This window comes from Phyllostomus hastatus, unplaced genomic scaffold, assembly GCF_019186645.2.
Source record: "Phyllostomus hastatus isolate PE091 unplaced genomic scaffold, TTU_PhHast_1.1 phas_contig_17, whole genome shotgun sequence".
Lineage (NCBI taxonomy): Eukaryota > Metazoa > Chordata > Mammalia > Chiroptera > Phyllostomidae > Phyllostomus > Phyllostomus hastatus.
Genome location: NW_025333664.1, coordinates 30,497,727 through 30,569,815, shown reverse-complemented (window position 1 = coordinate 30,569,815; position 72,089 = coordinate 30,497,727). Strand labels below are relative to the sequence as shown.

At 39.3% G+C, this 72,089-nt stretch overlaps 1 pseudogene; it reads left to right on the top strand.

Annotated features, from left to right (window-relative positions):
- The first annotated feature begins 41,095 nt into the window (after window positions 1-41,095).
- On the top strand, window positions 41,096-41,882 carry LOC123815236 (annotated as a pseudogene).
- The last annotated feature ends 30,207 nt before the right edge of the window (window positions 41,883-72,089 follow it).

Below are 72,089 nucleotides of genomic sequence, written 5' to 3'. Positions count from 1 at the left end.
GCAAAGATTAAAAACAAAGAGAGAATCTTAAAAGAAGCAAGAGAAAGACAGTTACCTACAAGAGAATCCCTGTAAGGCTGACAGCTGATTTCTCAATAGAAACATTTCAGGCCAGGAGAGATTGGCATGTAATATTCAAAGTGATGAAAAGCAAGGACCTACAACCGAGACTATTTTACTCACCAAAGCTATCATTTAAAATTGAAGGAGAAATAAGGAGCTTTCCAAACAAGAAAAACCTAAAGGAGTTAGTTACAACCAAACCAGTATTATAAGAAGTGTTAATGTGTCAAGAAGAAGAAGAGAAGGAGGAGGAGAAATGAAGCAAAAGAATACAACAGCAACAAATACATACTTATGAATAATCATTTTTAATGTAAGTGGCTTAAAAGCTTCAATAAAAAGATGTAGAGTAGCTGAATACAGGAAGAAAAACAAAGATCCATATATATGCTATCTACAAGAAACCCACTTCAGAACAAAAGATACACACAGACTAGAAGTAAAGGAATGGGAAAAGACATTTCATTCAAATGGAAACTTAAAAAAAGCTAGGGGAACAATACTTATATCTGACAAAACAGACTTTAAAACAAAGGTTATACTAAGAGACAAAGAAGGATACTACGTAATGATAAAAAGAGAAATCCAACAAGAGGATATTACCTGGTTAACATTTATGCTTCCAACATAAAAGCAGCTAAACATATAAAGCCAATGTTGATAGATATACAAAGAGAAATTGACAGTAACACAGTTATAGTAGGGGATTTTAACATCCCATTAACATAAATGGATAGATCTTCCAGACAGAAAATCAACAAGAAAATGGTGGCCTTAAATGACTCACTAGGCCAGCCCTGCCTGGGTGAATCATTTAACTGGAGCATTGTCTTGTACACCAAAAGGTGGAAGTTTTGATCCCCAGATCCTCAGTCAGCAAGCCTACTGAGCCTAACAGTCAGCTGGTGTGTACAGGGGGGAGTTTATCAATGTTTCTCTCTCTCTCTCTTTCCCTCTCTCTCTCTCTCTCTCTCTCTCTCTTTCTCTCTCTCCATTTCCCTTCCACTCTGTATAAAATCAATAGTTAAAAAATATCTTAAGATGAGAATTTAAAAATAAAATGACACACTACATCAGATGGGTTTAATTGATATCTTCAAGAGTATCTCACTCCAAAGCAGGAGAATATACATTTTTTCAAGGTCACATGGAACAGTTTCTAGGACAGGCCACATGTTAGGACACAAAACAAGTCTATAGGACACAGAAAAAGCAGTGCTAAGAGGGAAATTCATAGCATTATGAATTTCTTAACTCAAGGCAAAAAAACTCAAATAACAACCTAACTTCGCAGAAGATTAATGAAACCAAGAGCTGGTTCTTTGAAAATATAAACAAGAGTGATGCACCTTAATGCTGAATCATCAAGAAATAAAGAGTGACCCAAATAAATAAAATCAAAAATGAAATAGGAGAAATAACAACTGACTCCATAGAAATGAAAATGATTATAAGGACTTCCAGTCAAGATGGTGGCAAGGGTAAACATGGCTCACCTTCCTGCACAAACATATCAAAATTACAACTAAACTATACAACAATCATCATTCAGAACCATCAGAAACCAAGCTGAATGGAAGTCCTAAACCACAAAATTAAAGAAGGAACCATTTGAGAGTGATAGGAGAGATGGAGATGCAGAATTAGCTGGTCCCACATCCAAGTGTGGTAGATAAAAATTGGAAGGGATATCTCATGAGCCTGTGGTACCATCCCCACACCAGGCCAACCAGCCCAGGTTTCTACTGTCAGAAAGATAAGTCTCCATGAATTCTGGCTGTAAAAACCAGCACAGATCAAGACTGTGGATGATAGAAACTTCTGGGATTCAGGCAGTTCCTCTTAAAAGGCCCATGTACAAATTTATTCAGACTCACTCCCTCTGAACTCTAGCATGGGGGTAATAGATTGAAAGGCATCAGAGACATATGGGAAGGAGCTGGATTGTCTGGCATCAGGGCGAGAGCAGGGGGAAGCTTTCTCCCAAACAGAAGTGCTGGCAGAGGCCATTGTTCCTCTAGTGCAGGAAGCACAGACAGTCCCAAACAAGATGGACCTAGAGAGGCCCACCCCAAGACACATTATAATTAAAATGCCAAAGGTTAAATACAAAGAGAAAATTGTTAAAGCAGCAAGAGAAAAGCAGTTAGTTACCTACAGGAGAATTTCTATAAACTGTCAGCTGATTTCTCGAAAGAAACTTTGCAGACTATAAGGGATTGGTAAGAAATGTCCAAAGTCATGAAAAGCAAGGACCTATACCCAAGATTACTCTGCCCAGCAAAGCTTTCATTTAGAATCAAAGGAAAGATAAAGAGCTTCCCAGACAAAAGAAAAAGCTAAAGGAGTTCACTATCATCAAACCAGTACTATATGAAATATCAAAGGGCCTTCTTTAAGAAGAAGTTAAAAAATATGAATAATAAAATGGTAATAAATACATATCTTCCAACAATTGAATCTATTAAAACAAAACAAACAAACAAGCAGAACAGAAACAGAATCATGGATACAGAGAATGTCTTTTTAGTTGCCAAATGGGAGAGGTGTCAGAAGGATGGGTAGAAGAGATGAAGGGATTAAGAAGTACAAATTGATAGTTACAGAATAGTCATGGGGATGTAAAGTACAGCAGAGAGAACAGAGTAGCCAAAGAACACATATGTAGGACCATGGACATGGACAATGGTGTGGCTAAGGGAGTAAGGGGGCTAGGTGCAAGGAGACAAAGAGGGGAAACTAGGGACAACCATTATAGCAAAAAAAAAATTAAATAAAATAAAATAAATATTAAAGTAAAATATTGTGAGAAAATATTATGAACAACTATATGCCAAAAAATTGGCAACCTAGAAGACATGGATAAATTTCTATAAATAGACAATCTTATAAAACTTAATCAGGAAGAATCAAAAATCTGAGTAGACAGATTACAACTAATGAAACTAAAGCAAGCATCAAAAAATTCCAACTAACAATAGTCCAAAGACTATTTATATGCCAATAATGAATTGACAGAATGGGAAACTAAGAAAATGATCTCATTTACAATTGCATCAAAAAATAAAATGCCAAAGAATAAGTCTAACCAAGGACATAAATGACTTGTACTCAAAAAGTTATAAGACACTGAAGAAAGAAGCTGAAGAAGATACAAGTAAGTGGAAGGATACACTATGTTCATGGATAGGAGGAATCAACATCATTAAAATGTCCATGTTACCTGAAGCAATCTAGGATTCAGTATAATTCCTCTCAAGATACCAATGGTATATTTCACAGAACTAGAATGAATATTCCAAAAATTTATGTGGAACCACAAAAGACCCTGAATAGCCACAGCAATCTTAAAAAAAAAGAACAAATGTGAAGGAATCATGCTACCTGATAACAAACTATACTACAAGGCCAGACTAATTGAAACAGCATGGTACTGGCATAAACATAGACCTATAGAGCAATGGAACAGAATAGAGAGCCCAGAAATAAATCCATGCCTTTATGGTCAATTAATACTTGACAAGAGATGCAAGAATGTACAATGAAATAAAGATAGTCTATTCAATAAATTGTGTTGAGAAATTTGAACAGATGCATTCAGAAAACTGAAATTAGTTCACCTTCTTACATCATACACAAGAATAAATTCAAAATGAATTAAATACTTAAATGTAAGACTCAAAAGCTATAAATATCCTAGAAGAAAACATAGAAAGTATAATCTCTAACATTCTTTGTAGCATTATTTTTCTGATATGTAGCCTCTGGCAATAGAAACAATAGAAAAATAAACAAATGAGATTACATCAAACTAAAAAAAATTCTGTCACAGCAAAGAAAATTGTCAAAAAAATGAGAAGACAACACACTGGCCCTAACTGGTGGGGCTCCATTGGTTGGGCATCATTCCACAAAGTGAAAGATTGCTGGTTCTATTCCTAGGCAGGGCATATTCCTGGGTTGTGGGTTCAGTCCCTGGTCTGGGCATATACATGAGGCAACCAATAGATGTTTTCTCTCACATCTATATTTCTCTCTCTCTCTTTCTCCCTCCCCTTCCCATCTCTAAAAATAAATAAATAACTCTTTAAAAAAATAAATGACAACCCACTGAATGGAAAAATATATTCATCAATGATACATCTGCAAAGGGGTTAATATCCAAAATTTATAAAATCTTATACAACTCAACACCAAAAAACAAATAACCCAATTTAAAATATGAGCAAAGGACCTGAATGTCAGACACTTCTCCAAAGACAATATACTGATGGCCAATAGACATATGAAAAGATGCTCAATGTCATTAATCATCAGAGAGATGCAAATTAAAACCACAATGAGATATCACCTCACAGTTGTCAGAATGACTATTCTCAATAAATCAACAAAAAAACAAGTATCAGCAAGGATATGGAGAAAAGGGAACCCTTGGGCACTTTTGGTGAGAATCCAGACTGGTGCAGCCACTGTAGAAAATAGTATTGAATTACCTAAAAAAAATAAAAATGGCACTAACTTATGACACAGAAATTCCACTTCTGGGAATTTATCCAAAGAAACTTGAACAGTAATTTGAAAGAATATATACACCCCTATGTTCTTTGCAGCATTATTTACAATAGCAAAGATTTGAAGGCAGCCCAAGTGCCCATCAGTAGATAAATGGATAAAAATGTGATTGTACATTTACACACTAGAATACTACTCAGCCATAAAAAGTAAGGAACTCATATCTTTTGATACAATATGGATGGTCCTGGAGAGTACTATGTTAAATGAAATAAGTTAATAAATAAATAAGTTGATAAATATTTAAATGGTTACATTATATAGTTCATTAACAAGTTATGATTTGCTAAAACATTCTCTTGTCAGAAGACAATGTTTCCTATTTCTTGCTATTATATAACTGCAAATGGGCATGTTAATTGTAAATTCAATTTTTTGAATTTACAGAAAACGACAAGTACCATTTATTTTCACTCACATGGGGAATCTAATAAACCAAATTAATTGACAAACAAAATGGAAACAGACTCATAGACACAGAGAACAAACTGACAGCTCTCAGATAGGAGGGGGATTAGGGGCCCCGGTGAAAAAGGTGAAAGCACTAAGCAAAAAAAAAAAAAATGCTCATAGACACAGAAAACAGTACGGTGAATATCAGCAGCAAAGACATGAAGGGGCCGGTAGAAGAAGGTAAAAGGGAGGATAAATGATAATGGAAGAAGACTTGACTTAGGTGGTGAGCACACAATAATATACAGATGATGTATTATAGAAATATATACCTGAATCCTATATAATTTTATTAACCAATGTTACCCTAATAAATTCAATACAAATTTAAAAAATAAAAATAAAGCACTGGGATTCCAAAATTAAATGAGCAAAGTATGAGAACATGTAACTTACTTGTAAGGAGATAGAGTTAGACAATCTTGTTAGTCAAAAATATATCAATTAAACAAATGTCATTTTCCTATCAAAATAATCAAAATCAAGAGCAGTAGCTCTATAAAACTATAAATTAATACAACACTTTATAAAGCTATTTGGGAATATTTTAAGAGCCTTAGATTCTTTCATTTCCTTTAATAACACAATTTTATCTTTAGAAATCTCTAGTAAGTCAGTTATGCTGGACACAGAAAAAAATTGAATTTACAATTAACATGCCCATTTGCAGTTATATAATAGCAAGAAATAGGAAACATTGTCTTCTGACAAGAGAATGTTTTAGCAAATCATAACTTGTTAATGAACTATATAATGTAACCATTTAAATATTTATCAAAAGTTTACAGTAATTAGATGCTTAAATCATATGAAACAAAGAAGCAGAAAGCAAAATTACATATATATGATTTGATCAAATTATATAGGAAGAAAGGAAATGTAGGTATAAACTTTGAAGAAATAAAACTAAAATGTTAACAGGCATTGTCTTGGAACAATGATACAGTACTTTTCTGTATTTTTTCAATGTTCTACAATAAGTAGATGACTAATGGGAATTTTTTATTTTTATTATTTACTTTTAAAAAACAGATTACTAATTTAAAATTGCATCTATATGAAGATTAAAGCCATATAAAAATATATCTCCATTCAGATCTGCAGGCCAGAGTGATTTCTGTCATGATCATCAAAACATGGTTTTTCAACCCCTCCCCTCTACACACACTCGTAAAGAGGCAATGTTGGGGTTGATGTGAAGATGGTCTGGTTGTTCCCTCTGCTCTACACAGATGGGTCCTAAGGCAAAAACCAAGTCATGGCCCTGAAAATCATGAACAGCAAATGGTCAGGAATGTAAAATCAAGCACATCTTTCCCCAAGTCTGAAAAGGTTGGTCCAAACAATTGAGAACTTCATTCTGATCATTCTCCAAAAATTTTAAAGCATCAACTTTTTATTATCAGAACCTATTACTACACTGACAGGACCCTCAATAAGCCAAACCAACTGAGAAAATTCCCAACACACATAAACACATTCCTGTGCATAAACACGTATTCTCAGATAATAGTGTCAAATGGGTCTGGCAGCAGCAAGGACATGACCATTTTAGAAAGTTCTGGCTTTCTACTTTTGGACCTAGCTGAACAGTAGTAGCTACTTTCAATTTCTGCATAATGAAGGGACCAAAGTTTTGCCAACCTAAAACTGCCTTCAATTTTTAGCTGGTTATTAAGAGGCAAAAGATTCCGAAAGAACATTTAACTCTTTCTCCTTTCCTGCTTAAGAGATTCAGATGGGGCTGGGGGTGAGGGGGAGGACTGCTTCAGGAAGGTAACCTTAACATAATCACCTTAGCATTAGACAGGAAGCTCCAAGCAAGCGGAAGCATGTTTACTAGATTCCCACTGTGTCTCATTGTTCCTGAGTCACCCAGCAAGAATTTGCCTGCCCTAAATTCTGCTCTTCCTCAACTACCTGCAAATTGCCTATTCCCACTTAGGAAATGTAAGACCCCATCCCCTCACTTTTTCTCCTTTGTCCAAATGTCACATATACCTAGTGTTACCTCACTGTCTTTAAAATTATCATGGGTATGTCAATTCCCCGTGCACATATATTAAAATTTTGATTTTTTTCCTGTTGATCTGTCTCCATTAATTTGGTTATTAGCTCGGTTAGAAGAACTTAAAAGGTGAGAGAGAAAATATTATATTTTTAAACCCCACAATAACAGACACAGTTCAAGCACTAACTCCAAAGTGAAGGGCTTAGAGGAAAGAAGGAGCTTGGGTTAAGCCAAACTGCTATTCAATTTACTGAAAGCTTCAAAATATTACCAACTCTCTGTTTGAAATGCGTCAGCAACGGTTCATTTTTTTTTCTTTTTTTATCAAAACACATTTAGACTGTGGTGAATGACAGCATAAATCTTAAATAGAAAAGATGCAGGGGGAAAAAGAGACCACCCGGGTAGAACATAACTGTAAATGTGTCCATATATTTGAATTTTGATCTTATACACAGAAATGCATTTAACCTTCCCAGCAAGACGCTTTCACCAACTTCCAAAGAAAGTGTTACCAATTAAGCTAAAGAAACTTTAAGAGTCAATTTTAATTACACCAAGAGATGCTCCAATCACTTCCCAGCTCCAGTTGAAGTTTTTACTAGAGATGGCTGGAACCAATTTACATGCTTTTATGTTGCGTCTAGACTTTAATAAGCAGTTTAAGCATGAAGCAAGTCAATGCCAGCATCCAGCAGGCTGCAGAGTATCCTGCATGGAGAAATACAATAGCCCTCAGGTTCCCTCCAAGGCCCTTCTTGTTGCTATCAGAGAATCTTTCTCTGTTATGAGGTTTCAAAAGCAACAGGATCCAGTCTTTGTGATAAGATTCTCAGTCCTCTAACCTACTTCAAGTTTTCCTCTGCTTCCTCAATACCAAATGCCTCAAAAGATCTTTCACTCTAGCCTTCCTCTTATTCTTAAATAGAAATGAGGGGAATGAAGCTAAATGATTTGGAGGCAGGTGCACCTCCCGGGACAGGGCAACTGGGAGCAAGTGTCCAGGTGCTGTAATTTACTAGCAGATTGAACTTTGGGAAGTCAGGTAGCCCTCCTGAGCCTCCATTCCCACATCTGTAAAATGGGATTCCTACCTCAAAAGTTTTGTGTAGATGAAAGACAATACCTTCCTAAGTGGATCAGGTTCTATGAGGACATGTGAGGTGAGAGGATTCATGCACCAGTGATCTATTCAAGGGAGTGCTTTCAGGAAAAACCAGGTTGCTGGGCAAGAAAGGGGACAAAGCTGAGCAAGAGTTGAAATTTCCTATAAATAGCTAGCCTGTATGTGACCCCATGGGGAGCTCCAGAGCAAAAATTATACCTCAGGAGACTGTCCTAAAATGAGCAAACATACATGACTTTCATGGTCCCACCCCCATCTGTCCTTGGCTACAAAAGTTAGGCTGGTGCTGGCTGGGAATGCCAACTCTCAGGCCCTCATGGGTCTCCATGTGGATGAGGCAGCTCCAAACGCCGAGGCACACTCTGAAGGTCTCACATTAAGCTGTTGGCAGAAACTGGCATAGGTACATTTGGAAAGTAAAAAGGATCTGGGCAGGGTACCATATGCACCCCACTTCGCAAACTGTGGGGGGTAAACTATCATACCAATAACAACTGGGGCAGGTGCTTGATTCATGTCATTTTATTCAACGTCCTTTCAGTATAAATACATCGTTCCACTTAAAAGTTGGAGAACCTATCAATGATGTTATCTGAGGACTGACTGTACTACTAAAATTTCTAGGTATTAGATATCTCATAAAGCACTTAACATGCACTAGCTAATAACTTATGGATTTACTCATAAACAGTTGCTCTAACCATTGTACAATTGGTAAGACTGAGGCTAAGCCAGACAAAGTAAATTGCTTTTATATAACCCTAGAGCACAGGTGGCAAACACAAGGCCCTCGGGCCAAATCCAGCCCTCCACCTTTTTTTATCCGGCCCCACGCCTTGTTTCTACCCAGTGGCAGCACCAAGCTCTTGCTTAATTGTTAAGGAATAGTTACATTTATACAGTCCTAAAATTACATTCAGCCCTTTGAAGGCAACCATGAGGCTAATGTGGCTCCCGGTGACAATGAGTTTGATACCCCTGCAAAGGAACAAAGCTGGGTTGAAAACCCTGTTCCTATTAACTCCAGAGGCCAGAGCCCAAGTTCCTAACTACTGTATTATTGCTATCTCCCAAATCCTTACATTTAGAGTCAAATGGCAACCATCTTCACAAGGTCTGGGCATGTCATGGGAATACACACAGATGACAGGTTTTAGACAACTGGATGAAACCAAACTCCAAACAAAACCCTTGACAAGGCTTATGTAACCCACAGGCAGAGTGTTCAAGACTTGAATCTTTCTCTTATCTGTCTTATTTTTCTCATTAATATCAGAGGCTCCATAGAGAATCTGGCCAACATCAACTTAAGTTAACTGTTTAAGTGTGTAGGGCCTGTAGTTCCAGTATTTATAATACAGGATAGTAACTTATAGGAGGAAGAAGTGATCTCCTTGTTCCATGACCATCACATACCTCACATAACTGGAATGTGAAAAGCATTCCCTGTAGTTCCAGGGCATCTGCTCTGCATGAGTCTTACCACCTTTGTACAGAATAAGCTAACTGCTGAGTTTAGTGGGGTTGCCCTCCCTTGATCTGATACTGACTTGATGAGGACAGATATCTTTGGTCATTACTGTATGGCACATAATTGCTCTCAGACAAACACAATATCGATAACCACCAAAATTACCACGTGTGGACTTAGATTTTCAGGGATTTCTATAAAAGACTACAAAGGTATATGTGATATGTTTTTATTGTACCATATGAAACTGCCACTTCTGATAGTTTAAAAACAGTTGAATACCAACAAGTTTACATGGTTCAACCTCATAGATCACTGAGAGGGAAAGAAATTTGAAAAACACCTCTTCAGTTTTATTTGTAACTCTTCATGTTTTTGTGGGGTTTTTAAAAAAGATTTCATTTACTTATTTTCAGAGAAAGGGGAAGGGAAAGAGAAAGAGAGGGAGAGAAATACCAATGTGTGGTTGCCTTTCACACATCCCCCACTGGGGACCAGGCATGTGCCCTGACTGGGAATCGAACAGGCAACCTTTTGGTCTGCAGGCTGTCTCTCAATCCACTGAGCCATACCAGCCAGGGCATGTTTTTGTTTTTAAATGGTTGAATGATGTGCAATATGACTAAAGGGGCACAGTTGTTTGTTTATTAAAACCAATGCTGTCTTTCACCAGGGTGGCGGATAAATGATAATGAATAAAACTGGAAGGAAATAGTCTAGAAACTTCAGGCCACCCAAATGTTTTGGCTAAAAAAGGAAAAGAAAAGGAGCTTGATTTGGGTTTTCTCTAATTGGCCTTATGTAGGTGGTCTTAATTGGTGGTAAATAGACCAAAGGGAGGTGGCAAAAGAAGAAAAAGAAAGAACTCATAAGCCTGGGTAACTTTCAGACTAGGTGACAAATGCTGAATATTCTCTTAGGTATGCAACTCCCTTTCCTCTCACGAGTGCTATTGCAGCTTAAGATGAATTACATGTGTCATTAAAAAACTATATTTCAGCTATTCTGTGTAATTATGAAACTTGAAAACTCAAGTTTTCAAAGACAAAACCCCAACCACTGTGCTCTGTCTCTGACAAAAGTTACAATCACTAATCCTTGAGGCTGAGAGTGACGGGCCACTTTTCTTCCAGGAAATGGCAAGTGGATTCCAAGGTGGTACCTGCCTAAACACAGTGTGGAGTACTCTGAGGTCTTGTTTCAGCTGTATGGGAACCACAGCTGAGGACATTTATTGCTCATGTGACCTAGGCATTGAGCCTTCTAGGCCTCAGTTCACTGTTCTGTAAAAGAAGACAAATGAAATATGCTACATCTGAGAATCTCTCCATGTTTAACACTTTGGAATTTTTTTTCAAATTAGCAATAAATGTGATCTCTTGTTTTCTGTCACAAACTCTTGGTTACCCCAGGCTTTTTATTGCAAAGGGAAAGAGACAGCAATCCAATAATAGACTCCCTATTTCTTATTTATTTCTTCCCAATTTTAGTTACCACTCCTGCTCTCCTCATACCTCAGCTCAGACCAAATCTTTGTTGCTTTAATAATGTAATAGCAATAGGTGTCCATATCATCCCTTCTATAATATCCCACAAACACGTGTCACATTCCCATCTCTCTGAATTTGCTACAGAAAATTCAACATTGTGCCTGCCACCAGTGTCTGTTATCATCATTCTTGTTATCTGGGAAGTGACCACTTTTAGGTTATTGAAGAAACTAGATGAGACATATGAGAAGACTTCATATCTCCTACCCACACAATATTGATTAGCTTCTTCACCACAAACAGGACAAAAGTAATAATAGAAACCTCAAATTATTGAGTCTCATGAGGTACTAGGCCCTTAGGAACATAAATAATTCTTACAACTATCCCTGAATTCAAATGTTTGTCCTGGACAGCACATGTTATATTTAGATCCACCATAACTATAATCCCTGTATCAATCCAGGTTCCAACAAGTAAGACCTAGCCCACTCAAATTGTTCACTGATGCAAGTTGAATTAAGGGACTATTTATAAAACTGTGGTCAGAGTTCAGGGAAATAATTAGGGATGGTGAAGCCCCCGGGATTCAGAAAAAGTGCCATAACCCCTCAGGCTGAAGAAGAACACATAAAAATGCTAGAGAGTTGTGCCTATGGTAGAGTAGCTGATGGACAGAGGCTAAGCTGAGCACTGTCTAAACCATAACCAGGCCCCCAGCTGGTCTGGCTCAGTTGGCTAGGCATCATCCCACATACCGAAAGGTTGTCAGTTCAATTCCTCATCAAGGCACATGCCTGGGCTGCAGGTTCAGTCTTCATTTGGGATGCATACAGAAGGCAAACAATCCATATTTCTTTCTCATACTGATGTTTCTCACCCTGTCTTACTCTCTCCCTTCCCCTCTCTCTAAAAAAAATTAAAAATAAAAATAAATTTTATAAACACCATAAACAGGTGGGGGAGAGATGAAGAATAAATACCCCAACTTCTCTCCTCTATCATCTGATCTCCTTCCAATGCTTACTATTAGCTAAACCAAATAGGAAACGAGACAGCAATGGAACACAAGCAATATAATTTATAGAAGTCAGCCCCTAAAACACATATCAGGGCAGAAAAGAATGGAGAATGGACCTGGAGGGACAAATGAAGATTATCAAGCACAGTCCCCTATTGAACACAGTAACCATGTTTGATGTCATGTGACCCTGAGGGGATGACTGCTGAAGATGGTTCCAGGGATTGGTTCTTAGATTGGAACCAGCTTCAAGGAAGCCTGGCATGGGAACTCTGACCAATAGAGGACTTCCTGTTGGGTGGTGACCTCGAGATTCAGTGGTGATTTTGGAATGCAAGACAAGGACAGGGAGAGAGATAGAAAAGAGTAGAAGAGAAGAAAAAGCCATGAAGGCAGAGTGGAGACAGGCAGACAGAGAGAGGAGGAGACAAAAAGAAACTGTGCCACTAACATAGCAGGGTGTTTTATGACAGGGCTGCTGTGTTCTGCATGGTGATCATTGGCCACATTTCCTTAAGTGCCTTTGTCTCTCTTACTAATCCCAGATCGCCAGTGTAACCTGAGCTTGTCTTTGATCCTTTCAACCTGAATAGCTCCAAACAGCAAAATGCAATTACCTTGATTTTACAGTTGAGCTAATTGAGCAAGAAGAATTAAGAATATACCTGAAGTGACACAGAAAATAAGTACCTGCAAAGGAATGCAAATCTGTCACAAGCCCATGGGTTCTCTAAGGAGCCACATTGCCACTTGCACCCCAAGACAGAGCTGTCCCAATAACAAAATTGAAAGACATTTTTCCAGTTTTCCTAAGAAAACTCCCAAATGATTGTAGATTTTCTGCCACTTTCAGCTGATGAATGCCCATGATTTTTTTTGTTCTGGAGTACAGCCTTTTAAGAGCCATTCGTAATGATCTGCATAACTCAAGGACATTAAGAGTACCACCTCAGGGTTGTTGGCAGATGTTCCTGGCTAAAATGTCTTTCTGAAATATAAGAGAAAGATATTTCACACCAGTTTCCATTTTTTCCCCTAGATCCCTCAACACTGAATGTGACCAACACACAGAACAGCGTGCGGCACTTCTTTCAAAACAAACACTTAAACTTAGGAAGGACAGAAACTATTTCTGTTACATGCATGATTTTTTTTAAAGTGCATCTTTCATTGCTTCAGCTGCTGGAAGTAATGGATCCATACTAAACAATCAGAAGACTGGTGGGCTACTGAGAAGTGAGAAATGTGTGGAGAAGATGTCAAGTACTACAAGTTTTCTAAAACCTCCTGCCTCATGGAAATCTATATTCTAAGACAGCAGGCGTTCCACAATCCCCAAATGGTCCCTTTATGGTCTTGTCATTAATTTGAAGGGAAAGTTCATTTCCACAGGTCAAGCTTCCCAATGAATGTTGAGAACACAGTTTAGCAGTGGAAAAAGCTCTAGAATGTTTTTCCACATTCAAACCAGAGGCTTCCTTATCAGATTCATCAAAGCATTTTTTTTAAATATAAATGTCTTACCAATTTGCCCAGGAAGAATAAATCTTCACAGCCACCTCAAAGGCTTGACAACTTTATTTCCATTGTGTGGAGCTGGGTGGGTCCCCCTGAACTGGGCTTCCTAAAGAGACCCAGCCCTTCTCCGAACAGTCTCCAGGACTGCCACTCCAGTGAGTGTGATCAAAGAGGGAATAAAGCTAAAATAACAGATTTGTTTCTTGGCTTCTCTCTTAAATGCGTTCTGCGTGTTTAAAGCCCTGTAAAGGAAACGCTCTGGGGCCCTGGATGTGAGAGAAGCACATCTAAACCCTTTCCCAAGAGGAAATCTCTCACCTCAGTGGGGTAAATTAGCTCATTAAGAGCAGCCAGAAGCAGGCAGGAAACCTGGGAAGTAGGAGCTTTAATTCAAAGCACAGAAAATTATAGATTTCTTTGCACATTAAAAAAGCATTTATCTTGGCCAAAAATGAAACAACTTTTCAATGATCAACACATGGTTTAAATCTGTGTGGCTAATTTATATCTATCCACCAGTCTGTCTAGTTGCTCAGCTACCAGAAAATTCGATTATATTTAATAAATCTTTGTTGAAAACCTACTATGTGCCTATGACACATTTGTGAATTGCATAAGTACAACAAAAATAGAAGGCAGGTGTCTTCTTTCTTTTCAGAACCTTTACACTTCACTTCTCAACAAACACACAGTATTCTTGATATGCCAGGAATTGAGCTCAAATAAGAATAATACAAAATGGAATGTTAAAAAGTGATGCATTCAGTGGAATCAAGTGCTAAGATGTACAGAGGGAGTAATGGGTCAAGGGGAGGCAGAAGACTGAACAAAAGAGGATGAGGTTTCTCTGGAAGATTTCCTAAAACTAACCTTGAAGGAGGTCAGTATGGAATAGTAACAAGAGCAGCCTATAAAAGATCTGTTTTTAGTCTCTGCTCTGCTGCTGGGACCTCAGACTATCCCAGTTTTCTGGGCCTTACTCTCCCCCTTTAGAATATGTACATTGGACTTGAATTATTCATTCATTCACTATTTATTCAGAACCAACTATCCATACCAGACAGTGTTGACTTTTTAGGATGAAGCCTATGCGTTTGCTTTGACCCAAGGTATGAAAGAAGCCTCTGCTTTCCAGAAAAATATTCAGATATGCATGGTGCCATGACAACCCCTGTTGTTATCTCTTCACTTCTCACGCTGTTAAGTTTGACTCTAGGGAAGCAGAACACAGGATTAGGTAAACCTTATTGGGAGAAGGGGCCAAGAAAAGTGTAAAATATGGCAATGGCTTGGCTTTTACTGGGTTTATGTGTGGCGACAGGATGAGGTAGGGGTGGAAATAAACCTGAATGGTTGGTGACAAGACTCAAAGGCAGTGGAGGAGCTCAGAGGAGAGCCGTAATTTGCAAAAAATGTTTTGATTGTTCATTTGAGTCTGGCATGGTGCCCTGAACACTGCAGCCAATTGACAAAAGGCCAGGAAAAGGAATCGGGAAGCTTAAGACTTAGTCACAGGTTCTGTTATTGGGTGGCTTTATCTACATTGCTTAAACCTATTGAACTTCAGGTTCTACATTAGCAAAATAGGGTTTATCAAATGTATGTACATCTTTCCCCTTCACATCTCAAATCCAGGATACTCAATATGCTAATTTTCTATCAGTTTTCATTTATTAGCTCTGGCCAGAGTCTGTGTGGCTAATTTTATTTCAACATAGTACCAGGCTGCTTCTTTAAAAATGGTACCATGTGCAATTAGAGCTCAAAATTATTTTGTTTTAGAAAATTTAAGAAAATGTCTCTATTTGAGAAATTTCACAGCAGCCATTGGGTGTAGTAAGACCAGTACATCTGATGCTACTTACAAAAACACAATAGAATGAGCACATTTGAATAAAATATGCTTTGCTGGAATGATTTAAACCATAATTAAACATCTCACATTGTCTGCCATGGTTTAGATTAAACAGAATAAGGAGTGTGAACATCTGATGAGTTTAAGGCACTTGCCCCTCCTGTTTGACACTTCTATCCAGTCTGTTGACACCATTTCTGGATATAAAAGAAATTCTAATCAAATACATGCCCATTCCAATTTGAGACAAAAATCATGGTGGTTTATAGAAAATTTCCTTTCTGCACTGACCCACAACCTAAACAAAAGGTCAAAATCATTTAAATTGCTTCAAAAGCTGTTAAGTTTGAGACCGTTGTGATATAAGCCAGCAATGCAGTATGGATGGAAGCCCATGCAATTCCTTTATAAGTTGCAGAGCTAAATAAACACTATGAAAGCCTGCTATTGTTTACTCTGATATCATAGTCAACACTTTGGAATCATTAGCTTTGGGCCCTTGGGTAAAGCTGTTTTTTTAAATTCTCTATTTCACAGTCAAGGTCGACTTCTATGGCCAGCAAATCCATAGCCTCCCCTCAGATACACATGTTCAGCTCTCACAGGCATCAACAGGAGGGTCTTCTGAGACCTGAGGCAGAATGAGGGTTACCTCCCTCTCCCCCCTTTTACCTGAAGAGCAAATGCTAAGGAGTCAGAGTTTGGGGTTCTCAAATACAGGAGGCCAAAAGACAGAAATAATAAGTTCAAACTGAATACAGATGATTCCCAATTTCTTGAGTGCAGAAATTTTATTAATGCCAAATAAAATAACTAATTATTATTATATATTTATATACTACATATACATATATATCATTTTTATGACACGTTGAGTCAGCTTCTCTCTGAGTCACCCAACTGAGATACAAAATCCTCTGCTTCAAACATCATCCATTTCTGAAGAATGTAGTGGCTACTTATTATCAGTGGAACTTAACAAACCAATTACTGTAATACATGGCTCTCCTGGCTTTCATATTTGCATGAATATTATATAGATGATAATATTGTATATATACACATAAATATGATAATGAGGTGACTTTCATGCATCAAGTGAAACTTGGACATACATTCTCATTTCTTTTATTAAAAAAGTAACCCCCCAAAAGAACTCATACTCTAAAATTCTGTGATGTTTAAGAACTTAATGAGACAGTGTAGCTGCACAAGTCAATAAGCATTGCTAGAAGAAAGTATAAACTTAAAATAAAATAAAATCTCTGGGGCAGAATGATTATCTTCCATTTTGAAGGACAGAACATTAATCATTAACAGTGCACCACTGGCAAAGAGAGATAAATTAAATAAGTACTAAGGTGACTTTCTGGGCTGTGCCTAAGGTACAGCCCCAAGCAGCTAGACTGGTACAACACCCACCCGTATAAATTAACCAGATGTATGACCAAGGCCATCCAAACCTAAACTGTCTGGGATTAGGGAAGGGAGAGAGCACATAGACACAGCATGTGTAGAAAATTCTCCACAGCCAGGACCTGCACCCCTGGTACTGTGATAAGATAACAAATATCACGAGGCATCTCTTCATTTTCAACAGACTGGGTTCATTTGCAAGTCATTCGGGAGGTATATTCTGCACAAAGGATTAATATCTTAGCCAGTGCACAAAAGCCTCCTCAACAAAGAACAGCCTCCACCAAAGTACAGTAGTTATAGAATTGTTTCAATGAGTTTACAGGCTGTATGTAAAAATACTTTCAATGCAAAGTACCTTCCAAGTACTAGGAAGAAAACAATGCACCCTAACATTCCACCCCACCCCACTCTGCATACACACAATAGGTAGGCAGCTTCTTTTATTCTCAAAAACTTATTCAAAATGGGTGCTAATTATTTAGCTATCCTGGATATCCCAGATGGACCGTGTGGCAATGACCCTGTCCATGAGAGTAAAAATTCTGTGGATTGGTCAGGGTCATCTGCCCAACTATGTCAGTCATCAATCAATGGATCATTTTTTTTTAAATATGGGAAGTAAAGAATGTCTGACACAAAAGAATATGTGCTGCATGATTCCAACTCTATGAAGTTTTAAAACAGGCAAGTGAATATACAGTGATAGAAATGAAAGTAGTTGGTTTTGGCAAGGGGGAAAGGACTGTCTGATAAGGAGCCCAAAGGAACTTTTTGGAGTAATGGAAATGTTCTGTGGGTTACATATGTCTATGAACTTGTCAAAAATGATTAAACTCACACTAAAGATCTGTGTATGTCACTGTAAGTAATTTATATATGAATTGAAATATAAGAAAAAATGGATAGATGAGCCTGGGAAGAGAGATGATGACATAAAGATGAAAATGTTGATGCTCCAATCCTCAAGAACTTTCCAGTGATGAGGGAGACACTATCTATCTATGAAGGTCAAAGAGCATGGGGAAGAAAGGACAAGTTGCTAAACACATTTTACAGCATATACGTGGTCTCCTTTTTCTCAACCCCTGGTAAATAAAAAGTAGATTTTCCTAAAAATCAGTTTAATGGGTAATCCTCAGGCTAAATTTACTGTTGGAATGTTCATCAAACAATGAATATCAAGATTACAAATCTCATCATCACTATTTTGGTGTTGACCACTTTACAGTGTCCCAAGGGCTTCAAGTTATGAAGCCTTATTAATTGTTTCTATAAGGCACAATCTGAATGGGGCCTGAGGACCATGAAAACATCTCCCCCACTGCCCTAGTCCTATACCCCAAATGCCCACATCACAAATTTCTTTTGTGTTAAAACAGAGGTGGAACTAAAGAACCCAATACCCCACATCTACACACAACCCATCTCTAACCCATGACATTTGAAAGTTTGTTCTTCCCTTTGCAAAGATTCTCTCTCAAGATGCGCTCTTCCTATCATCCCATAAGCTTTCCAGTTTTATTCCCTACATCCTTAAAAACATACCTCCACTGAGGTATGTTTTTCCCAGAGACTGAATCTGGACTGAGATGATGCAAAGTCCTAGAGGCTAAGAAGGAAGGGAGACCAGAGCACTCTCACATCTGGACATCACACAGAAGAAACACAAAGGCTAACCAGAGGCCTAAGGCACTCCAATTCCTGAACTTTTAGCTTACTCTCTGCAGCCATTGTCTGTTGACCATAAAAACATCATGGTGGTGCCCTGTTTGCACTGTTCAGAGTCACTGAACGCCCAGTCAAACCACCCTCCTCATTACCCTGCAGGTCACCCTGTCTCGATGCATACATAGCAACAAACCAGTCTGACTCATACAAACAAACACACTACAGCCCAACAGATCTTAAATCTTTTAAAAAATAAGAAATCACAAGCACTGAGAGACAGAGTAGTGTATTTACCCTTTTCATGAAAAAAAAAGAAAAAGAGAAAAATCAAACCTGAGAATAAATCCACCTGTGAGTTCCTATCTCTACTGAGGTCACCCAAAATCCCTCCTCTTTATTTGCAAATAGTTCAGAAGCTACTGAAGGAAGTCGGCCAATAAACATTTTCAAACCAAGATTAATGGCTGATTTGTCATCTGGGAAGGGAAAGGTGAGCCTGCAGCCTCCAAGAGGAAGCAAACCAGAGGAGTGGGGGCAGCTGATTTATGGGGTTGTGAGGAGGCTAATTAGAGCTCATGGAGGGAGATAAGAGGGACCAAAGGCATTTGGCACCAGCAAAGTGAAAGGTGAGGGCACAGCAAAGGACAGAGAGCAAACAATGAGATGGAGAGGGGAGGGGCTGCAGAAATAAGCTCCAGAAGCAAAGCATAGAGATTGTAGGCAGTGAAGGGACCCAAATTCTGCCACCCTGAAGCTGCTTTTTGGGGTATTGTTTTTAAGCTTTTTATAAAGAAATAAGACTCAGAAGGAACCTTTGACCCTCCCTCATTTCCTGCCCAAGAGATTCAGAGAGAAAACTACTTCAGGAAGCTGATCTTAGGATGCTGCCTTAGCCTAATTTGAATTAAATATGGTAAACTAGAGGGTTTCAGTGAGAATTTTCCTGCCCTGTGTGTTCTTAGCTACCTATAAATTGTCCATTCTTACTTCTGAAATCTAATTCCCCATTCCCCTTTCTCTCTTTTGTCCAAAATGTCTTATACACCCAATGTTGCCTCACTGTCTTTGGAATTTTCATAGACTTTTCATGTCTATGTGAATTCCCCATGTACATGTATTAAACTTTGATTTTTCTCATATTAATCTGTCTCTGTTAATTTGGTTATTAGCCCAGGCAGAAGAACTCAAAAGGTGGGAGGAAAAGCATTAATATTTTTTTATCTCCACAGTGGGTTTTAAGAAAATTGCATGTCTAGAAAGTTCCTAGAAGCCACAAAGAAGAGGCCCATGTTTCTGAACCTCAGAAAAGGTCTGAAAACAAAGTCCTTGTGGCTTAATTTTGAATAGTTCACCAGCTCCTAGGATGGCCTATAAGTAGCCAGAATGCCCAGGGTTGTTCAGCATGCTCTCTAGCTCCTTCCTATCTCATCGCCCCCATGAAACAGCTGGCTCAGTGGTTCAATAGGTTAGTTTGTGGTCACCCAAAATGTATCATCATAACTTGGGAGGTCTGCCCTCCCTCCCAGCCATATTTGTGTCAAAGACACAATAGGGCTGAATCTAGGCCTGGGAAGAACCACAACAAGGAGGGAAGACCCTCCAGGCAGCATGCTCCAGAGAGAAGCCCAGGCCAAAGAGTGCTGGGTGGCCCCTGCAGAAGACAGACACTGCATTGGGGTAGGTTCTCAGAAGGTCAGGATCACTGGAGTGTGTCTGGGGAGGAGGAGTGGTGATGAGAAGCGGGCAAGCGACAACCTGCCTAACTTTTCCCAGTAGAGTGTCCTCTTTTCAGCACAGCCAAACATCATTTGCTGTGTGTGTATGTACTGGCATATCTGCACACAAGTGTTCAATCTCCTTTCATAGCCTTCAAATGGTAAACCTTTGGACCCAGCTACCTCTATTGCTATGCTGCATTTAGGTGGAGAAAAGTGTGTGCCTAAAACACAGCAGTCTTTTTCCCCTCTCTCATTTTAAAAATGAGAACAAAGAGACGGCAAAGAAAGAGAGAGGGAAAGAAAAGCAAGGAGGGTGGAGGGTGAGGGGAGGAAGGAAGAAATAAAGAGAGAAAGAGAGGAAGCAGAGACAGAGGCAAAGGGATAGACAGAGAATGAAAGAAAGCGAGCAGGCAGCTGGTGCAAGAAATAAGTAAAGGTCTTTTCTCCCATTTTCCTGTCTTTTAATAAATCACTGTAGCGGCCTGTGACAGCTCTCTGTTATGCCTAAATGCTCAAGCAAACAGCTTTCCTTTGAGACTATTCAAGTGGCTGCCGGGGAGGCTAGAGCTGGGCAAGCCATGCAGGCCTCAGAGTGCCCCTGTGACTCAGTTAGAAAAGCAAGCATGAAGTCAATATTCATTGCGCAGGGTAAGAATTACCAAAGCACAATGAAATGGTAATGAGCCGGCTCACAAAGGAGACAAGCTAGATAATCAGTTTTTAAGGAGGTGCTGGGCACACAAGGCTGCCAAGGCCTGAGTGGGCGGCCCAGGCATATGGGCCCCCACCATCTGGGGGCATTGGCAAGAGGCTGGCTAGGAACCAAGGAAATCTCACCACGTCTTCTTTCTCCAGCCACCCCTCTCCATTTTGCCATTTTGGGGCCCAAAGCACCTAAAATGTGATGAGGACAAAAAGCCATTTCACAGCCACAGCCCCCATGCCTGCTTCCAGATACTGAGGACCAAGACCGGCAAATGGGAAAACTGAAAATGCTGCAGCTGTCTCTGGCGGGTGTGCTCATTGCACTCAGGGGTCATTACCAGATGGGATCAGGAAGTCACTACAATAAAAACTGAGGGGTAGAATTAGACACCGGGTATTTATATATGTCAGTAGCTTCAAATATACAAAGAAATTTATATGTTCTAGAAGATTTCATTTAATACATCTTTCTTAGCAGTCTGACTTTTTAATCTCCTCAATAAAGCTAGAATCTAAGAAGAGTGCATTAAGATGAAGCCACCAGATGAATGACCACATATGAGCTTCATTTAGACGCCCATGACTATGGAACTATTCTAAGTGATTGGTGCCCCTGGATTTGAAAACAGTTTTTTCAAGGCTTCCCATTTAATTTCATCCTGTATCTTCTGCCAATGTCTCTTTTGAGATTGGCCCATACTTCAGCAGCTGTAATTATCAACTGTTCTGATTTTTCTAAAGAAACTCTGTCGTCATCATCAAAATTATCATCATCATGTATATTGATACCTCTAGTGATTCCAAAAGTTATTTTAGGTGGCCTACAAAAATACATGCCCAAAATGGAAGTGATGTACAATTTAAAATACAAGGTGAAGGGAAAATAAGGGTAAGAGACAAAATAAAGCCCAAGGTCCTACTTCTTGCAAAGCTGAGCTACAACCTGGTTCTTAGCCTTCTAGTAACTAAATCAAAGAGAGAATCATGACATTTTCAATCAGTGAATCCCAACCAAACCCCAAACGCTCTGATGAATATGGCCTGAGGGTGGGAGGCTCTTTTTGTTTCATAAAGTTCCCTTATGAAACAAAAGCAGAGCAGTTGCTCAGAAGATAGTCATTCATGATGCCCATAGGAAGGACATTGTGTTATATTGGGGGGAAACCCTCTCAGCAACCCCTTCCGAGTAAAAACAGTAACAAAGCTATATGAAGACATGAACAAAGCCCATGGAACATGCAGGAGATTGAGGAGGAAGGAAGGGTACTCCAGGGGAGAAAAACAACCTGAGGAAAGGAAAGGAAACACACAGCAAGCCATGAAATGTTTACAAGTTGGCAAGAATATAGATACATGTGAAGGGAATTCAGCATGTTAATAAAAAGGGGATTGGGAAGAATCCAGAAAGCCCTGCTCAGAGCGTGAGGTTAAGAGTACAAGGCATCCAGCTGCCTAGGTTTGAATCCCAGCTTCACTATTTACAAGCATGTGAAAACTCAGGCATTATTACTTAGCCTCTTTGGGCCTCAGTTTTCCCACCTATAAAGTGGGATCAAGAAGAGTACCTACCTTGTAGAAATAAATGAGACATTCTATGTAAAGTTTTGAATATAGCATCTGCTATCTTAGTTACTATCATTGTCATTACTATTGCTGGTACTACTTTCTACATAATGAGAACAAGGGGATAAAATTTTCAAGAAATACCTTCTATATGTATTGATCTTTTCATATATTACCTTTTTTATTTAAGTTTAGTTGGTATATAATCTTATATTGGTTATATTAGTTTCATGTATACAACATAGTGATTCAACATTTTTATAGCTTACAGTGTGATCACCCACTAATTCTAGTAATCATGTCATGATGTAAACATCATAATTTGTTGGCTACATTCCCCTTCCCCTTTTCACCCTTTCCCTCATCCCATCCCTTCTGGTAACCAACCTTTTAGTCTCTGTTTCTATGAGTTTGTTCTTTAGTTGGTTGGTTGGTTTCGTTTTTAGGCTCTACATATAAGTGAAACCATATAGCATTTGTCTTTTTCTGCCTGACTTATTTCACTCAGCATAATACCCTCTGGATCCATCTACATTGTAGAAAATGGCAAGATTTCATTCTTTTTACTGTTGCATAATATTCCATTGTGTGTGTGTGTGTGTGTGTGTATATTGTGTATTGTGTCTATTGGACACACATATACGCATATGTATACATACATATATCTATATATGTATACATATATATACACATAATTTTTTACCATTAATAGATATATCAATGGACACATTTAATTTTGTAACAAGCCAGTTGAATAGGCATTATTATTTTTATCTTCAATAAACCAATTGATTCTCAGCATAGTTAAGTACCAAGTTCATGCAGTAAGAATGTAACCAAACCTTGAAACTGTAGAAGATTCTAATAATAAACTGAGGTCAATTTACAGTAAAGGGAATAAAGTTTAAATTTCAGAGACACCCTCCCTCTCTTGCCCAGGCCCCTCCAAAGCTCTGAACATAACTTTGCATTTGCACTTTAATATTCTTTTTTCTTAAAGAGAGCTCTTAAATTAGTCCAAGTTTAATAATATCAGTGATAGTATATGAATGGCATGGTATGATCAGAACTGTATTTTAAAAAATGAACAAGGTGACCAAGGATAAAGTGATACCAGGAAGGCCAGGAGAAAAAGTGTTTTGAGTGTAAAGATAAAGAATTAAATATTAACCACATTGATTTGAGGGAACCACAGACCAGCCAGGTGGAGATCTGGTAGATATTTATAAATATGGGTCAGGAGAACAGCCAGGGCAAGATATAGACCAGGAGCAATGGGGTAGACAGTGACTGACACTAAGGGAGAAATTCTTGTCCAAAAGGACTGTTCTAGAACTATGCTGTCCATCCCATAGGGCAGCCATCAGGCACATGTGGCTATTGAAATTTAATTAAATGTAAAATCTAGCTCCTTCAGCAAGTGTGTATGGTATTGCGCAGCATGGACATAGAACATTTCCACCACTGCAGAAAGTTCTATTGGACAGTGCTTGTCCAGGAACTAAGGAGATGGTGAAGGACAGACTTACAGGGAAACATCTAAGGGATAAATGAAGGAAGAATACAATGAATAAGACCAGGGAAAGTGGCCTGCAGATCAGGAGGACCAGGAGACAGAGATCTCAGCAAAGAGAATTTCAAAAGAAGTGTTTATTCACCAACCCAGCAGTTAGCAAAAGAAACAACTCCTAGCAAAGAACTAACACAAGTCTAAACCAGCTGCCTCCAAACCCTCTGTTTTGGTTCATTCAGGGTGCTATCAGAAAATACCATAGATGGCATATGAACAACAGAAATTTATTGCTCACAGTTCTAGAGGCTGAAAGTCTGGGATCAGGTGCCAGTGTGATCAAGTGAGGCCCTCTTATGGGTCACATGCCTCTTCTTGTGTCTCCACAATGGTGGAAGGGGCTAGAGAGCTCTCTGGGCCTCTTTCATAAGAGCACTAATCCCATTTGTGGGGTTTCACCTTCATGACCTAAGTACTACCCAAAGGCCCCACCTTCTGACACCACCACATTGGGCATTAGGATCCCACCATGTAGATTTCAGGAACACAAAGTTTCAGACCACAGCACCCTGCATCAGTGCTCCCAGAAAGACCTTGAAAAGGCATTTTCTTATAGCCACAAATAACACACTCTGAACTTGGCCCTGCCCAGAAAGGAAACCTTGAGAAGGACAAACGACAGCTGTAGTTAGAGAAGCAGATGCCCAGAGGCCTGCTTTCTTTCCCTCCCTGCCCTCAGCAGAAGCCTTTAAAATCGTACTCAAAGGGACAAGGCACACGCCGGCCCATGCCAACACACACCTCTCCAACAGGTGGCTGCCTGCATACCTACGCAACTTCCTGTTTGCTTGTGCAATTACCTACAGTTCACATAAGAATGCATGTTCTGAGCACAGCCTTTTCTGGCCCACACATGTATGTGCATATTTTGAAGGTGCAAATGAGACACCAAGCATAGTTTTTTAATGTAGCCCTAAGGGGTACATTATTCTGATCAGCACTAACATAGGCCTCCTACATTAAGGCATCAACATTAGGTCCCACTAGAGGCAACAATGTTAAACAAGCAAACAAATCCATTTTCCCCTGCGGCCTAAATCTTTCCCTTTGCCCTTCACTCCTCTCTCCTCCTATTAAAGCGCCACTGCCTACAGAATGCCCAGCTCATCCAAAAACCTCTCAAAACCTTCCCCAGATTCTGGCTTCATATCCCAGGTATTTACATAGGTATCTGGGTCTGTCTCTCCTTCCTGATTATGACCTTGTCTTTCAAAACTTTGTCTTCCCTGCAGTGTCATGCAACATTTTTTAATGTTCAATGATCTCTGAACTTTATATAAGCCACCTGACCTCCAAGGGGTGCCCTGCTTCTGCTGCCTTAATGCCTCTCAGAAGTTTGCTGTTGTTGACTTCAGACACCATTTTGATGTCTACAGTCCTGCAAGTGGTGGTCTTTTGGATGGATTGCATGGAATGGCTCTTGTCCAGGATGTCACTAAGATCAAAGGCCTCCCCTTCTTCCAGCAGGCAGTGGTAGGTGGTGATCCTTCCACTTGACCCTGATGTTCAGCACGGCCTCTTACTACTAGGCTTAATGCAGCCCCTCTGCCTTGATCTAACCACCTGACTCCAGGTGCAGCAGGATCCTGTTGAGTTGTTCTACCTGCATGGCATAGTGCATCTCCACTTCCCTCAGGCTGTTCTCAAAACTTCCCTTCAGATTTCTCACCAAGTTCATGTCCACCTTTAAGGCCTACACTGTAGATCTCAGCTATGTGAGTGTCATCTCAGCTACTCCTATCTCAGCAGTCTGTGAGGTGACCACTGTGGTGTTCTCCCCAATCTACTGTGACCACTACTTGTCTAGATCCTCTCAGTTCTTTCCAGCCAGCTAATCATACTGGCCCAGATGTGGGCCATGACCTTACTGAGATCCTGATATTTGGAGGCATCCAACTCCACAATCAACCCACAGTTGGCAATCTGGTTTGTAGACCATTTACTTTCTCCTCTTGGTTCTTCTTCATGAAGATCAGCTCCTCCTTGAGAGCCTTGATATGTATCTCCAGCTGCAGCCTAGTGGTATTGGTGTCATCAGTGAACTACAGAGCCCATTGGTGTCACTCTTCACAGACTGACTCATGGCCATCTCTGTCTAATACTTGACTCTGAAGTCATGAGCAGCAAGATGGACATTATCCCTCTGCAAAATGATGCAGACATTGTGCACAGAACTTGCAAAGACATGAGCCCTCAGGTCCTCAATGGTCTTGAAATAAATTTTGATTGGGGGGGGGTCCCTTCTTTTCCAGGCTCCCTGGATTTTGTTGTCTAATCTGATTATCAGACTCCAGGCTTCCCACCTTCCCCAGGTACAATGCCAGGTGGTCATTCAAGCATTGCATAGTCTTCTTCTAGTTCTGGATGTCCCCAGTGTCCTCCAGACCCCTGGCCATCCCCATGGCCAAGCCCCCAGACACCCAGCTGTCCAGCATGCCAACAGAATGGAACACAGGAATCCAAGCCACTGGCACCTGCATAGACACTGGCCACACTGCTGGGTAGGTGACTACACAGAGACCAGGGTCTGGTAATTTGTGGAGAACCAGGAGTAGGTGCTGAAGCTCATGTCATTTAGGGAGGAAGGTGAGAGGCCAAGACTCAGGTTCCAGCCCCAGTCATTAACATTTTGAAATGCATCAGATGCATCAGTCATTAACATTTTCACCTGGAAAAAGTCACAGCCTGCACCTGTAGCAGAGTCCAGCTAGGTGTTCAACAAACCATTTTCCCTTGTCTTCCTAACACAGCTAGACCACATATCCCAACTTCCCTTGTCATTTGATTGGGTCATGTCACCAGGTTCTTGCCATCAGAAAAGAGGCAGAGCAATAAGTATGACACCTGAAGGTGGGGATGATTAGAAGCAGATGATCCTGCTACATAGTTGTTCTCTTTCCTCATCTACTAGCTGGAAACAGAGAACACAATAGAAGACTCCATAGCCTTGGATCGCACAGCAACTAGATAGAAGGAACTTAGGTTCCTGAATTACTGGGTGGAGCATAGCCCCGCCCCCACACCCCAAAACCCCCACACCCTCACCACCCCTACTGGACTGCAATAAAGTTAAGAAATAAATCTTTGTCAGTCCTGGCCAAGATGGAGGTGTAGACAGAAATGCTTCACTTCCTTTCACAACCAGAAGAAGGATACCAACCAATTTAAAAACAAAGAACAACCAAAACTGCCAGAAAATCATTTTCATGGAAGTCCAACAACCAAGGAGTTAAAGAAACATTCATCCAGACTGGAAGGGGGAGCAGAGAGAACCGTGGCAAAGCAAAGTGACAGACTGCACAGGTGATCCCACATTTGTGTGTGGAAAAGCCAGAAGGAACAAAGTGGGGAGCGAGATAGACCACAAAACTCTGGTTTTCAGCACAGGAAGCTAAAGACTCAGAACCCCTGGTGGTAAAAATCTGTGGGAGTTTCAGCAGTGGGAGAAACTCCCAGTTTCACATGAGAGTCTGTTGGAGGGGCCCACAGAATCCTATAACATACACAAGCCTACCCACCTGCAAATCAGCATCTGAAAGGGCACAATCCACTTGTAGGAAGAGAGGGAAGTGACAGAAAGTGGGATGAGAGCCCAGCAAGCAACATTGTTCCCTCTCTAACCCCTCCCCCCACAGACAGCACCACAACGCAGCAAAGAGGCTTGCCCTATCCTGGTGAATACCTAAGGCTCCACCCCTTACCATGTATCAGGTGTGTAACACAAAAAAATATGGTCCAGATTAAAGAACAGATCAAAACTCCAGCAAAAGAACTAAGCAACTAGGAGATAGACAACCTGTCTGATGCAGAGTTCAAAACACTGGTAATCAGGATGCTCACAGAATTGATTGAGCTTGATAGCAAAATGAAGGCAGAAATGAAGGCTACACAAAGTGAAATAAAGCAAAATATACAGGGAACTAATAGTGAAGCAGTGATTTGAAACAAAAGGAAGAAAAGAACATCCAACTGGAATAGAAACAAGAATTTAAAAAAATGAGGAGAGGCTTAGGAATCTCTGAAACAACTTCAAATGCTCCAACATCTGAATCATAGGGGTGTCAGAAGAAGAGGAAGAGCAAGGAATTGAAATCTTATTTGAAAAAATAATAATAAAGGAGAACTTCCCCAAGCTAACAAAGGAAGTAGACTTCAAGGAAGACCAGGAAGCCCAGAGAGTTCCAAAGAAATTGGACCCAAGGAGGAACACACCAAGGCACATCGTTATTAAGTTACCCAAGATTAAAGATAAGGAGAAAATCTTAAAAGCAGCAAGAAGAAAGGAGAGAGTTACCTACAAAGGAGTTACCATAAGGCTATTATCTGATTTCTCAGAAGAAACCTTACAGGCAAGAAGGGGCTGGAAAGAAGTATTCCAAGTCATGAAAGGCAAGGACTTATATCCAAGATTACTCTGTCCAGCAAAGCTATCATTTAGAATGGAAGGGCAGATAAAGTGCTTCCCAGATAAGGTCAAGTTAAAGGAGTTCATCATCACAAAACCCTTATTACATGACATGTTAAAGGGACTTATCTAAAAAAAAAGAATAAGATCAAAAATACGAACAGTAAAATGAAAACAAACTCACAACTATCAGCAACTGAACCTAAAAACAAAAACAAAGCAAACAACTAGAACCAGAACAGAATCACAGAAATGGAGATCGCATGGGTATCAGTGGAAAGAGGGAGGGGGAGAATAGGGAGAAAAGGTACAAGGAATACAAGGCATAATAGGTAGGCACAAAATAGACAGGGGGAGGTTAAGAATAGTATAGGAAATGTAGAAGCCAAAGAACTTATATGCACAACCCATGGACATGAACTAAAGTGGGGATGCTGGAGGGTAGGTGAGGGGGTGCAGGGATGAGGGGGAGAAAGGGGAGAAAAAACTCAGGACAACTCTACTAGCATAATCAGTAAAAATACAAAATTTAAAAGAATAGAAAAAGGAAATAAAACTTTATTATGTTAAAATCCTGAGACTTAGGGTTCCTTTTACTACAGCAATCACCCTTCTCTGCTGTTATAAAGGGATTACAAAACTTCTCCCAATTATTCCTCTACCATGCAATGTGATTTAGTAATTAACTTTTCCCTTCAAGTGTTGGGAATCTATTTTCTACCCCTTGAATCTAGGATTGGCCCGTGTGACTTGCTTTGGCAAATGAAACGAGAGAAATGACAATGTGCCATTTCCAAGCCTAGCCCTCAAGAAGCATTGCATGCATTGTATGGATATTAAGAAATGGTTTGTAATTATTCTGTTAAACGCTGCCAGTGAAAAGATGTTTCTCAAATCTTTAGTTCTCTTTAAAAATTTAAACAACTTCTCCCAACAAAATGTATTTAGTCAAGATTTGTTTTGTAAATGATTCTTTCAATAGTCTTTGAAAATAAAAAGCCAACTTTAACCCCTATACCTTACAAATATCTAATGATTCCTTTGAATAAATGCTGATGATGTTTTAGAACCAAGATTGAGGATTATCTCTGTGTGTTCAAAGACAAGGAGGGAATTTTATGGGTTTCATACCTTCTATTTCATGCACAGTCTGAAGACACTGGCTGGAAATCACAAAAGCCCTTGAACAGTGTCTGGTGTTTTTCTCTACAAAAATAACTGTTATGCCTAATAACAACATATTTTTATTCTTTGTGGAATTAACTAAAGTATAACTATAAATAACATCTTCCCATATGTTCATACATGAAAAAAAACTGAAGCAGGTTTTTCTTAAAAGCTACATGTTTGGTTTAACATTGTTTCAATATTAGCTCACAACACCACTAAGCATGACATCATTGCATTAATTATTTGAATTACCTTCAGTTTTTCCACTTGTTTGCAAGATCTCCTTAAGAAGTCTATTTTTGGCTGAGAGTTTTTTCAGTGATTCCACTCAAGGAAGTACCCACTTGCTTTAAGTAGCACTTCTTGTCAACAGCAGTGCTTCTTAAACTTTAACATGCATACATATTCCCAGGAGATCTTGTTAAAATTCAGATTCCAGTGCTGTCATCCTGAGGTCAGGACTGATATTTTGCATTTCTAATGAGCTCCCAAGTGATGTTGATGATGCTGGTCCACAGACCACACAATAGTCTATGGTGGACTTTTACTATGCTGGATTTCCCAGCACTTAAAATTTTATTCAGATGGAACACGATACAGCACATGAAGATCATGCCAGATAATAGATGGTAGTTTGTATAATACCTATTATTCACCCTGTAATCACCTGCCTAAACTCATCACCTAGCTGGTCATTTACTGAATGAAATCAAGACACCAATTTGACACAGCAAGTTGACACAGGAAGCAGCAGTTCTGGGACATCTCCAGGTTCTAAATTACTTTCACATTCTAAAGAGGCTGGAATCCCCCAGTTCTTTCTGTAGTTCTGTTTCCTTTTTTGGCCTATTCCTATCACCAACCTACATTCTTTTTTTCTAAGGTTTTATTTATTTATTTTTAGAGAGAGGGTAAGAAAGGAAGAAAGAGAGGGAGAGAATATCAATGTGTGGCTGCCTCTCACATGGCCCCCCTGGGGACCCAGGCACGTGCCCTGACCAGGAATCAAACTGGCAACCCTTCTGTTTGCAGCCTGCACTCAACCCACTGAGCTACACCAGCCAGGGCACCAACCTACCATCTTGAATCTATTCCAACCAAGGCTAAATAACACAGGTGATATCTATTGACACAAGCATTCATGGTAAGATATATATAAGTTGGATATTTTTTTTTCATTTGTTTGGTCTACCTCTTCCACTTGATAGCAATCCCAATATAGTGGATTGGGAATTTAATTAGGCAATGCACAGAACCAATTCAGCAGAAGAGTATTTTTAAGAAACTGTAGCCTCTGAGATTTGGTTTAAGCCCTTAAACATGAATGTCTTAAGATCATGATCACTTTGGATCAAGTGGGTCCTTCAGCTATTAGTCTACCATCTCAAAAGCCTTATTCCTTATAACTTATCACAAAAAGTGTGATTCACATATTAATAGAAAGATGCATCAGTTGGACAATAGAAAACTAGGCCTGGCTCCAATTCTGCCCCATAATTAGGTGAGTGAGCTTGCACAAGACATGTTGCTTCCCTAACCTCATTGCTTTTAATTATAAAAATAAGTTTTTAGTTCTAACTTCTTCCAGCTCAGACATCCCTTGACCTGAAATGCCTCCAGACCAGAGGCTACTCACAGCAAGTGACCCACACAACACAAATAGTGCTGCCACCACATCCACTTCAGCACAAGGATCCTTGGCACTATTGTATGCCAGCTCCTTCATTTAGCACTAGGAAATCAAGGTCCTGGGAGGCAACATAACTCCTCCTAGGTCACATAGCTAGCTAAGGACAGAATCAAGACTAGAACACAAGTCTCCTAACTCTTAGTCCCATGGTCTGCGTGACAGCCTATGAACTCAGGAAGCCAGGCTTTGAGAAGTCACATTAGGATTAAAAGTCATCCCTTCATGCTGGCTACCATGGACCATTTACAGGAAATATCCACACACCAACAGTCTACCAAAAGCAATGCAAACTCAATCTTTCCCACATTTTTCTACAGTACTAGAACATAGGAAGGGTTTTGTAAACATTTATTGAATGAGAGAACAAGTGACTCCTTTGCATTTTTCCCTCTTTCAGAGATAAATTTGTAGGTTTTTAAAGTCTCAGCATGTGTAGCAGAGGCTTTTTTGATGTCCTTCCCAAGTTTCTCAGCATTTATCTCTGTCCTTACAGGCTGCTCACTGCAAACTGAGATGTTTCTCCCCAAAGCTTCTGTTTTTGGCCACAAGATCATGATCAACCTGAGTGCAATAAGCCCAGAGGTGCTGGGAATTATCCCTACAGTACCCCCCAATCCCTTGAAGATTCAGAGTTGGTAGATCAACACTCAGCCTTCCTCACCCCTTGGGCAGGACAACCCCTAGACATGTCCTACAGTGTTCCAGATGCCTCCTCAAAATTGGGCTTATGTTGCCCACAGTAGTAACTGGCTTGATAATACCCCCTTTATATCTTCCAGCCCATCCCTGCCTCCCTTCCCTACTCCCCTAATAGCATTTCCTGGAATTATTCCCCAAATAAACAATTTGCAGTGAAATCCTTGTGTGAAGATTTGCTTCTGGGGAATTCAAACCAAGGCCCAGGGGTGCCAACTTTTATAAGATAGAGCTCTTTTTTATAAAATAGAGCTTTTAAAGGGTCATTTAAATTCTTTTTGATATGACAACTGAATTTTTATCTGACTCTGTTGTTAGTCTAGGTTTCCCCCAAAGCAGGTCCTGAGAAAAAGATTTGAGTGCAGGTTATTTATTTGAGAAAAGTCCCAGGAAGTAAAAGGGAGACAGTGGATCAGGGAGACAAGGAAGGGAAAGAAAATCAATGTAAAGTGTGTCCGTGAGTCAGTTGTGGCAGGAGACTGTGGGCACAGTCCCACTGAGGGGCCCCTGAAAGGCTCTATGAAACACACCTCAGAATTGTGCACAGAGGAGCAAGCAGTGGGGTGTTGATTCACTAACACCCCTCCTGAAGCAGTAGCTCTTGAGTTTCCCAGCATGCCTTCCAAACACAGCTGGGGGCCATGAAATACTCTCAGACAGAGACACTAGAAGCTCTTAGTGTTTAGTGAAACTGCCTGCAAGGGACCCCCAGGGAACCAACAGTGTCTGCAGGACATCAAAATGCTGCTCTGCTCAACAGATGATCACCCTGTCATCCTCAGAGACTACTTTGAGCTTCCCTAGCTCTAAACTGGCCTTGTTTTGGCTTCCTTGAAAGGCACCCCTGAACTCCATCAGTACCCAGTGCAAAGCTTCTAGATAAACTGAAATTCATGTGGGATGAGAAATGGAACCAGAAGGAAAAAAGTGAGCCAGAAATCTGCTTCTCCCAGTCATGCCACAAGCCGAACTGAAAGTGCTGTGTCCATGTCAGTTCCATGCCTGCCCTGTCTTCAACACCCTCTCCTGGAGACCAGGCGGCTGTCAGGCTCACAGGACCGCACAGGCCTTTTCTTTGATGCCTCCCTGTTCAGTATCACCCAGACAGCCTGATCAGGGGGCCCCGAGGTCAAGGCATTATCAAGAGTAAGGTTTCTTAAGTGCCATGTGTGAGACACCATCTGACACTGTTTATAGATCGATTTAGCCCCTTTATTGACCATGGGACAGAAGTTAAAAGCATTGCTTTTGGAACGCAAATGTGTTAACTTCTGAAGTGATGTTTGAATTAGGGTTAAGAAGGGCCCAAAGTTTTGATCTGCTGATTGGAGAAGGGAAAAAAAGAAAGGAAATGGACCAAAAAAGATTTTTTTTCAGAGAAGAAATCAGATTATTTTAACTAAAATAAAAGCAAGCTTATAATGAATCTATCAACTCTGGGGTTGATTTAAGATGGCTACAGAAGTGTCTGAATTCTGCAGCTGCCAAATGCAGATGGTCTATTTATATGCAACTACTGGTTCTTAAAGTTGTTCACAGAAAGAAGATCAAGGCCAGAAAAGGGAGCATCCATTGGATTTAGACCCAAAGCAATCACATAAAAGTCAAGTAAAGAAACATCCCATGCTTAAAAGTTGCCCATTAGTGATGGAATAATTGCACAATAAAAAGACACAGACACTCCACAACTCATGTTGTCAGAATTCAGCACTCATTTCCCAAAATGTCTTTGGATTCATAACACAAAAGATCTAGCCAATAAATTTCCCATATTTTAGTAAGCCACATGATAAAATGCCTGTGATCTATGTGTTACATAATGAGGTTGACAAGTTTTAGCTGATGTGTTTCTTATCTACTTATGTGGCATAATAGGAAGCAGTAGCAATTAAGATAATTAGATATGAATAGGAAACAGCTTTTCTGATTAGAAGCAAAGACTGGGCATGCTGGATATTCAACACTAGGAAATCGATGTGTGTGGCTTGTTATGAGCTGGCACAGCCGCACTTCTGCAACACAGCAATTATTATTACATTAATGATGACCACGAGGCATGACAAGGTACTGAAGTCCCCTTTGTACCATTCAGAAAATAGCAGATAATGTTCAGTAGGGCTTGAAAAGTTTAATAAACTTATCTTGTTCTAATTCTTTTAAAATTAACAAAGTGAATTAAACATGGGTTAACTCTCTATTAAGCTATATATTTAATGAACCAAAGGCTCGCTGGAGAAGAGTTCACTGTGAATATTATCAGCCCAGTAATAAGGAGACCAGAATCCTAAAAAAATTACTGAAATATCTGTAAGTAAAATATCCAGAAGGAAATAGTACTGTATTGATACAAACTAGGAAGTATTTATAGGCAACTCAAAGGACATTTCAAAACCATTTTGGACTCTATTCAGAATATTAAGAAGCAATAAAGATGTAAGTCTTTTAAAAACCTCTAAGTTAAATGTAATGTGGGCACAGATATTTCATAGGATCAAGATGTTTGCTAAAGATGGCTTTGTACAGTCTCTGCCTCTTATAAGTCATGTCACATAAAACTTTTAGTTCCTACTGAACTCTGGAAATAAAAATGAAAACTTTCATCATTTATGTAATTGATTAACATCTGTTGGACATCAACACCAGTGTTCTACCAAGAAACCTATCAGAGAAGTCCAAATGGCTCTACCTTACCCAGAAGGCAAAAACACTATCCAAATTATCAGGTAAGGAGCATGCCCATATGGCCTAAGCATGTTTAAGTGTGACCACATGCATGTACATGGAAGGTAAGGGATGAGGTAGCATGTATACATATCATGATAGAAGGAGCTAGAACTGATCATCTTTCAGGTCCTAGAACAATACTTGTGGTTTGGTAGGATGAAACTTTATGTTAACTTTGATTGTCATCAGGTCTATATTCTCTGACAGCCATTAAAAAAACCCATTCATTCTTTACCTGTTTAGACAAGAATTATTTATTGAGCATTTATTAACTGCCAGGAACTATTTTAGTCTAACACCTTCACCACTCGGCCACCACAGCCCCTCTACCAGGAACTATTTTAAATCCTAGTACCACATTAGGGAACAAAGACAAAGTTCCTGCTAGTTGATGTTACAGTTACAATCAATGTAAGTGTAAAAAAATTAGAAACAAGTAGATTTTCTGATCCATATTTTTCCATTGTAACTTTATGATATAAAAGACTTGTTATTGAATAAAATACTTATATGGCAATCCTATTTTAACTAGGCTGAATTTCATTCCTGAGAAAATAGAAAGAAGTGAATTGTGTCACATATAGTGAGAAAAATTGCTCATATGACTTAAGTTTTGGTAACTCTTCTCTAGTGCCATGTGGCACATTTACACAATGGAATACTATGCAGCTATAGAAAAAGAAAATCTTACCTTTTGTTATAGCATGAATGGACCTGGAGATTTTTATGCTAAGTGAAATAAGCCAGTTAGAGAAAGACAAATTCGATATGATCTCACTTATATGTGGAATCTAATAAAATAAACTGATGAACAAAATGGGCCAGAGGCATGGACACATGGAACAGACTGACAGATCTCAGAGGGGAGGGGGTTGCAGAGGACTAGAAGAGATTAGCCAAAAATCATATATGTATATATGCATAGCCCATGGACATGGACAACAATGTAGTAAAGGATGAGGGAGGAGGGCTGGGTGGAGGGGGGCAAATGGGAGGAATGGGGGATATCAACAATAAAAATGAGAGAAAGAGAGACTGAATTAAAATAAAGTAGCTGAAACCAGCATGGAGAGAAGAAAAACTCATTTGGACTGAGCTCCCACCCATAAATTGCCATGATTCCAAAGGCTGTATAATTAGGTCTTCTGCTTTAGGTACATGTAGGAAACCTGGTGAATATCAGCAATGACATCTCAACCTAGGTGACATTGGCATCTATAGCTAGATGTTATTAACAGAAAAAGCCAACAGCTCCCAGCTCAACTCCTCCACTGGCTCAAGCTTTTTACTCTGGTCACCTAGCTCTCCCCACTGTGGGGTGTTATGAAGAACTGCAATGAAAGGCAGTCAGAACACACTCCATTTCATTGTCCCTCAACATTTAGTTCCTATGTCTGTAATCAAGCTAAAGTACCAAATCCTGTCTAAAACATATATTCAGGGGTTGTCAAAAGTAGGTTTATGCTTGTGAATACACAAAAGAGTTTATTCTTTTTACTATTATTATTTATGAATTACTATATTTATTTATTATTTACTAATTTAATTATTATTAATATTTATTATTTATTAATTACTATATTTTCCATACGGACAACTATAAACCACTTTTGCACACCCCATTTGTATTTTATGCCAAATTTCCTCTGTGGAAGCCACAACTGACTTAGACTCAAGAAATCTGGCATTTGCCAACTAAAAAAATGTTGGAAAAAATACTGAATTGCCAGTTTGCTGGCATCGAATGATGTAAATATAGAATTTTTCTATTTGACCTGCTTTGGTGTTGACTACTAATAATATTAATTCACTTTTTATTTGCTTAACTAGTCACTTCTAAGGCAGCTATTAGTAGTCCTGAGGTCCTACCTTCCCCAGAAGAGATCCAAAAAGAATGTGGCCAGAACTAGCATAAATTTGTAAGCGTGCAATCATGGTAAAGAGCAAAGAAGGAGAATGGAGAAAGACTGTACCATACTTACAATGTCTTATTCTTTTTTTTTAAAGATTTTATTTATTTATTTTATTTTTAGGGAGGGAAGGGGGAGAGAGAGAGAGAGAGAGAGAGAGAGACATCAATGTGTGGTTGCTGGGGGTTATGGCCTGCAACCCAGGAATGTACCCTGGCTGGGAATCGAACCTGGGACACTTTGGTTCCCAGCCCGTGCTCAATCCACTGAGCTACGCCAGCCAGGGCTTATGTTTTATTCTTTAAGGAAGAATAAGAAATGTCCATAGAGTGATTAGTTATCTTCCCATGAGTGGGGCATCATTGTGATGGCTGGAAAGTTGTTAAGGAAGGAAGATATTCAAAGTATGCATTTACACAGCATAATTTTATATAAACAAAAAACTACAAGCCCTTTAACTTGACAAGGAAAAAACAGAGGCCCCCAGACTCCAGTTCTCTCAGTCACACATCACTCTCCCCATCTGTCTACAAATATCAATGCAAATGGCTTCACAGGAAGGAAAGTGAGGCTTCCTGATTCATTCCTCATGCATGTTACCATACACCTGCCATTATTCAACTCTAGGTTTATGAATAAGACACAGAACCTTTTACAAGCACAGGGCAAGACACTTTATTGATGGGAATGTTGAATTACTTTCCCTTGTTTACTTCCAGGCACAGGGTGGCTCCATAAACAAGACTGGCTTGGCACACATGCATATTTCCAATCAACACCTGTCTTTGAACATTCACAGTTTCTCTTGTCAACAGCCCAACTTGCAGAGTATCAGGCTGCCACTCACTTTTTTTTATCATCTAATAATTAACCAGAAAGACAATCCATCAGGACTCTTACCACTGCGTAGTAAAGGAAGCACCAAGTGCAGGTAGCTCTTTAACCTTGCTCTTAAGAGACATTATGAATACTACTGTTACACCCTCCAAAACATCTCTGGGCTGATGATGGTTCTACTGCAAAACAAAAAATATTTGTCTTTCTTCATTCTGCTTTTGAACTATAACAGAAGGTAGGTTTTCCTGGTGTCATGACTATTTCCAAAGAATGATCCTTATGTAATGTAATAACACCTTGTATCATATAAAATCTCTGCCTTCCAAAAGCTCAAAGCACTTTCATAAAGCACTAATTCTATCACTTTAACCCTCACTGAGGTAAATGGAGGCATATGTACAATCCTCATGCACAGGCCAGGAAAAATGGAGTGATAATGGTTACTTAAGGCAGAAAAAATATTTCACCCTCTTGCCATCTCATAACCAGGCATACTGGTTATGGACCTTTAAGGACCTTAAAGGACTTAAGGACTGGTTTAAGGACCTTAAAAATTTGTCCAGATGCCTTACCTTTAGATCAGTAACAATTTAACTAGGAGGCTGACCACCAGTAGATATGTAGAACAGAAAACAGGAGGAGATAGTAGTTTCACTAATAGGACACTAACATATCTAATACCAATTAGAATTCAGGCACCACATCAGACATTGGATGTATGATTTCTCATTTAATCCTACATCAACCTGTAAGGGAGGTGGTAGCATTCCCACTTTACATAGGAGGTAAGTAAGACTTGGGAGGTTAAATTACTTTTACAAGAACTCTAGCCACTAAGTGGCAAACCCTAGATGGTCTCACAAAGGAGATGATCTTCTGTGCCTAGAAGGCCTTAAAAATAACCTGCCTTCAACTATGAGTAAGGCAGAACAATGGGTCCCAGATAAAGAATATTTGCCTGCTTTCCACCTACAAAAATGGATATTTCATATATTCAACCTATTACTGGGGGTATTGGCTGAGATTTACTTTGTGGAAAAAATCTCAAAAGTATTCATACTTTAAATACTTTTAACAAGTCAGACAAGTCAGGTGATGTCTTTGAAAGCACAACCCAGGGCTTTAGATGAAAGAAGCCGGCAGGATGGAGAACTATGATTAGAAAAATGCACTAGTTCACAATAAGCTCAGTGAGAGGGTGTGTTCTTGCCACTGGAGCAGAAATTTCCTTTCCCAAGCCCTTCTAGGATTTTGCCCTTCCCATTCATCCTTTCCGATCAAATTGATCCTTTAGGTAAACACAGAAGGGATTAGAGACCTTTAATTGGCTTTGAGGAAGAAATGGTAATCTGAGATGCCCCAGGCAGGAACTCCCTTATGTCCTGTGGGACAGAAGCAGGGAGAGAGAGGGAAGGAAATATCTGCAGCTTGACAAGCTGTTCCTAGCCAAAAAGGAGGCAAGAACAGGCAAGGTTGTTAAACCATTCACCCAAATTAGGCCATGAGCTGTAAGCATGACATCTTGGATTTCTTATTCATTTCAGCTTTTCCTGTGTGAAGCAGGGAAGTTCAATGGCATCTCAGTGTCTAGATGTGTTTTTCACACTTTAGCAAGCATCAGTAGTATCTGGAGCCTTGAGGTGTTGGTGCAGGAGGGGCCGCAGCCCAGAAATTTTAATTGATTAGATCTGCAGAGGATCCTAATAAGTTGGTGATGGTTCAGGAAGCACACTTTAAAACCACTAGCCTACTTCCAGTTATGTACAATTGCACTGCATCTGCCTGCCATGCAGTGCTATTACCTGAGCCATTTCTGCACATATGGAAGCCACACATGATCCAAGGAGGATAAACCAAAGAGATGATGCTCCCAAAGGGATTGTGACAATAAGGGATCAGCTTTGGTGCAAACCAGCTTGCAACACAGCTGACTCTGTAAAATTCATATTAATAATAATAGCTAACAGTTATTGACTAGTTTCTTATGTGCCATGCAGTATATTGTCTGTACCCATATTGTCTTTGAGATAAGTGTACTGTTATTACCCCTGTTTTATAAATGCAGACTCTGAACATCATTGGGCTAAGTCCATAGTCATTCGGAGAATGAAAGAACTAGATGTAGAATCCATGACTCTTTGACTTAACTGCTGTACATTGTACTTCCTGAACTTTAGAAACACTACTAGATCACGAAAATAGAGGTCCACCTTCAGTGTTCTTTAATAAAAGAATAAATATAGGTGAATGAGAGGCCATAGCTCTTTCTTCATTCTACTTTCTTATTTCTACTCTGGATAATGCAAACATTCTCCTCCAGCCTCATTTTCTCCTCATCCTTTACCATGCTAACACGTGGGAAAATATTTTGTGTGTTAAAGTACAGGAGATTGGAAAAGGGGTGCCCAGCTACCAGAGGTGGTCTCTTAGATTTATGTATCTTCCCTGTTGAAACAAACACCTGGCTCCTTGTGGGAACATTACCTGGTGTTTGGGGACTCTGGTCCGGAAATATGATTTGAGGGACCCAAGGAAGTTGATTGCAGGGGTGAGACATCTTAAAAAGAAAAGTTTCTTAACTTTATGACACTAAATTCTTGCATTGTCTATCCTATCTGTTTGGTGTTGTGGGGCAGGAGGTAGGAGAATGGAGCTAGAAAGATACCAGGCTCTTATCTGAATGGAAAATTGCTTTCATTGTTATTACTCAGCTTTGATTTGCTACTTAACTAGTCTCTTAGCTTGCTTTTTCACCATGAAGTTCCTACTTTATAGCTTAATCCCAGACTTGGCTTCCAGAGGCCACTTGCCTGGGACTATAGGCTTCTGGGGTGAGAGCTGATGAAACCCCCCCTCTTGATAGGACATACTGAACTTTTCCCAGGAGCTGGGTATCTGGCATACAAAGTTCAGATACAACCTCTGGACCAGATCAGTGACTAGGGACAGATCTTTAGGGACACTTACCACACAATGACCAATCACCTTAGAGTCACCAGCTCCAGAAGAGTGATGTATTGTACTTCTATTCTAATTCACCCCTTTACTTTACTAAACTAAAATACACAGATATATGGCTACATCTCTGCTTTTAGTGAAATACATCCTACTTTCCCTAGCATTGCATTTGGCTGAAATGATCACCCTTCTTACCAACCATTTTCAACCCTGTTCAGGTATTTCCACATTAAAACTGCATGTACTCTTTGACTTAGCAATATTTCTAGATAGTTATTCTCCAGATATATTTGTACATGTGCAGAATGAGGTATAACAGAATTGACTGTAATAGTAAAATACTGGAAATGATCTAATCCATCAATCCATTAGTAAGAAACCAGCTAAATAAATTACATGTAATCCATACAATGAAATAATATGCAATCATTAAGAAGAAGTAGGTGACACATGCTGGGACCGAGGTGGCCACAGATGTCACCATGAGTGATCAGCAGCTGAACTGTGCCTTGGACTCAATGAGGTACCTGCTTCCACAGCATATTGAGAAAATCCTCAGTGACCTGATCGACTTAGTCTCCAGTCTTCCATTGACCAGTCACTGAAAATTGCCAGAGAAAATGTAGTGGGAAAGGATCAACTTTTGAGTGACTACAACAGAGACAGATACTCCTATATGTCACCATGGAGCAACAAGTATGACCCTCCTTTGGAGGATAGGGCCATACCTTCAACTCGGCTGAGAAAGCTGGAGGTGGAAGCCAACAGTGCCTTGACTGGGATCAAGACCCACATTTTGAAGGTGGCACTTCATCTGTCTACCTCTGGGATCTAGATCATGGCTTTGCTGGAAGGATCCTTGTAAAGAAGGCTGGAGAGGAATCAGAGGAAATCAAAGGCTGCTGGGATGTGTCCATGTGGTAGAAGTGCAGGAGAAATTCAGTGGCCACATCACTCATTTCAAGCTGACCTCCACCATGATGCTGCAACTACAAACCTGCAAATCTGGCTCTGGCACCATGAAATTTGGAGGCATCCTTGCCATACAGATGGAGAAAGATGAAACTATGAACCACAGCTCCCAACACAGCCAATATTCAGAACCCTGCAGAGGACATGGGAAACAAAATCATAAGTACGTAGAATGAGACCTACTTTGGAAAACCAAAGGACATAATCAATGGGCTAAGTTCTGTACAGACTTTTGCAGACAAATCAAAATAAGAAACTCTTAAGAATGACCTGGTGGAGGTTTTGAAAAGAAAGTAAACATGTTAAACCTCTGGTTCAGGATAACCAGATATGCCATGCAGTTGTTGGATTACTTTCTTAGAAAATTTGTTGTCTGCTGCATTCCCTTGTCCCTTCTCTCCCTGGCAGGTCATGCAATTTTCTTCACTGACCTGCACAGCACCATCTCTCTCTGAGAATAAAACTTCTACACACCCTTCTTCACACCTATCTTCATCTCTCCAAGGTCTGCTTCCCACCACTTTTTGCTATCAAAATTCAATGTTTCCATAGAGATTGTGTGTTTTGCTTGGTCCAGCAAAGCACCCAGTTGCCCCCCCCAACACCCAGTTATAGGCATAAAATACACTGTCTGCCTCTCCTTCCCTCCCACCTTTTTGTTACATTAGCATAAAAATGTAAAACTAAAAATATGAAATAACTGTCGTGTGTGAAAGATAGAAGAAAAACTGGAAATTGTGCATTTTACCAATCACCAAGTCTTAATACCTCCATTCCTAAAACATCTAAACCATTTTCTTCATTCCCAGGGCCATTATCTTAGTTTAAGTCATTACTACTGCTCAATATTCTATTGCAGGAGTGCCCTTGCTGCTGTGCCTGCCTCCAATCTTTGTCCCTTTCAACCTCTGCTTTTTGTTGAAATCCCTTTTTTGTTGAAATCTCTTTGATGACTCCAAGTAAACTTGAGATGACATTCCAAGCTTCTTATGTGATCTACGGAGTACTCCATGATCTTCCCTTTCCTACTTTTAGAGCTTTAACTTTTGCTTCTTTCCTACTTTGACCTGTGTTGAATAACTTACAACCTCCCAAAGTCCCAGCCAGAAGCTTACCATCATGGGCTAAATATCTTTTCCTTTTGCCTGTAATGCCCTCCTCTGCCTCATCTACCTACCTGATTTCTCTCTGTTCTTTGAACTCAGCTCAATTATAACTTCTTCTGGGAGCTCTTTCAGTCTTGTTGTTTGTTTGTCTTTTAAAAGATTTTATTTATTTGTTTTAGAGAGAGAGAAAGGGAGAGAGAAAGAGAAGGAAAGAAACTTTTTTTTAAATCCAGAATTGCTTATTGTAGGTGTAATTCAGAATGCTCGTGCCTTTCTTTCCTCACTACAAAATGAGAGTATTAGAGATCATCTCTAAAGTCTCTTGCACTACCAATATTTTTTAAAATATATTTTATTGATTATACTATTACAGGTGTCCCATTTCCTCCCCTTTCTGCCAGTCTGCCCTGCACACCACCTCCAACCCACATTCTTTACTTCATATCAATAGGTAACACATATAAGTTCTTTGGCTTCTACATTTCCTGTACTATTCTTAACTTCCCCCTATTTTCCACCTACCATTTATGCTACTTATTCTCTGTACCTTTTCCTTCTCTCTCCCCCTCTCACTGCCCCTCTGATAACCCTTCATGTGATCTCCATTTCTGGGTTTCTATTCCTCTTCTAGTTGTTTGCTTAGTTCATTTTTTTAAAGGGGGGTTCAGTTATTAATAGCTGTGAGTTTATTGTCATTTTACTGTTCATTTTTTATCTTCTTTTTCTTAGATAAGTCCCTCCAACATGTCATATAATAAGGACTTGGTGATGATGAACTCCTTTAAATTGACCTTATCTGGGAAGCACTTTATCTGCCCTTCCATTCTAAATGAGAGCTTTGCTGGATAGACTAATCTTGGATGTAGGTTCTTGCCTTTCATTACTTGGAATACTTCTTTCCAGCCCCTTCTTGCCTGTAAGGTTTCTTCTGAGAAATCAGCTGACAGTCTTACGGGCACTCCTTGGTAGGTAACTCTCTCCTTTTTCTTGCTGCTTTTTAGATTCTCTCTTTATCTTTAATCTTAGGTAATGTAATTATGATGTGCTTTGGTGTGTGTTTCCTTGGGTCCAACTTCTTTGGGACTCTCTGAGTTTCCCGGACTTCCTGAAAATCTATTTCCTTTGCCAGATGAGAAAGTTTTCTTTCATCATTTTTTTCAAATAAGTTTTCAATTTCTTGCCCTTCCTCTCCTCCTTCTGGCACCCCTATGATTCGGATGCTGGAATGTTTACAGATGTCCCAGAGGTTCTTAAAGCCTCTCTTAATTTTTTTGAATTCTTGTTTTTTCATTCTGTTCTGGTTGAATGTTTCCTTCTTCCTTCTGGTCCACACCATTGATTTAAGTCCTGCTTTCCTTCCCATCACTGTTGGTCCCCTGTACATTTTCCTTTATTTCATTTTTATAACCTTCATTTTTTTCCTCTAATTTGCGACCATATTCAACCAATTCTGTGAGCATCCTGATTACCAGTGTTTTGAACTGTGCATCTGATAGGTTAGCTATCTCTTCGTCGCTTAGTTGTATTTTTTTCTAGAGCTTTGATCTGTTCTTTCATTTGGGCCATTTTTTTTTGTCTTGGCAGGCCTGTTACATAGTAAGGGGTGGAGCCTTAGGTGTTCACCAGGGTGGAGCAACCCACATTGTTGTGTTGTGGCACTATATGTGGGGAACAGATCCAAGAGGGAACAGTGCCACTTGCTCCACTCTCTGCCAGTTTTCAGTCACTTTCCCCGCTACCCACAATCAAATTGGGCTCTTCTGGTGCTGATTCCTGGGTAGATGGGTTTGTGTACATTCTAGGATGCTATGGGTCTCTCCAATGAACTCTCTTGTGAGACTGGGAGTTTCTCCCACTGCCTCCTAAACCCCCACAGGTGTTTTCAGTCAGAGGCTTGAAGACTTTCCCATTATTGGAACCCTGGGTTGTAAGGTCTATCATACTCCCCAGTTACTCCTCCCAGTTCATCTGCATGTGAATGTGGGACCACCCAGTCCACCAGCTGCCACCTTGCCTGCTCTGGTCCTCCAGTGGCCAGAACCCTCCTTGCCATGAACCCTCCCTACCCAGCTGTCCATCTCTGCCCCTCCTAACGGTCTGGATGAATGTTTCTTCTTTAACTCGTTGGTTGTTGGACTTCTATGCAGTTCAATTTTCTGTCAGTTCTAGTTGTTTTTTGTTTTTAAATTTGTCATTGTCCTTCTTTTGGTTGTGCAAGGAGGCATAGTGTGTCTACCTATGCCTCCATCTTGGCCACAAGTCCAGGAAAGAAACACTGATGTGAGAGAGAAACATGGATTGATCTGTTCCTTTTGTATACATCCCAATCACAGACCAGCATGCACCCTGATGCAAATCAAACCAGCGACTTTCACTTTGCAGGACAACACCCAACCAACTGAGCCACACTGGTCAGGTCTGGGGGCTCTGTCTATAGCCTTTCTCATATCAATTCTAGCTAAGTTGGCTGCCTCTAGGATCTGCCTCTAGGACCCTCCTGTGGTTCCTTCAAATTTTAATGCTTCATGCTACATTTAAAAGGAGAACTTGCCATTTTTTAAAATTTTTCTTTTCTTCAGCTGTACTCTTTGAGCATAAAGCCTATGTTTTACCTCTCTTTCTAACCCTAGGGGCTGTGAAGTGTCTATCACACAGTTCTAGGCCAGTCCTGATAAGCGATTAAATTAGGATGCTATTCTTCTGACTTCTCATATAACAGTAATCTTTATACTACACCTAAAATAATAATTGACTGATTGATTAAAAGGGATGTATATCAATAATGAATAGTGACTTGTAAAACAGGGGATTGTTCTTCAATGTATATAGAAACATAATTGTACACATTTCCCATGATTCCAAAGACCTGATAATTAGAGCTGTGTTCTAAGAACTGATTTAATTTATATTCAGTTATGCCCTAAGAATTAAGTTATTCATTCAAGTATTTATGTATTTTGGCTTCTTATTACTGGTTAAAGCTGGAGTTGCCCCTTCACCCCTTCTGCCTAGATGAACTTGCTGAGGTTCACTTCAAAGATGACATCTTTAACACTTCTCAGATTCTGCTGCAAGATTCCATTATTCTCATTCAGAGAATTCCTCAGCTGACTGGCAGGTTTGTCCAGAAATGCCCACTCCTTGACAGCACTCTCAGTTGTCTGTCAAGACACAGACAAAACACTTTGAGTAGCTCTCTCACTTCACACCATCCTACTTTCTCCCACCCTCCTTCCTTTGTCAATGAGCCTAATAAATCATGGTTAGATACATTGGAAATCTGCAATGTTTTTATTTCTAGGTTTCATGCCATAGGGACAACTTAGAGAGAAGACTATTTTTGAGTAAAGAATATTTGGGAACGTAAATAATGAACACGCCCAAGTAGAGACCAAGATGGAATCATATTATAATGTTTAATTATAAAACAAGTAGAAACCACCAGCAAAGAGCCCACTAAGCTCCAGAAATTAATTTGTACATAGAATTGTTTAGAAGTCAAAGTTTATTTTCCCAAAGAAGCTAAGTTATACATCATGAATCCCTTCTCCAATCTGCTTGTAGTGGTATTTAATGCTCCTTTCATTTAACTCTGATAGGCTCAGAGAATCCTTTTGTCACATCCAACAGTATGTGGACAAAAAAATAAGTCCAACTTCCAACAAGCAAAGTATCTGATTTTCCCACAACCCTTGCAGAGACAGAAACTATGTTTGAGGAGGATAGGGAGGAAACCCCCAAGACAGGGCAAAGGGGAGTTTGCATGAGCTCTAGACCACTTGCCTGGAGAAGCCGTTTCCTGCAGCCAGTCACAGCCCAGCTGGGCATTTGTACTTCAGGAGGCAGAGCATAAAGCTAAAAGGAAATTCCACAGCATCAGACAGACACAGATTGAGGGACATTCCACAAGATAACTGGCCTGTATTCATCAAACATATCATGAAAGGCAAAGACTGAAAAACTCTTCCACGTTAAGAAATACAAAAGATGTGTTTACTGAATGCAATATGAGATACAGGATTTTCTTTTGATATAAAAAGATTATTAGGACAATTTAGGGAGGGAATTAGGTTTATAAACTAGATAATAGTACTATGTCAAGGTTAATTCTTGATTTTTGATAATGGTACTATGGATATATAAAGGCTTGTCGTTGTTTTTAGAAAATACACACTGAAATATTTAAGGGTAAAGAGGTATCATGTTTGCAACTAATTCTCAAACAGTCCTGGGGAAATATATATATATGAAGAAAGGAAGAAGGAAGGAAGGAGAGGGAGGGAGGAAGGGCAAGAGAGTATTGGTAACACACTGAATGTGAAAGGTATACAGCAGTTCTTTGTACAATTTTGCAACTTTCTGTTAAGTTTGAAATTATGTTTAAAACAAAAAATATTTTTGAGATTCTACCATGTCATTATAATTCTGTCCTGTGATATAATTCTGTCCTGTGGGCTTGGAAGCCTAACATGATCTTTAAAGATTTTCACTTGACCAATAATGGAGAGATGTTACAAACAAGTCCTACAAGGTGTGAGGCTACCCCTTTGAAAGTGTCTTTGCCTCTGGTTCTTCTATGCTGAGCCTGCTCCTAGTAGGAGGGTACTGCTAGCCTATCAGCCTATAGCTGCCTCCAAAGGACCCACTGTTTTGAGTGTTCTGGACAGAGCTTCCCATTCTGAAGGCCTGAACATAATTCAGAGATTTTACCCCAAACTTTGGTTGAGCCTATTTGATTTGGCTTCCCTTAGTTTTACTCTGCTATGCTTGGACAATTTTGCAGATCTATTTACAGCTTTCCCTATTGTCTGAGAATGTGGCTTTGAGACGGTGTCACAAGCCATTTCCAATATGGACACTAATAATTTTTTTATGATACCTAGATGTACTCCTGGGCCTTCACACTATCCCCTTCTCTTCAGGGTCATCTGTGCCATGGGACTTGGGCTGGTCCTCTTGACTCCAAGCAGCTTACCCAGATTGCCTCCCTTGGCCTTTTTTTCCAGCAGTTATCATGGTGAAATGCTTGACATGGCCCTTCTCAGGCTTGTCCATGAGCCAAAATCAACATACAATACGTATTTCTGGGTTTTTAGAACTGACCCCAAAAGATCTATTTACCCAGACATTGACATTCTCATGAGTAATGGGCAAAACTCTGAGGACACACTGTTGGTGGCAAAGTAGAAGTCAGAATCCCACCCAGAATTTCAGATTTGGACAGGGGTGTACAGATTGTCAATTTCAACCTTCTCATTTTAGCATAAGGAAGAAGGGGAGGCAAGCACTAGATAACTTGCCTTAAAAAAAAAAAGACAGCATTAGAACCCAGGTACTCTGTCTCCCGGATCAGTTCCTTTTGACTCTACCGAAGGAATGAATGTACTTGGGTGAAACAACCCCAAGAGCCTGAATTATTAGGTGGGTAATGGTAAAGGCAGCCTCCCAAATACATACTTTGGGATTAGAAACAACATTTCCAAATCCTTTTTCAGAGTCTTACATGAAGAAACCTCAAACCCAGGATTCCAGCCAAAAACAATGATTCTCAAGTCCCTCTGAAATCCTGGATAGATGTTTAACTGGGCAATGTACTAGCTGACTCCCGTGGCAGATGCAGGCCTCAGCAGAGCTCCAGCACTGACACTTCAAAGAGAGTGGATGTGTGTATGCATTTGAACCACACACAGCAGGCCATTTGCTCTTATCAACAGAAGTAAGTGCAAGAGAACATGAGAGGAACTTCTGAAAAGTAATGCAGAATGATATGCCCCCTCTTAACTTGATTCACACATTTCTCACAGAATACAGAAATGATTACTAAGAAACTTTATAGGGAAACTTTCAAAAAATATATACTGAAAAAGAGATATTTTACTCTCTCTCAGGTCCTAGTACTAAACAGGATAAACACTATACTACTCCTTCATTCATTCACTCATTCATTTATTCATTCACATGACAAATAATTAATGAATCCCACTTTGCAATAGATGTCCTCATGGATTCCAGTGAGGTATCTATATACCCATTTTTGAAAGTCATTGGTGAAAGATGTTTCCAGGGACCATTAACTCCCTGGTACTTCAAGTCTTCCCCAAGCCTGAGCAGAGTAAGCTCTGGTAGTCAGAGACTTTTGGGCAAAGTATGTCAGGTTCTGGCATTTGGAATTTGGGCCAGCATGTCTAAAATTATTAAATGTCAAGGGAATGTGCAAAGGGCACAAAGATAATGAGTTTGAGTATATTCTTCCAGGAATGACAGGGAGCTCAAAACAGATGGTGCTGGAAGAAATGGAAGAAGAGACCTCTAACAACAGGGTAAGGATGGGGAATTGGGTCAATGAAATGATCTTTTCCAGCACACTAACAATTTCTTGACAGTGGGAAGCTACCAGTATATGTAAGTGTCAGAATGATGACATCAGATTCATAGAGATTCTTTTTAGATCAGCGGGTCTTATTGTGGAGGTCTGCTGCATTCAAAACAATTATGTATAAAGATCCAGCATTGTGTGTGTGTTTCACAAGTAACACTCATCCTTTCAACAAATATTGAGCACCCACTATGAGTATGTATTGGGCCCCAGGAATATGTTTTTAATACTTTTTTAAATGCAGAGTTTACAAGTGATTTTTAAATGAAATACAGATAATACCATAACTGTCATGTAATATCAGTTCTATGTGTGGTCCCATGTGTTCTCTTGAGTGGGAGCGCCTGGGAAAGGAGCCACAGCCACCAGATATTATGGTAGTCCTGGGCAATTGCCCAACCTCCAGGGTGTATCTTGTACCTGAGCACCATCAATTGTTTAACAATGGTTTTTAAAATAAAGTGAGATCATAACCTGGAGGCAGAACAATTGGGAAGATTTTTTTCCAGCCATCCAGAAAACAGGTAATGGTCTTAAAGCGAGGCTACATTCTCAGATATAAAATAGAGGAGATGAATGTGGGCTAAATTCTCCACTTGCTGCTTATCCCACCAGGTCCCTTTTGCTCCCATGGTTGCCCTTTCTGTGCCCAGGAGCCTGACCCCTATGGCCTACAGACCTAAACTCAGCCATCTCCTGTTGTTTGCTTGGTCTTTGCCAATGGGAAGCAGTGGTAGAAGATCAGAGGATGGGAGGAGGGCCAGCAATGAGGGCAGTTATTTCCCCTACTCCATTCCTGACTCAACACAGTTCTGATAGTGCCTGCATTGCACTGTATTTCATTCAGCTCCCATTTGAGTTCCAACCTCACATATAAGGTACTTTGGGGAATTTCATGGCCACCTTTTCCCTTATTTTTAGAGTGTTAACAGCATCCCACAACTGTCCCTGGATCTTTCATTATTTTTACTTACATCCCTCATCCCTACTCTGTGAGTAGACTCTTCATTAAAGTTTCTGCTATTCAGCCCTTTAAATGTTTCCTGCAGGAAAGATAACTTATATAGAGAATAAAGATTATTTGCAAGGTTACTTGGTTAGATTTTGTAATCAACTTGGTGTGTGCATAGCAAGTTGGGGAGAAATAGAAAATGAAGACTACCCAGGTTTTGGCTGGAGGAGTGAGGCAAGGCTAATAGTCAGTGGTGTCAGGGATAAGCCAAAGAATCTAATAGGAAGGAGCAGGTTGAAATGTAGCAGAAGGAAGGAATGTACAGAGTCACTCACAGGTGTGTTAGCACAGGATATGTTGACTTAAGTCTCTAGGTAGAGGTGTTGCCATTAGAATAGACATGAGCAATGGAATTAAAGTTGAAGATAAATTTGGAATAATGGAAAGCCATGAAGAAAACCTCAGGCAAAATTTTCCACTTACACATCCATCCTTTTTCATCTGCTTTTCCCTCCGCCCCACTGCACTTCTCCCACTTCAATCTCAACTCCCCATGTCTCACCTGAGGTTACTCTCCCAGGATAATATCATATATTCTCAAGCCTCTCTTTGTCCGTCACTAAAGATTTCTAATTCCTAATCCCTCAGTTACCTGAGTGTTGATCTCCAAAGTGACAATGAACTCCTCTGACAAATTACCCACTCTTAATACAAATGAACTCACATGTCACTGTTGATTTGCACATTTCAAAGGACAATGGTTGGATCACCACTTGGACAAGGACTGAAGTCCTAGTTCTCAAAGTAGGATCCTCCCCCTCCTGCAGAGAAAGACAGAGTCTGGGGGAGTGCTTGGGGTCATGGGAAAAACATGGTGCATCATCCTTGAACATCAGTTTTATTCAAAGATTTGGGGATGGGTGACATTTTAAAATTAAATAAAACATGAACATATTATTGAAAGGATGTGAGGTTTCCAGCAATTTTTAAGATAAAATATAAGCCTCCAAAACATTCTCTGCCAAAAGGTTCACACTGAATTTGACCTGCTCATGGGGTTACTTAGTGGGAAAGTTAAGCTAAGTCAGTTCTTCTCTGAGGACTGTGCCAAAGATGGGAATTTCTGGACATTGTAGGGCAAATACTTGAGAGCCAGCAAAATGTATGATACCCTCATAAATCATCCATCTTTAGCCCACCCAGACACATATACCACAAGCCTGGGCCTTAAGTGAAAGCTCCTTGTTTAGCTGACTTCCCTAGCTTTGGAACGTGGTGCATAAAATACCTTTCAGATGATGTAAATCCATCCACTACAAGCCTTCTTTAGGTTTCTCTGTCATACACTGTTTTGAGTGTAACACATTTACTTTCTTCCTGAAGAGAACATATCCTGATTCCAGAAAAATCTTCCAGGGGACAGGAAAAAATTGCATACACCGACTTCTTAAAACATTTGGCACCTGCCACAATCACCAATAAATCTAAACTGGACAGCTTGACATTTCCTCAAACAAGACCCCACCTCTTCAAGAACATTTGTCCTAACATGAAAAACAATAAAAGCCCAGCTGATAGAATGCAAAACATTTTCCCTTGTCTAGCTGGAGAAGCAAAAACAAAATAACTGCTTGCTTAGGCAGCAATTTGAACTGTTTCACAGTCCATGCATATTATAATCCTGTTCAAATGGCATCAGCAATAACCTTCAAGAATCTTCAAATTGGTAGAATTTGTAGGCTGTCCCCACACTCAATTTTTTGAAGTCTACCTGTCCAAAGAAAACTTCACTCTGATCTACTTGAGCATTGTATATGCTTGAATGGAGGCTGTGGAACTCATTGCATCCTTTTTTACTTTGTAAAAACACAGTTGTCAGTTCCGGCCTTAGAAACAATTCAATTTATAAACAATTTAATGGAGGTTTCCTGTCTCCTCCTTTCCCCTTTAACATGGAGCCTTCCTCCGTTTTTTCCAAAGGGGACCTTAGCTTCCCCACTAAACCCCCCCTCCCACAGGCCCTCCTCCCTGTCACCACTCTAGGGCTGCCAAGTTCTCCCAAAAGGAGGAGGAAAGGATATGGCAGAGCCTCTACCAGTTTCCCAATCCATCGAACTGTCTCAAGAAGGACTGAAGGTTTGGGCCTCCGCAGCCCCCAAGCACTTTCATTCCAACTTAGCCACTTGGGAAATCCAACAAGCTTTTATGATGGTTTGGGAAGATAACCATCCCTTGGAACATTGTTCTGTAAGAAAAATGCATCCAAAGTTCCAAAGAACTTTTGGAACAGAACATTTTCACATGATAGGACTTCTGTGATCTACATAATGTTAGAAACTTACACATGGTTTCCACAGACCCACAAGATTTCATGGGAGTTCCCTAGCAATGTCACCAAAAATTAATCTAGAGGCTTTTGGGAAGGGCTGGAAAAATCATCCACTTGCTTAAAGCACTCACCAAGTAAGAGCAAAAAGTTCATTCTTTGAATTTGACTTTTGTTATTTTGTAAAGTATCAAAAATAGTCATAGTAAGGGAAATTAGAACTCTTTTGGACTTCCTTCACTTATGACATGGTTTGATAGCATAATTTTGAATTCTATATGGGAAAGGCAAGTTTACAGCCTTTTGATAATCTTAAACAGGCCTTGATACTAAATAGAGGAAAAAATAAATATTTGTACAAATACCAGCCTTGGCTTCAGCTAACATTTGGGTGTCTATTTTCTCATGAGTGGGATTTGCCTAAGGATTCCTTCCAGTTTACATTTCATGATGTCAATCACTCTCTTCTATCTTCATGTGTGGATCTCCAGTGGGACCTTCCTACCCTGGAAGAAATCAGTGGCCAGAATCCTCCTGTTTTGGCTATAACACAGCTGTGCCCCCCGGATCCATGAGTTATATCCCCAAAACTTAATGAAGCAGCAGATAACATGCAGGACATCAGCAAATACTATCTAGAAACCTTAGTAGATAACATCTGCAAATCACCCTGTGAATATTCCTGACCTAATGTCAATCTTCACAATATTCCAAGTTAGATAACCATTGAATTGCATCTACCAGAGGCCAAACAGTTGGAAAATTCTCTGTATGCACCACAATACAATAAACTCTAATGTTGACATTGCTTTAATTTCCTTTCATTTTAGAAAACAGTAGCAAGATATCATAGGTTTTGAAAGTAGAAAGGTCAATATCTGTCAGTTGGTATAAGAAAAAACTGAGTTAATGATTTTTGTTGTCTGTCCATTGTACCTACTCTCCCTTCCCCATCTCTCTTCCCTCTCTCCCTCTCTCTCTCCCACCCCCTTTCTCTTTTTCTCTCACACATACACACTCACCATCCCTCCACTGTGTGCCAAAGGTTTCAACAGTCAAAACATGTTGAGAATAAAACCAAGTCTTGCTTGACAAGAAGGTTTTGATTCCACAGAACTTTAGATAAAGTAACCTGCTAAGTCAAAATGGCTTGTCTGAGTTCTGGAATCATATAAAACAGGGGTCAGTTAACTGTGGCCTATGGGCCAAATCTGGCTCATCACCTATTTGAGTACACCTACAACCTAAAAATGATCTTCACATTTCTAAATAGTTGAACATTTTTCAAAAAATATATCATAGACGTATAAAAATTTTGTAAAATTCAGATTTCAATGTCCGTAAGTAAAGCTGTATTGGAATACACCTACATATTGTCTATGACTGCTTCACAGTACAACAGAAGAGTGGGGCAGTTGCAACAAAGACTCTAGGGCCGACAAAGCAAAATATTTACTACCTGGTGCTTTACAGAAAAAGTGTGCCAATCCATGAGATAGACCTACACTTTGATTCTGCCACTTAATATCTTTGCGGCATTAAACAAGTTTCTTGACCTCTGTGATCTCAAGTCTCTCTTTCTAAATTGAAAGTAATAATACCTAGCTCGCAGGTATCTAGGATGATGCTTGGAACAACATAGATTGAGGTTTTTTGCCACATCTCTTTCCCATGCCTTTCTCTGTATAGCTGTTGGAAGCATCAGGCCAACAGATGTTGGCAAAGTTTTAATTTACAAAGAAGGCAGACCACATCATATCTCAGTTGTAAGAATCAGAGCTGGGCTTCTGGGCCAATTTTAGTTAAAGTTATTTTTGGCTAGTACCTGGACTTTTTATTATTTTTCTTTTAGCAGAGGTAAAAGTGGATATTAACAAATTTGCATCTACCACTCTTTCTATTATACTCCTGGGGAACTCTTGACCAAAAGGAAAGTGTGTTTTAGTTTTTAAACTGATAAACCATATAAAATAAGTCAATAAGTATTAAAAGTTGGAGGGTGCAGACAGCCCATTCCATGAAAATTGGAATTATTTATTCAATATGCAGTTACTGCAAAGCATAACAACTCCCACAGTGAAAGACCAAATCACCTTGTCCTTTGAGGCTTCCCTGCTGTTCTCCAGATCCCTCTGCCTACTTCATTAAAAAATTATTTTACCACTAAGTCAACTCAACAAGGAAAATGGAACTCTAAAACCAGATGAGCAGATGATTCCTACCTCAGAAGGAAACTGCTATGTTTAGAGAAATTAAACTGCAACTTGGGTAGTTTTCTACCTGATTGGAAGGCACTATGCTCTTGTGAAATGAACTTTAGAAGTAAGCAGGCCTGGGTTCAAATGTCAGTGTGTCTCCTGCTATTCTGTGACATTGCTTACTGGTTCTCTGAGCCTCAGTCATATTACCTGGACAATGGGGGAAATAATTTTTGCCCCCTGAGTTAGTGTGGGATTAAATAAAATGACTTATAGAGCAGTTTATGAACTTATAGGCAATGCCTGGCACATAGTAGTTAATCAGCAATTATTTGTGCTTCCCTCACTCCAGATTCCAAATTGAATCAGGGGTGCAAGATAGCCACCATTCTGTGTGCCTTCTAGAGTCAGGAACTATGGCTATAGGCAAGCTCTCCATTACTATTTGCAATAGCCCTATGTGAGTGACATTTCTAGCTTCAGGTTTTAGATGAAGATATTGACTATACCATCTTGAAATAGTGATGTAAAGTGCTCTATTCTGTTTGAAAAGTATAAATTTAAGGACCAGGGGAATGGTCTGTAGCTGGCTGGCTCAGTTGGCCAGCTTTGTTACATAAAGATTACAATGGTGTCTAGGATTATGAAAGTAGTAGAAAGAATAAACTTAACCTTACCAACCTTTAATAAATTTTTACTGAAATATACTGAAAAGGTACTTGCACATACAGCTCAGTGAATTTTCACAAACTAAAGTCATCCTTGTAATTAGCACCCAGGCTAAGAAACAGAACAGGACCTGCATCCAAGAAGCCCAGGACCGTGCTTTCTTCTGATCACTAATCTTCCAAGGGTAACAGCATAGATTACTGGAGCCTGTTTTTATATTTTACTTAACTAAAATCATACACTGTTTTCTTTTTTGTCTGGCTTTTTTGCTCAACATTTATGTTTATAACCTATATTAATGGAAGTAATTAAGATTAGATCATTCACTCTCAGTACTATAGAGCACCCCATTCTGTGAACATGCCATAATTTATTTATTCATTCTATGGCTGATGGGCATTTAGCTAATTCCAGTTTGAGGGTATTTGAGCATTATACTACATGCCTTTTGGTGACTATTTTAAGGACTTGTATTGAGTACATACCTAAAACAGACTTGCTGAGCCCTGGGCTAGCTTATGCTCAGCTTTAGTAGGTACGACCACACCATTTCTCAAGAGGTTGTAATAATTTATACTCCCACCAGCAGTGTCACACCCACTGCCAAAAGTCAGATTCTTCCATATTTTACATTTTCACCATTCTAGTGACTTCTCCTCACAGTTTCAGTTCTTTCCTACATACAAAAATTATTCAACTACAAGAGTAAAAGACAAGAAGTGAAATAAGGACAGCGAATTGAAAGGGCATCACAAACACACTATGAGAAACATGAAGGCCATGGACAGACATGTAAATATTGACATGTAATTAGCATCATTATTATTGAATCTACATGGAACTCACTTTTTCGTCCTCAATGACTCAGCCCCCTCCTCCATTGTGCATTTAAATTAAATTTCTCTAATAGGATTCTGTTTTTCCATCATCCCGCATTTTTATTTCATAATTGCATTTTCTTCCCACCACTGCTTGGGTTTCCCAGGATAGCCTTAATGAAATTTGGGTTACTGGCAAAGAAAAGTAGGAGAAAAAGGAGAAGACTGGGTTCCAGATCCAGCAGTAAGTAAGCATAAATATGTGCTTCAAAATAGGAAGAAGTGGGGTGGAGGACCCTGGGTTATTCCCAATACACCCCAGCTAAAAAGACCACTTAACCATTTGATATGTGGTAATAGAAATACCTTGCATTGGTACAGCTGTTTTCAATTTATAAAATATCCTGGGAATCTATGGAGCACCTGGAAAGAAACAAGTCCTGTGAAAACAATAAGCTGAAGGGGGTTGCTGCTTAGCTGGCTTCATACCAGAACCTTTCTGCAGTAGTCAAGTAGGGGCTGCACTAATTAAATGTGAGTTTGTGACAATAATAGGAGTCGTCACATGCACTCTCTCTCCTGGTCCCTGTATTCTGTGTCATGTCATTTGACCTCAGGGGCAAGCTGAAGTATACTTCCTTCTTTGCCCCACCATGACATTTCCTGTGCAACTTACCTCCCTACCCCCACAGCAACCCAAGGCATTGCAGTTTCACCACTGTACACCCTTTAACACATGGCCTATAGTCCAAAGTTCATAATAATCACCAATCCTTACTGAATGCCCATTACCTGCCAAACACATTACATGAATTATTTGTTTTGATTTGACTTAATCCCCACAAAGCTCAGAGTCACACAGTGCATAATTCAAAAGGTCTAGCATGAATCTTGACCTGCTTCCTCTCACATCCAGTGCTCCTTTCATTTGGACCAGGTGAACTGAAGGAAACCTTTCTTCTCCCCTCTCTATAACACACCATGCCTCCTAAAGCTTAAGATTCCACAATCCTATGTCATAAAGGGTGTTTGTGTTTGTTTCATGCATTAATGTTTAATAAGCACATTATCAAACATTTAGCCCTTAAGGAAATGTGTTGAGAAGGAAAATGACCCTATAACCTGGAGGCTTTAATAATGAGCTTCTAAGAAGTCAAGGAACATGAATTGCTGAATGATTTTCCCTGCCTGTTCAGATGTCCAAACTCACAAATATGTTTGTAGATTTCATTTGAGACCACTGTCTCAGGCACTAAGACAAACATCAGCTCAAACATAGTAAGGATAGTAAGCATAGTAAGGTGGATACCAATTTATTCCCTCAGTCCCAACAGAACAGAATAAATGAGCCCCCTTTAATTCTTTACTTGAAGTTAAGTTTAATTATTTTACTCAACAACATATTAACCCTGAAGTGGGTACAATTTGAAGAAACAAAGTGGACATTTGTAAAGGTCTTAATAATTCATGGTTGATTGAGTCATAATGGGTCCCTTTGGCCCATGCAGATACATGTTGAACAAAGTAGGAAGTACACTTTTATCTCTTCCCGTTGGGGTAAGATCCCAAACTCCTAAGATACCAGCAATCACCTAAAGAGTCTGGCTTCTGCCTGCTTCTTGTGACTCATCTCTTACCAGTCTACACAGTAGTCATAGCAACACTCTTAGTCATATACCTGAATCTTCACTCATATCCAGGCCTTCACCTTTGCTGCCTCTCTGCCTAGAAAGCACTTCCCTACTCCTTGTTATCTGATGAACTTTCTCTCATTCCCTAGGCCTTAGTTCAGATTTCTGTAAGAAACATTTATTAAGTCCCCATGTGTGACTGAGATCCACCTCCTCTTAAGGACCTCTCTTGCATTAACCCCATTTTTCACGCTGATCATAACTGTCTATTCTTATGTCTGTATCTTTGAATATCTTCTTCACCAGGTATCCATGCCCTAGCATGAGGCTTGGTCCACAGTTACCACTAAAATATCTTTTTATTTTGAATTCACTGAAAATTTGCATATTAAACTAAGACCATTTGTTCTAATCAAACAACAATAGATCCATAAGCTACATCTAAGAAAAGCTTGCCATTCTTTTGGGGAAGGAGGAAGAAAAGAAACTTAATGGTGAGAAGAAATCTTAGACTCTGTAAGACCAACTAAATTAATTCTACTTACCCAACAAGTAAGTACAGGACTAGGAGTCAGAAGGCTATAAAAAAAATCCCCTTTCTTGGCATGTGCAGAATGCAGGGCCAGCTCTGAAACATCTTCTATTTTTCCAGGCAGCTTTTGTTGCTTAATTGTTGAGCAAAAAAGAAAGGAAATTCGGGCACTCCCAAGTCTCCCTCCCACGGAAACCTGTTTTACTAGCTGCATTTCATATGGCTGAAGAAGGAACTTATGGAAGAGAGTATGGACTGACAACATGCATCTTTGCAGTTCCAGAACAACTGTTCAGGGCTCATAAGGGACTCCACTTTTTGTGTTTTCCTCCTGTTCCTCTTAGAATTGCTGTGTCATTAATTGAACTTGTATTTTGGTACTAGTGTAAAACAGTCCCTTTGTGGTTCAATTCCAGTCTTAAACCTGGCATGTGACCACATGTAAATGTGCATTTTTATGGTCCTATAATCTCAGGACTTTTAAATCTCCATTGCTTAAAGGCATACAGGGAGCTCAAGTGGAAAACTTGGGAGATTTCTGACCATTTAGAAGTAGTTTGTGTACTGGTTCCAAGTGCCTTCACAAATTTAGTCCTTGCAGGGACTGGAGCATGGCAAAGATAAGGCCCTGGCACCTAATTAACTCTTCAAGGTCTTCAAAACAATTAGAAAATATGCACTCTCTTTCTATTTGAACACCTCACTCACAGATGCCTGTTAGTTCTTATTCACTGCAAGGCTTCCTTCTCAAGAGTTACTCTTCTATTGTCTATTGCATTGTCAGTCCATCTTCAGAACTCTTATTATTTTCCAAGCTTGCATCAGTCTCCTTGGATGGTCTTAATTAAAGGAGAGAATTGGTCTCAGAATCCAGAAAATATACTCTCTTTATATTCTTCAGAAAACCTTCTTAATATTCTCTCCACTCATCTTTATTTTATCCAAATCTTGTTCTTCATTTTTGTAGTTGAATAGTTTATGGATTTGGGACAAGAGCCAAAAGGTAAGCAAAATGCAAAAGGAAACCTAAAAGAACCCACAAACCTATTTCATATTAAGATTCTGTTTCCCCCTTCCCCAAAATAAACATTATTTGGCAATGACTACAGGGGGTTACAAATCAAAAGAATATTTGTGAGTGTAAATTTGGTGAAAAATATTGCATCTACCTCTCTATTTTAATGTCATTCAATTAAATTTCCTATACCCAAGACCCTTGAGATGTCTTTCCATAATTCAAATGTAATTTCCATATGTATAAACTATTAGTTCTTTAAGCCAAATTGGTCAGTTACTTCTTTTCCCTCCCTTTCTCTTTTATCTATTTGTGTTTGTTGTCATTGTTTTATTTTTGAACTCCACTTGTTTCTGAAAGATTGTCACAAGAAAAAACTAGGCAACAGGTTTTGAAACTTAGTATAAAGTTATACTTAATATAAAGTCACACACCTCCACTGACCAGGAAACACTTGAGCAGTGGGTTTGTTCAAGAATTCAGAAGCTGACAGTCACCTCACCAGACCACTACCTGCTGGGCCCAAGGTCCTTCAACATCTCAGTCAAGGGCTTCACTCCAGACCACTAGATTCTGCATTCAAGGACTCCACAAGGAATGACTGGAAAACATTAGGTTTCTAGCCACCCCACATTTCTAGCACGGGTTTGTTTGTAGTAAAAACTCTTAACCAAGGTTTGGTTTGATGTGATTTTTTTGGGGGGGGGGGGTGCATTTGCTTCCTCTTTGATCAAACTATGCTGGCAGGTCATTTCTGATCCGAGTGAACAATCTTACTTGTTAATTCCAACTTCTTAAATTTGGCCCAAACTTGGTTGTCATGACCTTTGGGGTTTTAAGTGAACCTTAAAGTCAGCTTAAGTCTATTATCTAGAAATTGGACTTTCAGCCAAGATAGAAGCATAGGTAGAAACCCTTCACTTCCTTGCACAACCAAAAGGAGGATAACAACCAATCTAAAATCAATAAACAACTAGAAGTGCCAGAAAATCAAACTGCATGGAGCTCCACCAACCAAAAATTAAAGAAACAGTCAACCAGACCAACCAGACCAGTAAAGTAGCAGGCAGAGAGAACCCAAAGCAATGCTGTGAACCTTGAGGGTGGGGCTGACTGAGTGGGAAACTGAGACTCTGAGCTGACTGTGGTCTACTGCAGTTTCTGCAGTGGGAGAAACTCCCAGTCATTGGAAAGTGGGTCTAGAGACAAGCAGGTAAGCTGCATTGTTACTTCTCTATACCCTCCCCCACAGGCAGTGTTTCAGCGAAGGGAGGAGGGCTGCCCTACCCTAGTGAATACCTAAGGCCCCACCCCTTTACAACTTAACAGGTGCCCAGAGACAAAGAAATAGGGCCCAAATGAAAGAACACAGCAAATGGAGAATTTAAAGCCCCGGTAATCAAAATGCTCACAGAACTGATTGAGCTTTGTCAAAAAATGAAAGAACAAATGAAAGATACCCAAAATGAAATAAAACAAAATATCAGGGAACCAAGAGTGACAGGAAGGAAACCAGGACTCAAATGAATAAATTTGGAACAAAAGGAAGAAATAAACAACCAGCCAGAACAGAATGAAGAAACAAGAAATCAAAAAAATGAGGAGAGACTTAGGAACCTCTGGGACAACTTGAAATGTTCCAATATCTGAATCATAGGAGTGCCATAATGAAAGCAAGAGCAAGAAATTAAAAACTTATTTGAACAAATAATGAAGGAAAATTTCCCCAATCTGACAAAGGAAATAGACCTTCAGGAAGTGCAGGAAGCCCAGAGAGTCCCAAAGAAGTTGGACCCAAGGAGGAACACACCAAGGCATGTCATAATTACATTAGCCAAAATTAAAAATAAGGAGAGAATCTTAAAAGAAGCAAGAGAAAAGAAGACAGTTACCTACAAAGGAGTTCCCATTAGACTATCAACTGATTTCTCAAAAGAAATCTTACAGGCAAGAAGTGGCTGGAAAGAAGTGCTCAAAGTCATGAAAAGCAAGGACCGCCACCCAAGATTACTCTATCCAGAGAAGCTATCATTTAGAGTGGAAGGGCAGATAAAGTGCTTCCCAGATAAGGTCAAGTTAAAGGAGTTCATCATCGCCCAGCCCTTATTATATGACATGTTAAAGGGACCTATCTAAGAAAAAGAAGATAAAAAATATAATCGATAAGAATGACAACAAACTCACAACTATCAACAAATAAACCTAAGGAAAAAACAATGAAAACAAAAACTAAGTAAACAACTAGAACAGGAACAGAATCAGAGAAATGGACATCACATGGAGGGATTTCAGTGGGGAGGGGGAAGAGAGGAATGGGGGGGGAAGGTACAAGGAATAAGAAGCATAATTGGTAGGCATAAAATAGACAGGGAGAGGTGAAAAAATGGTATAGGAAACAGAAAATTCAAAGAACTTATATGTACAACCCATGGACATGAAGTAAGGGAGGGGAATGCTGGAGGGTTGGGGAATGTAGGGCGGAAGGGGGGTTGAGGGGGAAATTGGGAAAACTGTAATAGCATAATCAATAAAATATATTTAAAAAAATAAATTGTGTTCTGTGTTGGCATTGTTTCCATAACACACTTTATAAACATATTTTCAAATCTTTACCCAAAGCTCTGTTGGTAAAGGCAGTTTATGAAAAAGCTTTGGTGCTCACTGCTTAGGTCTGGATTTTAGAAGACTGGGTTTTTATTAATGCAGGTCCTCAGATAAGCATCAGGAAGAAATTTTGACCACAAAAACTGGTGACAGATGATGGAGGTGTTACATTTCTATCACTTGAATTTTCTAAGAGTGAGAGGTCTTACAAACATGGATGGCTTCTGATGAAGAGAAGATGAAACTAAATAACCTCTTTAGGTTTTCACTGGGCTTGTGAAATAGTTTTGTTTGGTTTTGGGAAAAACAAAATTATCCCTCCTATACCAACATTTCTATTTCATATATCCATATTTTTAATAAGAGTCAGCCATTGAAAAAACCCTTCTTGTGGGAAGCTGATTGTTGTTCACATTTTCTGGGATCGCCCTATAGTGGGGTCTTTTCACCACCTGGCTCCAAGCATTCCAAGAACAAGTAGGCAAGACCATTCTTTCTTTGGTGAGATCCCACATATATCTCAGTCTCTTATAGCTGATTCCAAAGTAGTGAGTGAAAATCTGCAGCAGTTTTCTTTACTTGTATATACCTAGACTTGCACTACAAAAATAATTGAAGTAGATGGCCAAAAGTTAATGCAAGAAATTCCCAACACAACCTTCCCTCTGTCTCCTTGAGGCTCAGCTCACTTTGTGACATATCAGAGTGCAGGATGTATGTACCTTGTGTTATTGACACTTGTATAACTTAGAAGGTTTTTTAAGATTGTGTGTACTTACTTGGTGTCTGTGGCTTTGAGGCATAAACGAATGCTCTGAGCTACTCATGGGATGTGATCAAATCACCTTCCCATGCACAAAAAAAACATATTGCAACTTTTTATGTGATTTCAAATATTTGAAATCTAGTAAGAACCTTCAGGAATTACCACACCTGTCTCAAGTATGTTTACTTGTGCGCACATTTGTAACGGTCACATTCCCACGGTACTCATAACTTCAGGTACATAGTGAGAGAAAGAAATTTAGTGAGGCAATAAATGAGTAGTTATGAAAAACAATTTAAATCTCAAGAAGAGAAAATTTTGGATTTCATGTTAAATATTGAATTGTCTCTAGAATTAACTTGCTTTTTTCTCATATAGACCTAATCGTTGTTTCAGACAAGAATCATCAATTAAAATTAGTATGTGAAAGTCTGATGAGAAACAGGATTTTTACACAGTCTCAAAGTATCTCCCCACAGAATACTTATTACAATAAAAAAAATTGTACCTTCACAGTGAAGAAACCTAGCAGATAGCACATTAAGCAAGTGATCAAAGTTAACATCAGTAATGATATCAGTATCATGTGCCTCTTGACACATTATCATTTCTGTAGTGTTCCTACTAAAAGTGTATAACCTGAAAAGAACCATGAGCAAACATCAGACAAACTCCAACTGAGAAACATTTTACAAAGTAACTGCCCAACATTGTTTAAGGTTCATGGTCACAAAAAACAGAAAGTCTGGGAAAATGTTTCATATTAGAGGAGAATAAGTGAATATGAAAACTAAATGCAGCCCTGGCTGGTACAGCTCAGTGGATTGAGCATGGACTGTGAACCAAAGTGTCACTGGTGTTCGATTCCCAGTCAGGGCACATGCCTGGGTTTCGGGCCAGGTCCCCAGTAAGGGGTACGTAAGAGGCAACCACACATTGATGTTTCTCTCCCTCTCTTTCTCCTTCTCTTCCCTTCTCTCTAAAAATAAAGAAATAAAATCTTTAAAAAAAAAAGAAAACTAAATGCAACATGTAATCCTAGGTTGGATCCTAGATCATAAAAAGGACATAATTGGGATAATTGGTAAAATTTAAATGAGGTCTATAGTTTAGACAGCTGGATAGTATCAATATTAATTTACTGATTTTGATTGATCATTGTACTGTGCTTATAAGAAATGTTAACATTTGGGGAGTCTGATGAGGGCATACTAAAATTATTTATATTATATTTGTAACTTTTATGTCAAACATTATTTCAAAATGAAAAGTTAAAACATAAAGAATTAAAGTGAAAAGATGAATGAAAGAATATATTGTATATTTATTCATCACCTGTATATTTGATTACTTGCTAAAGAAGAAAAAAAATAATAGTAGAAAAATCTAAAGTTTTGAAAACTACTGAACTAGATAATACATAAGCTCTCTTTCCATGCTAAGATTTTATTATTCCATGAATCCTGAAACTTAATAAACCAGAATGTGTCAGGATATATTTTGTTTAAAAATAATTTCTTAAAGTCTGCCTCCAACTGAACCATGAGAGAGAAGGTGAGAATTTATTTGAATTTTTTACATCTTTATGTTTACACTAGAGCTGTAAGATCAGCTAATTCTTTCATGAGAGATAGTGATTACTTCATATGAATGTGCTCTTGTTTTTTCCACTAGTATGTACATGTATGTATCATTAATGTATCTCATTCTAGACAATATGTGAAGTTGATAATACAAATTATCCATACTTATTCCAACTAGATTGGCTCAATACTCAGCTTCTTCTTTCTCACAGTTGGAATGTTCACAGATTAAATTTTTCATTTCAGTTCCCCTCAAATACTCAGGAGATAATTTTGCTTGTTGTAGTACAAAAAATAACATATAATCTATTCCGTGGGACCATTTAAACATAGAATGCATCATTGTGCCTCCATGTTAATTTTTTAAAAATAACAACGTATACTTAACTTGGCAATATCTACACTCTAAAATGAAGGTAGAAAAGTATATTTGAAATTGAAAACAAATTTCCTGGTTAAGATTAGCCCCAGGAATTATTTGTCATCCCTGATTCCTATGTTGTGTTAAGGAATTATTCCATGTTTTTGTTGTTGTTGCTGTTTTTTACCAAAGGCACTTATTTGCTCCTTCTGTGGACTCCTGGAATGGCAAGATGAGACTAGGGACAGCACCGTGGACTTTTGACTTTTTCTTATCACTCATCAAATTGCCTCAATTCCCTCAGTTGTCAATAAAGGAGATTGGGCAAGGAAGTGACTTTAAAAATTGTGTTATGGACCTCTTCAGTGGTGTGATGAGAACTGTGACCTCTTCTCAGAATCTTTTTAATGGATTTTTTAAAATATACTTATATTATAAAAAAGTACATAACATACATTGCTTAAATTAATTTTAAATGTTGGATATAGTAATATATGTATTTTCTTTAGTAACACATTAAGTAATACTACCTGGCAGTAGATTTAATAACTACCATAAGTTCAAAGAAATTATGAACATAAATATCTTGAGATAATCTAAAACACTGTGTGACATGAAGACATTTTTTATTTCTACTATGTAAAAAATAATTGGTACAGGTGACATCCTTGTGGTTTGTTGCCCACATTTGAAATGGAGAGAAACAGTACATTTCTTTTTCTAAGTGTATTTTATTGATTATGCTATTACAGTTGTCCCAATTTCCCCCTTTGCCCTTTCTGCCCGGTACCCCCATACCCTCCAGCAATCCCCCCCTTAGTTCACATCCATGGATCATGTGTGCAAGTTCTTTGGCTTTTCCATTTTCTATGCTATTCTTAACTTCCCCTTGTCTATTATGTTCCTACCAATTATGCTTATTTTTTAACATTTATTTTATTTATTTTTTAGAGAGGGGAAGAGAGGGAGAAAGAGAGGGAAAGAAATATCAGTATGTGGTTGCCTCTTGAGTGCCCCCTAATGGGAATCTGTCCCACAACCCAGGCATGTGCCCTGACTGGGAATCAAACCAGCAACACTTTGTTTCACATTCTGGTGCTCAATCCACTGAGCCACACCAGCCAGGGCCCAATTATGCTTCTTAATCCCTGCACCATTTTTCCCATTCACCCTTTGCCCCTCCCAGCAGATAACCCTCCAAATGATCTCCATACCTATGATTCTGTTCCTGTTCTAGTTATTCACTTAGTTTGTTTTTGGTTTTGTATTTTGGATTCAGTTGTTAATAGTTGTGATTTTTTTAAAAAGTAGTTATTATTGTAGGTATGTTTTTTTAAGATTTTATTTATTTATTTTTAGAAAGGAAAGGGATGGAGAGAGAGAGAGAGAGAGAAACATCAATTTGTGGTTGCTGGGGGTCATGGCCTGCAACCCAGACATGTACCCTGACTGGGAATCGAACCTGCGACACTTTGGTTTGCAGCCCGCACTCAATCCACTGAGCTACGCCAGCCAGGGCTAATAGTTGTGATTTTTTGCCTTTTTAATGTTCATGGTTTTGGTCTCCCTTTTCTTAAATAAGTCCTTTTAACATTTCATGTGATAATAGCTTAATGATGATGAAGTCCTTTAACTTGACCTTATCTGGAAAGCTCTTTATCTGCCCTTCCATTCTAAATGATAGCTTTGCTGAATAGAGTAATCTAGGTTGTGGGCCCCTGCTTTTCATCACTTTGATACGTTTCTTTTCAGAAATCAGCTTATAGTTTTATGGGAACTCCATTGTAGGTAACTATCTGCTTTTCTCTTGCTGCTTTTAAGGTGCTTTCTTTATCTTTAACCTATGGCATTTTAATTATGATGTGTCTTGGTGTGATCCTTTTTGTGTCCAATTTGTTTGGAATTATCTGTGCTTCCTGTACTTGTATGTCTATTTCCTTTCACAAATTAAGGATGTTTTCTTTCTCTATTTTTTCAAGTAAGTTTTCAATTTCTTGCTCTTTCTGTTCTCTTTTTGACATCCCTATGATTTGGGTACTGACACATTTGGAGGTATCCCAGAGGCTCTATTCTCTATTCTTGCTGTCTTCTTTCTTCTTCCTCCTCCTCTCCTTCTCCTTCTCCTTCTCCTTCTCCTTCTCCTTCTCCTTCTTCTTCTTCTTCTTTTCTTCTTTCTGCCCTGGTTGAATATTTATTTCTTCTTTATGTTCCAAATTGTTGATTTGAATCCTGTCTTCCTTCCCTTCACTGTTGGTTCCCTGTGGATTTTTCTTTATTTCACTTAGTGTAACTTTCACTTCTTCCTTTACATTTTTGCCATACTCAATGAGTTCTCTGAGCATCCTGATGACCAGTGTCTTCAACTCTGCATCTGACAGGTTGGCTATTTCCATTTCTTTTTGTTCTTTTTCTGGGGTTTTGTTCTGTTTTAATTTGGGCCATATCTCTTTGTCTCCTCAATTTGGCAGCCTCCCTGTTTGTTTCTATGTATTAGGTAGAGCTGCTTTGACTCCCTGTCTTAGTAGCATGACCTACGTAGCAAAGACACCTGTAAACAGTGTGGAGCAGAGGCTTAGATAATTGCCAAAGTGGGGCAACCCGATTCACTGCTTTGTGTCTCTGTGTGGTATAGGGGGAGAACTCAGAGAGGGGACAGAGCTGCTGCCTGGCTTCTGGAGGTTTGCCTGGCATTTGCCCCCTTTTGAGTCACTTCATGCACTTCCCTATGCAACTGGCACCCTTCCAACTGCTGCCTTGGTGGTAATACCCAGAGTGGGTAGGTTTGAATACGTTCTAAGTCCATGCAGGCACTTTAAGTGGCAAAAATTTGGGAGTTTCTTCTGCCACCCCAATGCCCACTAGGTTTTCCAGCCAGAGATAACAGGGATTTATCTTCCCAGTGCTGGAGCCTTGGGCTGTGTGGTCTGGCCTGGGCTGGGATCCTTTGCTCTCAAAGTATCCCTCCTAATTTTTATCCACCATACATGAATGTGGGACCATCTGTCCCACTGTCACCACTGCTACCTCTCCATGCCATAGCTCCTCTCTTCCCATCTCTGCATTTCTGCCCCTCCCACCCATCTGAATGAATGTGGCTTCTTTAAATCCTTGGTTGTCAGACTTCCATACAGCTTGATTTTCTGATGGTTCCAGGTGTTATTAGTTTTGAAATATGGTTGTAGTTCTTTCTATGGTTGTGTAAGGAGGCAAACTGTGTTTACCTATGGCTCCATCTTAACTGGAAGTCCAGCAATAGTAAATTTCAATCAGAGGTTAATGAAAGCAAAAATGTAATTATTTTCCCACCCACATTCTCTGATACCCCTGTATTCTCTCCAAGGGTCCCTTGGTTTCAAACTTCTAGATTAGATGACCCTCAGGTCCTCTTGTAGCCCTGTGAGTCTGTCATTTCTGTGTCTTCTCCAGCCAGGCACCTTGAGGGGGTCCCTAGTCAGCCATGTGTATGTGTGTGTGCTTCTCTCTGGGGACTCAAGTTTAACAAGATATCAAAATATTTCACTTGCAAATCTTGGCTGCCGTACAGCACTTAGCAAAGCAGAGCCAGTTTTCCTAGTTGAGATTGGTCAACATCAGGTTCATTTGTCTAGCATTTCACAAAATATTTTCCCACATTTGTCCAACTGCAGTTTGAAGGCTGTAACTGACAATATAAATGTGCCCTAAGGTGGAAAGTCTGACCCCATTTCCCTGAGTGATTTCCAGGGTTGGCCATTTCCATGCAGATGCCCAGAGTCAAGGGATCTCCATGGATCTGCTAATTATTCCCCAGACTTTTCTACCAGCAATAAAAATCCCATTTGTTGCAGCTTATAAGCATAAAAGTCCCTATTTCCACAGTGGTGGCATTAATTAGCAAAAACTTGTGAAAATGACCAGAGTTTATAGGTTTTAAGGGGAGAGAATGAAAGAACCCTGAGCCACTTCTAAATATTCTTATAAATTCCCCCATAGCAACCAGAGGCTAAAAGCCCACTTGTCTTAGATGCTGTGATTTTTTTTCTATTTGTGGTCCTAAGTGGCAATTAATCAAGGCCTCAGGTTCCCATTAGGCTAGTGACTCTGGTGAATCCTAAATGTAGAAAGATTTGAATTTCTCAGATAATCAATCACCATTTCCTGGGGGCCTAGTGACATTGTACATTGGGGCTGGAAAACCCTGGATGCTCCATTCTTGAAGAGAAAACCCTTGCCCAGTGGGGAGCTCTGGAAACAAGCCATCTTTCCTGGGTTCCAGAAGATATTCCAGGTGATGGCATTGGGGTTTGAGGATTGGAGAGTGATGAGGCAACATCCCTGCCCTCCGGCCTGGAAGGATACACAGTCTTAGCCACAGGGATATCTGATACACTCACACAAAGATGCAGGCTAATGGAGGAAGAACAATGAAGCTGGAAACACTTTCATCAATGATTTTATCAAGTCTTTATTTTGAAGCAGTTTGAGGTTTTTTGTTTGTTTTTGTTTTTAAATTCAGTAACCCTATTTTCTATTTAACAGCTTACCCACCAAGAGAAAATTATCTGTCCTACTCTTAAAACTTGGAATTTAATCACTTTCTAAGCAAGTGTGACTCTAGTTTCACTTCTGAAGGGTTAAACAAATGGATAAAGGGTAATAAATCTTCTCTCTTCACTTTCAATGAGTTTCAGAATATTTTCCTCCCTAATTCCTACCCTGAGCCAACAATCACTGCTGACTTTAGCTAAGATTTTTCTTTTTTAATTTTTTTATAGCTGCAATGTGAGTTTCCCATGCAGTTTTTATTAACTCTGTTTCATTGCAAGACCTTGCAAGCAAAAATGGTCCTTATTTTTATTTAGAGAAATCTATTTTAGTGACAGTCTAGCCTCAGGGCAGCTATATGTCAATCTTTTTGCTTTTTTTCTCCTGTTGAAACAAGCATGGGAAAGTTGCAAGACAAATGCCACACAGGGCAGGGCTGAAGGAAGCAGCATACCAACCCTCATCTTTAGGCAGCTCAAGACCAGAGAGTGCAAGTGATTGAAAGGAGGGTCCCACAGTAGAAGGTGGAAGAAAACTCCTGTATGTCTACCAGCATTTATTCCCAGCAGATGGAAAGCCTTAAGTTCTCACCATGCATCAACTTACCCAGAGCTGACATTATTTGGGATTACGTTGGGAGGGTAGAGTATAATATTTACAATAAGAAACATACCTTCTTTAAAAGGCAATGGGAGTTAAGCACCTGATGTTTCTGAGTTACTCCACCAGGGCTTCCTGAACTTTCTTTGCTCTGATCCCTGAAATAAAGCCAAGTCCTTCAGAGACAGGCACCTGAGGGTCATGGGTAGGGATTATTGGAGAACAAACTCTAGCAGCTTACACTGTAAAATGGCGGCATAGCAGCTGGGTCCATCTGCAGATGCACACATCCTGAGGCCAAGTTTTCCCAGACACACATGAGCTTGTCATCCATAGCCTCACTGCTTAAATGAAAACAGTATTTGAAACCTCAACCCCTAAAGCTAAGTTCTGAAAAAATGGGAAAATATTGCAATGGGAATGGCAAATGGGGGATATTAATGTCTTCAAATGAACCTGGTTTTGTCCTAGTTCTCCACATTTTTACATCATTCCTCTGAATCTCATTAACATTACCCTGCAAGCTTTATTTTCATCATTTTATTAATGAAGATGGGGTTGGCAAGACAATTAGCAGCCAAATAAACAGTAATCAAATTTATATGCTCTCTTTATCTGGCACAAGTAGAGAACCCTTTGTCTTTTACCAAGAGAATATTGGAAGGAACCCTGGAGAGCATCTGGTCTTATTTCTCACTTTTCAATTGATAGTAATAGAAGATGAACAAATCTGGCTCACAGTATGTTTTTGTAAATAAAGTTTTATTGAAATATGGCCACAAATGTTCATTTACATATTATCTACTTTTATATTACAAAGGCATAGTTGAGTAGCTGCAATTAAGATCATATGGCCTATAAAACCAAATGTACCTTTGGGGCCTTTACAGAAAGTATTTGCCACCACTCACTAGACACCAATTGGAGAAGAATTGTTAATAATATTGAGTTTTCCAATACATGAATACATTTCTCCATTTATTTGGATCTTCTGTCCCTGCAATGTTTTGTGTTTTTTTAGTGTGTAAGTCTTATACATTTTTGTCAGAAATAAATGTAAGAATGTTATGCTTTTTTATGTTATTCTAAATGTTTTAATTTTATTTTTCAGTTGTTTGCTGTTAGATATACAAATATAATTGATTTTTGAACTTTGAATACTGAAACTCTGCCAGACTTACATATTAGTTCTAACAGTTGTTTTTGTAAATCCCTTCAGTTTGTCTCCATAGATAAAAATATCATCCATGAATAAAGAATTATACTCTCAATAAATAAATAAAATATTAAAAAAAAATTTAAAAACCCTGGCTGGCGTAGCTCAGTGGATTGAGCACGGGCTGGGAACCAAAGTGTCCCAGGTTCGATTCCCAGCCAGGGTACATTCCTGGGTTGCAGGCCATAACCCCCAGCAACTGCACATTGATGTTTCTCTCTCTCTCTATCTATCTCCCTCCCTTCCCTCTCTAAAAAATAAATAAATAAAATATTAAAAAAAAGAATTATACTCTTTTCTTCTTTATGCCTGATTTTCTTTTTCTTATCTTATCACACTGGTGTGACCTACAGTGAATGGAAGTGGCAAGAATAGATATCCTTGTCTTTTTCATGATCTTAAAGGGAAAGCAATCAATAGTCACCACGATGTATGCTGTTGCTTTCTCCTTAAATTTGCAAGTCCTTTGCCTTTTTATTTCTTTGTACCTTTTGAGAGAATTATTTTTTCAACTGACTGAATTAATGAATAAAAAGCCCAAATAATCAGAGATGGAGTGTTTACTAATTGAGTCCTGCCTTATGTTCAGATTGACTACTTGGCCAGTTTAATAGGGAAAGAGAGAGATGTGGAGTAAGAGAGAGTAGTAGAAAGATCCCCTTTCCAACACTGTTAATCTTTTTAGAGAAAATCTTGAGTGAAAGTGAAAAACAGCACAATGACTTTGGAAAACTGCTTTCTTCTGGTGGTTTCCATATGAAGTTAAACATACACCTGCCCTCTGACCCAACTAATCTCTTGTGTAGCTACACAAAATAAGTGTGTGCCAACAAAAGTCTTGTACATAAACTTTTTATACCAGCTTTATTTATAATGCAAAAAAAATACAACCTAAATATCCATCTGTAAGAATGGATTTTAAAAGTCGTGATATATTTGTACAACAGAATACTACTCAGCATTAAAAGGAATAAAATCCTGACATATGCAGCAATGTGGAAAAATCTCAAGACCATTACACCAAGTGAAAGAAGCCACACTTAAGAGAACATACTTTTTGTTTCCATGTATGTGAAGTTATAGAACAGATCAAAGTAATCTATATTGATAAAAATCAGTATAGTTGTTATGTGGAGTTTGAAAAGGGGCAGGGATTGACTGGAAAGGGCCAGTAAAGGGACCTTACGGGGAGATGAAAATGTCACAAATCTTGATAGCAAAAGTGGA